Here is a 71,932-nt window from a genome sequence, read left to right on the forward strand (position 1 = left end):
AAAAACACAGCTGTGGTGGGGTGTTCCTGGTTTGCAATCATCAGGATCTATAAAAAGGGTCCAAGGAAAAAACAGTGGTGATGCAGCAACAGGGTCATGAGCAGCCAAGACTCACAGATGCACGTGGGGAGCTGCTGCAGCTCAAACTGCAGAACATTCATGCTGGTTCTGATAGAAAGGTCTCAGACAACACAGAGCATTGCAGTTTGTTATGTATGGGACTGCACAGCCGCAGACCAGCCAGCGTTCCCACGCGGACTCCCCGTTCACTGCTGAAGGCACCAAAGATGGGCACGTGGGCAACGGAATATGGCCGTCTGATCACCACGGCCCATCTTGTTGCCAGATACTGCAGCACACCTTCAGGGTCAGGACTGTTTTGTTTTGTTATATATAAGTAAATATAAATAATTAAGATTATATGAGGTGTTTTTGTGTTTTTGTCTGTGGCCTGGAGAGAGACTGTCAGCTTGACAACTAGGATGATTGCAGGCATTAACAAATTATCAGATGACTGTGTTTTTTCTTCTTTTTGAACATCCCAGCTCTACCCCCCCAGCCTCAGCTTTGTTAGTTCCCCACAGCATCACTGCTGGATCAATGATGTCCAGCCAGCGTTGATACCCAAGGATAGGAAAGTCAGGATCAAAGCGGTAGTCATGGAAACAACCCCGGCCTGCTTCCACCCACAAATCGATGGTGTTGGTAGTGGTGGTGGGCTGGACGTGGTGAGGAGAACCCCCAGTCTTATCCGTCATTCGGGCGCAGACCCCATCATCCTCCGAACAACAGGAAGCAGAATTCCAGGATAGACGGGGAAGGACAGTCAGGAGAAAAGATGGTGAAACAGGCTGCTCGCGTCCACGCTGGGATGCTGTTTCTGGCTGTCTGCCTTCAGATGGAGGCTGCCGCTTCTGCTGCAGGTACGTTGAGCACAAATACAGAACATTTGAGACATGCGGCAGTTTCTTTGTGTTAAAAGTCAATTCTTGCTCTTAGAAGATCGTTGGGTTGTCTTTCTGTAATATTGCCTTATTTATCTGTAAATGTCTCTATAAATTGAACTGAATTCATTCTCATGGAAACAGATTTTGATTTTGAGTGAGAGCAAACGAGTACTAAGGATGTGTTTTCTAGAAGTACATTTAAAGAGCCAAACTGTGAAAGGAGCAGGAAATAGTTTTCACTGAGATCACTTTTTACATTTTGGCGGCTGTATGAAAGAAAAAGTGACTTGACCTTCTTCTTTTTTTTCTGGGACACAGTGATAGCAGGTTTTTTATTTTTCAAACTCAGGCTTACTGGTATTTATTTTTAGCAGTTTACAATCAAATAGTTCATATTGGTGCACTTTCCCACATGCATTTGAAACTGGTCTCTCGTGTGCATGAGTAGTAGATTTATTTCTAATAATAAGTGCTGTACAGTAACAGTGGCTCTACTGTTACTGAGTTTTTTTTAAAACTCTTGACATCCACCTTTTCGCTGGGAATCCATCAGGGGTTAGGTTTGGGTTTTATTTGATGTTAAATATGAAGCTAAAAGGTAAAGAAATAAACAACTTTAGGTGTTTAAAACTGCTAAAACAATTATAAAAAAGAAGCAGATGTTAACCAAACACAACTGGTGGCGGAAGAGGTAAATAAAAGCAGTTTTCTTCAAAGCTTCTAAGTCCAGAGAACAAAACAAAATATATGTGGGGGACATTTTTTTAAGATAAACACATGATTCAGACCAAATATTTTGTGTAAGCTCCCTAAGAAAGTGCAAAAATCAGAGAGACTGTATTCACTGAGTGAATCTTCAAATATGTAGCCAAACACACTATTTAAAATTCTGTTTGCTGTGGTTCTCTCATCATCTGGACTCTTTTGAGGATGGTCTCCTCTCCTTCAGACTCCTTTGAACATCACAGCCGACAGACAGAAGTTGACAGCGTGCTCTGTTTGTGTCAGCGTGGGGAAGAAAGTGTCAAATATTTATAATGAATCAGAAAGAGCAACTATACTTTGAGAATATGAATCGAGGCTCACATCCCTGCAGTTACAGTAACTCTGTGGTCTAGCAGAGGAAGGAGGGGTGGCGGGGGTGCGCTGCGATGCAACCGCCTCAGCTGAGACAAAGCTTTAATTAAACATGACCCACAATCCTTCATTATCCAGACAGCGAGCGCAGCTGGGCTGATCAATGGCATGGATTTGGATGATACTACCCCACTATCTGCCCTAATAAATAACTCACACGCAGCTTTGTTTTATTTATGAAATGCATCCGATCCTTTAAATCCACCAGCTCCTTCTGCTTTCTCAAAAAAAACCCAGGCATGGCGAAAGCTGAAGGAGCCCAGGATGGTGGCAGCAACGGGGACACCATCAGCCATTCCTTGGTCCTGGTGCAGCGTCTGGAGGCCCTCCTGATTCAGGGCAATGGAAGCGACGTGTCGCTGCGGGTGGAGACACCCAATGCGGACGAGGTGAAGGTGATCCAGGCCCACGCCCTGGTGCTCTCCCTGCAGAGTCCTGTATTTGAGGAGATCCTGCTGAGCCGCAACAGCAGCATGCTGGTCCTGAGAGAGAGCTCCGACTGTGCCTCTGTGTTTGACAAGTTTATCAGGTGAGGCGGGAACAGAGGATGCCCCTCCCCCCCAGCATCAGGGGAACATACACCTTTGTCCTTCAGGGTCACTTCAACTAAGTTTGATTGAGTTAGCACACCCTCTAGAGGGAGGAAGTGTGAAACTGCAGCTCTAAATATGAGCCCATCAATGATTACAATGTAAAGCAAATTGACTAATGAGGAAACTGCTGTGCTGTTCAGTAGCATCTGCTGTAGTGTAGCAGCACCGAGAAGCCTGCAACAGCAATCAATAAGCAAATCTAATTTTATCTCAGCTGCTAATGAGATTAATCAAAACACACATTACGCTTATTTTTCTTATTCTGCTTCGATTAAACCTTCTTGTTCTAAAGAGAACCACTTCGTTTTGATGTTAACTTAAGGTGTATTTTCTGTTAACTGCCTCTGGTTTGATGTTTGGATCATTAATCTGCTCATCCAAGTGCTTTTTCTTTAAGGAAAATTTAATAAATAACAAAAATAACTGGATTGGTGACTACGTGAGAGCACTCTGTGAGGGGGAAATCATCATGAAAGGAGGCCACTGTTCTGACTTTTTCTCATTCTCAGTCATTATCAACAAAGAATGCTTTCCAGCTGCTGGAGCAACAAGAGAGGTTTAGAGTCACCTGAGGTCACTATGAGGTCTTTAAAATGTTACGAATCCTGATGATTCAAGATTTTGTATGTGAGGAAAAAGGATTTTTAAGTAAATTATGGATTTAAGGGGACAAACGAAGGCTAACATTTCTCTGTGTTAACCTAAATTGGGATATATTATTATTTTTTGCTATCATTAAGTTAGTTTGCTAATACTCCTGTTCTGTCATACTTTAAAGCAGAGACTGTATATAAAAGATTCAAGCTGTGTCCCAAAACATAGGCCGCATCCTTTGGAGGCTGCATTTGTAGACCGATTACCTCACTGCCAGGCGATGAAGGCTGTCCCAATTCGAAGGCTGCTCCAAACGCGGCCGAAAAATGCGTCCTTCATTCCCCCGAATTTGAACGATGGGTCGGGCTTATCCTTCGTGGCCCAACCTATCCCAGAATTAATAGCGCGGCCCAGCCAATTCCAGTTTCCAACAATGACGGCAGCTACTTAGTTTTAATATTACTCTAATTACACTTTCTGGGTCACAAATAAACTTTTAAAATATGTTCAGATGAAAATGCAGCTGTGTAAACTTGAAACATCTGCCGTTTATCAAGACATCACATATTTGCACAAGTGCTCTGATGTTTTCGGAGACGTCTGTTACCCATCAGATCGATAGCTATCCGGAGATTCAAGGGTCACTAAAGCCGGGGGAACAGTGAACTCCCAGCACATTGTTTTCAACCCCCCCCCCACGGGTCTGTCGCTACTCATGTTGAACATGATATATAAGTCATTTAGATAACTTCAAAATGTTATTGTTTGGCTTTTTTCAGTGTTTCATTTGTTCCTGAGTAAATCGGTTTGGCTGAGATTAAAATGATCAGATTAGATTAGATTAAATAAACGTTATTAATCTTCCGTGGGTTTCACACAGCTGAATAAACACAGAACAGAAAACTGATTAAAAGTGTGAGATGGTTGAGAATTTACGCCAGTGTCCTGCCATAATTTAGATGGCAAGGAGCAGACAGCTGAGTTTATTAAACACCACTGAGACAGCGGTGACGCAAATCTGAAGGCTAGACCCTCCCATTTCACAGCCTCGCACTTCCGGCGTTATCGGTCTTTGAAGGACCCGGCCCACGTAGACCGCGAAGGCCGGGTCCTCCGAAGGATGCGGCCTAGGTTTTGACATACTAATCTTTGGGAAAGTTACCCTCAGCCCCTTTGATGTGTACAGTTGGTAATTTAGTAAATAATGGTCCCAGTTACCTGCAACCACATTAACAGAAAAAGTGCAATGTTACAATTATTGTATTAACTTAATTTTTCTATGATACCTAATTTGAAAGGTATCATAGTCAAAACCCTAAACCTAACTCTAGACTTAATGGCAGTGGATGCTAAGACTTAAGATGTCTGCTATGAAAATGCAGCTTTTCCAGCTTTAGCATGAGTCTAAGAATGTCTAAAATACACCCAGCAGTGGTCATAGAGTCAGCTTCTCTTCTCTGTGCAGGTATCTGTACTGTGGGGAGCTTTCTCTGCGTCTGGACCAGGCCACTCCTCTACACAAGCTGGCCACTAAGTATCAGGTGCTGAGTCTCCAGCAGGGCATCACCCAGTACATGACCCAAAATCTGGCCAGGGACACCCCGTCAGGCCACGTGGCAGGCTGGTACGAGTATGCCCTGCAGGCCGGGGATGTGACTCTGAGGGACAGTTGTCTTCAGTACATGGCCTGGAACCTGTCGTCTCTTCTGCAGAGCGGCGAGTGGGTGACCATCAGCAGCCAGCTGCTTATGTCCCTGCTGCAGCGTTCTGACCTCATCCTGCAGAGTGAGATGGAGCTCTTCTCAGCCCTGGAGGCGTGGATTATCCAGAACGATCCGGACGGTTTGACGGCTGAGAACGCTTTGAGAGCTGTGCGCTACGCCATGATCCCCCCACGGGAGCTTTTCCTCCTACAAACCCAGTCCACAATCCTGGCTCGCTATCAGGAGTCGGTGCGTGACCTGCTCTACATGTCCTACCAGTTTCACTCGGCCTCGCCACTACAGATGGCCAAATACTTTGACGTGAACTGTAGCCTCTTTGTGCCCAGGAACTACCTGTCCCCAGTGTGGGGGTCCCCCTGGATCGTCAACAACCCGACACGGGACGACCGCAGCATGAGTTTCCAGACCCAGCTGGGGCCCAGCAACCATGACGCCAACAAACGCGTGACTTGGAACGTCCTGTTCTCCCCGCGCTGGTTGCCCCTGAGCATGAGGCCCATGTACACCGAGACGGGCGCCATGCAGCCGACTCGCGTAGAAGGCGGGCGTCCTCGCATCATCATCACGCCTGCCACGTCCAGCACCGACTTTGCTGGAGTGAGCTTCCAGAAGACGGTGCTGGTGATGGCTCAGCAGCAGGGGAAGGTGGTGGTGAAGCACGTCTACAACTTCCACCAGAGCACAGAGGAAAACGGCGATTTCTTGGCCGAAGCTGACCTGTACCGCCGGACATCTGAATATCTCATGGACAGCTCCCTGTTCCTCCATATTGTTGTGAAGCCACTGTACCAAACCCTCATAAGCACCAAGAATTAACCTCACTCCAACCCTCACTCATATCCCATCATGGAGACGTGGACCTGAGTCATTGGAGTCACTGAGCAAATAAAAAACAAAGATCCTGATTCAGGACTGCCTGAGAGCATTTTGTGAGGGTAAAATCATAGTGGAAAGATGGTGACAGTCTTTATTCGTCTTGTCCAAGTGCTGAAAAAAACTCACTAGAGGACCAAACAGAAATTAATCTGCCACTGAAATTAGTCCCCAAGAAATGCACCATTTCATCCAGGCTGAAGAGTATTTAATAAAAACACAGCATCCAACTATCTGAGAAAATTACTGCACCATAAAAACCTTGGGTATTAAAGTTTAAAGTGACGTATGGGCTAACACGCTAATAATTTTGGTCTTTTTATGGGATTTATTGGCACTCAGGAAAATGCAGAACATCACCAGCTTCGTCCTTTATTCTTGAGGTTGTTCCTTTGTCATACACTGATTTGTTATTGGTGCTATTATACCCCATTTACACATAAAGGGGTCACAGCTGATATTCACTGCCCGGTGTGCACTGATCTAAAGCTTTGCTGATTAAATTATACCCTGATGTTAATGTTTGCTGATGGATTTTGTATTAGCTGTTTTTGTTTTTTTGATTATATTTTGTGTTGTTGTGAAATATGGTTGAAAAATTGTAGATGGCTCAATTTTTTAAATCAGTAAATTGTTAATTCAGTGCTTACTGGAAAGTAAATTGATTTTTTTAAACATTTTTCTTCTACTTGTATGTTATAACTTATTTAGAAACCCAACCTGTACTCCTTCTCACTGATGTCGCAGCACCTCGTTAGCGAATCCATTAATGTGATCGATGCGGTTACTTACATCCACTGCTGCATTAATCAGTGTCGCCTGGTAATAAAGATTGTTTCATAAGTTTTAAAAACTAAACTGAATATTGTCCTGATTGTCTTCCGGCTTATGTTTTGTCACCACATGCAAAAAATTATTTTCTGGCAAATGTCAGTTTATCTATTGTTTTTTTTTTTACTTTATCAAATTTATTTGTCAGATATAAAAAAAACAACAACATGTAAGTAAGAAGAACCAAGCTTACATTTAAAATTTTAAATCATTTGGCTCCCAGCTATCTATGCAAACTCCTTCCTAATAAACGAACTCCCTAATAAGTCACTTAGATCTTCCAATCAAACTCCTGACGCAACCGAGGTCTCGTTTGAAGTCCAGAGGTGATCGGGCCTTTGCTGTCGTAGCTCCCAGACTCCTTATATTCATTCCTCTGAGTTGATCCAGTCTACAGCTGCCCTGGGGCGCACTGACAGAGGCGAGGCTGCCGGACACTGGCGCCACCGGGCCCTCTGACCACCACCAGTAGGCAACGGGTGAAGTGTCTTGCCCAAGGACACAACGACCGAGACTGTCCAAGCCGGGGCTCAAACCGGCAACCTTCCGATTACAAGGCGAACTCCCAACTCTCGAGCCACGATCGTCATATTGTCATATTGCTTCCTGCCCTCCTTTTAACTGTTTCTTTTTATTCTGTCTTATCCTTTTGCTCTGACCAACTGTGAAGCACTTTGGTCAACTTTGTTGTATTATTATGTGCTATAGAAATAAATTTTGATTTGATATTGCAACTGCTTCATTTAAGCAGACCAAAAAAAAATGCTTGCCTTAGATGGACACAACGCGTAACATCCCCTCCAAATCTAATAGACTTAAAATAAATAAGAAAAATGAAAAATTATTATGATATTTTTTCTTATTAAAACCACAAAACTGCTTTATTACATGCAAATAAAAGTTTTTTTTGTTTTTATCACATAGATGTACTATTATGGCTTCATTAACATGTACTGTAGGATAATCCTGATATATTTCTGTGTTTAACTTCTACTGTGATTCTCAGGTGTAAGGCAAAAATTCAGAAAACAGATCACGTCGATTCCATCCTCCTCTTTCAAACTTACTAACAAAAACATGCTGAGACAACAGAAAGAAGAAGTGACATGAGCTCGTCACCGAGGACTTGGTTTCATCTTCTGAAACGGAAAAAACATCATGAACTTTTCTGTAAAGTCAAGTGTTGTTGTGATTTCTAAAATATTGTTGTGTTTTGTACCTCGCAGCCCCTCTAACGTCTTATTAACGTGATATTATTGCTCTACGGTTCACAGCGTTTTCTGTCTGGATTCTTTGCAGACACCTGAACAAAGAGTGTTTAAAACACCTGCGATTCATTTGATCAAGTTTCCTTTTATGCAAATTTATATTTTTTTTACTTTTCACTGCACTGACATCACTGCTGACTCTTCAGATGATAATTCTATAAATAATAAAGTGATGCACAGAGCTCAACAGCAGAAAGCTGCACAGAAATGAAAGGAACAGTAATAATAATGCAGCAATAATTCTGCTGCATAATCAGTGCTTGAACTTTTGTACTTTGCTCGTTGCTCATATTAAACTTGCTCAGTCTCAAATAAAGAAATCAGTGCAGGCTCGAGTAATCCCTGAGCGCCACGGGTTTAAACCTTACTGACCTGCCACACTCACCTTTCTCCCACTGACTGTTTTTGCTTTCTCTGTGCTGACTTTGATCCATGGTATGATTTAATCAGCTAATTTAAAAAACATTGAACCAATTTCTATCATAATTCTTCCTTCGGATGTTCCCTATTGGGGTTGCCACAGTGGATCTGCTGCCTCCATCCCACCCTGTCCCCAACCCTCAGAATGTCCTCCTTCACTACATCCGTGATCCTCATTCTTTTCCTGGCAGCTTCATCTTTAAAATCCCTTGTCCATTGTATCCACGATCCCTCCTCAGCACACGTCTAAACTCTTTCAGCCTCGCTTTTCTAATTTGTCTCCAGTCAATTCAGTTTTATTTATTAAGTGGCAAATCAAAACAACAGTTACCTGAAGGGGCTTTATATTGGAAAGCAAAAACCCCACAAAGGTCACAGCGTATGGCCCCTGCATGAGTCTGAATCTCATGGAACTCTCTTCCTGTTAAAAGGGAGTTCTTCCTCCTTGCTGTTACCAAGAGCTCCCTTAGGAGTTCACTCTCTAATATCTCTAAGAATAATATAGAATAATAAGAAAAGAAGCTGAGAGTGACTTTTTAACGAATACAGATTGAATTTATTACAGAATGTGCAGATTTCTTAGCTGGTGCAAGATTTTTTTTATGTGTTTTACAAACTATTGCATCATGAAATCGATGCTGAAAATGTACAAAACCCACCAGAAATGAATATAACAGTCAGTGTTTCCATTGCATCCTGTGTGCACAGACGAAACCCACACCCACTCTTTTTTAGGATACGTTACAAACTTCAGCGTCTTTGCAGTTTCGAAATTAAAACGCCGCAGCGCTCACTACATTTCCCACAAGCCTCCGCGGCCCAAGCAGGAAGAACGTTCTCTCGCAGGGGCTCACACTGATCCAAGTTAGGAGCTTTCCGCTGCCAGCCTTGGCCCATCATGTAAGTGCTGCGGAGAATTCTTTGCAGTGCATTTGCAGAATTACCTGATTTCCCGACGGCCGTGCATCCGTCCCGGCGCCCTGCGCACGGACGCGCACGCTTCGGACGCGAAAAGGCTCCAAGTGCATGAAGATCGAGGCTTGTGTTTTTGCATCTTTGTTGCAGAAAGCGAGCCGCTGAAGCTCCAGTGCGAGGGCGATGGAGGGAGGGAGTGAGAAAGAAGGCAAAGTCTTTTGTGCTTCCCCTCCCCCTCATCAAAGCAAAGGGGAAATGTCTCAGTCGAAGGGAGGTAAGAATATGAAACCGATGTGTGCAAAACTAGCGATATGCAATCACGGCTGCACGAGCTGCAACGTGCACCGCTGCAGGTCGAGAACGGCCGGTGCATTTTAAAGTTAGACGGCTAAGAAGGGTCAGTTGCATTTCCTGTTTGAGATCTTCCCCTTTGCACAGTTCCTGGTAAGACGATGCTGTGTGGACTCACTAGTACTGGCGCTATTAGCAGCGCACAGGCAGGGATGTAGAGCACGGGGCGCCTTAATAGTCACGAGATAGACGGTCTTTATTAGGAACTCTGCACGAGTTGACGCGTGGCGCGTGCACGCTTTTCGGGGTAAATCATGAAAGCCTTGTCGCGTGCAGGGCTCTAAATATGTGGTTTGGTGCATAGGGGAGGGGGTGGTGGGGGGTGGCATGACGTGACAACCTGCAGCTGTCAGTGGACAAGTTTGTGTGTTTGTAGGCTGCAAATTTATTTCAGGTCGTGAGGAGAGAAAATGCAACAAACTGATGGCAAAGCGACCCGCGAGCTTTAAGGTGGAGGGTTCAGGAACAGGGCGCACTCTCTGCGCTTTGCAAAGTGTGTCAGCTGCTGCTTCTGTCCAGCAACTGGATATGTGTCAAACCCCTGGGTGTCCACCGATGTGCAGCTTTCCCCCCTCTGCATGCCTGTCACACTTTTGACCCAACTTTACCACCCTGCAGCAGCAAGAGGTGGAGGAGGAGCTGTGCTCAGCTTCCCCCCTGCAGCCTCTTTAAGATCATCAGTGAATGGAGCTTGCAGTGGAAGAGCCAAACAGCTGCAGTGAGAGCAGCTCGGGCCTTTTTTCTCTCCCCTCACCGTGATTTCCAAGAAGTGCAAAGTGAGGCTGGTTTGTTGCACAACATGCAGCATTCTCTCTCTCTCTAACACACGCACACATGCACGCACTGAGAGGCTGCACAGGAGGTGAACAGGTAGGAGAGAGCAAGAGCCCCCCTAATGGTCAGATCCTGTTTATCTGCTCCAGTTGAGTGTCCACCCACACGGAGGAATTGTCTTGTTGCAGCCAGCTTATCACGTGGTGAATAATGCAACACGTTTTATTTATGTTTTGTAGATGAATGAGTTGGTTTGGGACTTTCCTGAGAGCAGAAGTCGGTTTCTGTTGTCATCCATTGACGTCGGTAGAAGCAGAAAACTGCACATGTGCAGTCGCACGAAAAGTGAATGTAGGCCCAGTTAAGATCTCGTCTTTGATTTAAAATGACATCCACTTGGTCACCTTTCAGCTGAGAGATGATTTGGTGATCGCTCTGCAGCTTTTCTCAGTAGGTGAATATATTTACTGATGTCTGCACGATGACAAGTCATTATAACATCTGCTCAAAGCTTCTGACATCTTGGACCTGACAAATATTTCCCCTTTAGTGTGAAACCGTAAACATCACAACAGTAAAAACTAGCCTCAGACCGATCATTTAAATGAAATGCAAACAAAAAAACAAAACAAATTAAAAAGATGTGTTGTTTCTCTGACTTTCTGTGGATTAGTATCAATACTAATAGATAAATACGCTCTCGTAGTACATTTGTAAATGATAAAATTTCTGATTAAAAACTCCACTGAGGTTTGCAAGAACCCTTCGGCTGATCACAGAGCACACAGCGTTATCGCCACAGGCTAAAGACGGAAAAGTTGGCAGCATTGTTAACGGGGGCACATTTTGCTGGCTGGCTGGCCAGGTCGCGCCCCCAGGTGTGTGTGTGTGTGTGTCTATGGTTGCGCTGAGCGAGTATTTTCACCTCATGCTGCAGAGGTGCACTGTGTATTTGCATTTTATGCATCAAAAGCTGTTCCTTAAGCTACATTTTCAGACAAAATTCTGAGAGATATTTGCAGAAAGTGAAGTTAAGAAAACAGATTTTGGAAATGTTGGAAAGTGCGGCTCTTTCTTCTTCATTTTCTTCTTGGCTTTTTACATGCTGTGTCACATATGTGATTAGATTAAAACAGATTACAAAATGTGATCTTTTATAGACCGATGAAATTACAGAGCTGTGTATAAAAGAGTTAAAAATAGCTCCACCAACTACTATGGTAAAAATCTGTTCAGACATGAATACATCAGGATGAGAAAAAATACATTTTAATATGAAATAAAAGGACTCCTAAAGGCCTTTTACCTAGAACACATTTTGTTTATTGCAGCTTTGTACACTAGGGTAATATAGAGCAGTAATAAGTCAACTATAGCAATTATGTAGACCTTTGAAAAAAAATTTTTTTATAATTTACTTTGTCGCACATCATAGTACGCTGGTTATCTTTGGGTTTTCATAATTGTTACGGCTCTGATTTCTAGTGAAATTCTCATACCAGAGATGTTGGAGCCAACAAATATTTTGACTCGAACAGACAAAATACTGCTCAAATACAGAACTGAATAGAGTTCAGAGGTGCTTATTGAATTTTCTGACCTGCTATGTAAACAGGAGAATCCAGCGTTTTCTCGTGGGTTTATATTCTGTTTGTTGCAGGAGTGCATATGCACGCATGCAAGAAATCATTGAAAAATATCTAAGTGTATGTATCTATGTGTACGCTTTGCAACATAATTTATGGTTGGTTATCACACCCAAAAAGTCTATTTTCATGAACTATATTTCATCATTATTCATCACAATGTTGCGTTTATTGGTTACATTACATTACATATTACTTGCTATCAATAGCCTCATAATTTATGTTGTGATATTTCAAGAAAATTTGTAGTAATGCCATTTATGACGATATAGAGGTAACTGAAGCGCACAGGAACCAACAGTTATTAGTGCAAACTAGGTTAAAGGGAAGTTTCAACCAGCGACTGTCATTGATGATAAAGCAACTTTCAGCTGCTCCCTTATTTTTTTTTTTTAAGGGGTCGTCACAGCAGACACATCAGTATGATAAACTACCCAATGTGCCAGCAGCAGAAAAAGTAGAGCAAAGTACCCTGGGTTAGGGCTGTTCGATATAACGATATATATCGGATGACGATATAAAAACGTCTATCGTTTCATTTTACGCCATCGTTTGTTTCGTGGTGTCGCAAAATAAACTGTTTACGGCAATATTTTTTCATCGTTTTGATGGTCACTGTAGTGGCTATATTAATTTCTTAAAGTTCTCTCTTTCTCTTATATTTAATATAACCACACTACAGACGGACAAGCACCTGTTTTTATGCGTTGTCGTTAGCAACAACGACAGTAAAACCATCGTGTGTCCGCTTGTTTATTTTCCACATAAACCTTTCACAATAAAGCTCAAGATCCTGTTGAGACTTTTAAAAAAAAAAAACCTGAATCACGTGAAAGATGCAGAGTATTTACGGATAAGAAGCAAAAAAGAGCCGTCAGGTGCTAAAAAGTAAACCTTTTCCCCGCAGCACGCCGTGTAATAAATACTCACAAAGAAAACGGCGGCCGTTACAACTTATATCTAAAAATGCATCATTTAATGCATCGGTTAAAACACTCGACTCCAGGTACACGACGCACAGCTGGAAACACTTCACGCAAGTGGAGCTGCCCGAGATTCACAGAATTTACAGAAAATGTTAAATCTTTGTGATTTGTATCGTTATCGGGATGTTTTATATCAGGATATGAGATTTTGGTCATATCGCACAGCCCTACCCTGGGTAGTGTTTTCTCTGGACATTTTAAGTAAAAGTAGAAAGCAACTGCTTACTAAAGTAACTCTGGAGCTGCACAGTATTGCCAGATAATAAAATTGAAATTTTTTACTTTAATTTACTTTCCACCTGAGATGTTGTATCTTGGGCCGAGTTTTTTAACCAGTTGCTTTTTGACCTCCCATATAACTTCAGGTGTTCAGTAGTTTCCATCCGCAGCTTGTTCTTCCTGTCATACGAGTTCAACTCAAGCTAAATATTATACCAGTATTATTGTGCATGGTTTGATATGGCACAGCCCTATTCCATGTGTTGGGTTGATACATTTTAGTAATGCCACACTGTTTCTTTAAAACTTTCAGTTCCCTTTCCACTTTATTCCGCAGCTGTTCCAGACCTTTTACCAGAGCAACATAAGTTAGTGTCAGCAGAAAATAAAGTGAATTTTAACACATACCATCTGTGTACAATATGAAGAGTTAAAAGGGCCCAGTGCTGAACCTTGTGGAACCCCAGAAGTGAACCAGAGTCAGTGTTATTCATTTGTACATACTGATGTGTATCATCAAGGTAACTATGTAACCATTTCTCTTTAGTTTCCATTAGTAATATGTGAACTACACTCATATGCAATGTATGTTCCTCTATGCTTTTAATGAATAACAAATACAGGCCTAAAATGAGACTTGAAGAGAACATTAAGGCCTACCTGGAGCCCACATTACCACAGCAAATGTCTCCCCTCTCTCTAAACACTGAAAGATTTACTGTGAAATGTAAGGACGTGGCTCCGGATGGGATTTAAATTACAGCGAGAGCGGCAGCTTCACAGGAAAACAGGAGGTAATTTCAGCTGTAATTATTGCCTGGGAGGGGCTCAGAAATTGCTCACATATGCATTCTAGACTGGATTCAAATGATTAGGGGAGGTAAATATTCAAATGTTTCATCTCCCCAAGAGAAACGACTCGTGTTCTTAAATGTTGGTCAGTCAAATGTTTTAAGAAAAACTAACGTTGACAGAAGTGTGACTGAAGAAGAGAATGTGATGAGGTTTGAGCTGCCTCTCCTTCTGTTCTGACACGGCTAAAAGTCTTGCTGCTGCTTCTACTTGAATGTTGCCCAACAAGGTTTTTACCCTGACTGCTGTGCACTGTGCACAGTGACGGCCCTCCCAGCTCGTGTCCCGCCTGCAGCCCCGGCCGGCCCTCGCACCCCTTGCACAAATGTCCCGTTTGTCATGCAAATGGAGGCTGCGTTTTCAGCTGCGCGGATACTAAATTTGCTGTTTCGACGGACTGATTGTTGGTCTGCTTCCAGTTCTGTAGTGGCTTTTTCCCCCCTCTTGCAGTTACAGTAGAGTTGTTCAGAGCATTGTTCAGATGATCCACTGGATCCAGACAACAAATCATTCCTTTTTATTCCAGCCCTGTTGTGTAGAGAATAATGAGATATTCCAGAGTGTGTGTGCTGTGCAGAAAATGTCTCAATGGAAGCAGGATTTGAGATTTTCTTGCTGAGGCGAGATGAGAATGAGGGCGAGGATCTCATTACACAGCTCTGCACTGTAAGATAGTGAAGGCAAATAAACTGAGTGCAGATGGATGCAGATGTTAATGTACTCCTTGTAATTGCTGCATGTTTACCCGTGGGCTTTTTGACTCCAACCTGCAGCTCTTCTGTCTGTGCTGCTAAATTTAGAATTGCCTGAAAAATATATGAAGATTGATGATCAGTCCTCCTGCTTACATGCCAGCTCCATAAAACACTGAGCACCATGCATTTGAAATCATCCTTTCGCCCCTTCAGTGGGGCGATGTGTGACTGTCTGGATTTGAATGCTGAACGTCTGCCTGAAGACAATTTAATTATTCTCCAGCATTTCACTCCTCATTTAGATGACAATGTAGAAAAGTGGTTTTACTGGCAGCTATTTTCTCTAGCTAGAATTTAAAACCTGTATAAATTGTACGAGTTCAGTCTGAAGGTACTCTTCATGCTGACATTACCCAGCAGTCAACAGCTTTTATCCATTTATTTTTTTAAGCACTTGTGTTGAATAAAACAACCCATCACCGGTTGCAGTTAGCACCTCGGCAGTGGACGGACAAAAAGGACAATTTCAGCCGGGTTATGTTTGGTTACATGTTTGTGCACATACCGAAAGAAAATACATTTTTTTTGATGGCTGGATTTAACAGAACATTTAGGTAATCACAGTTATAACATGTTTCTCCTTTGCTCGTTTGGTTCTTTTTGCATGTTTAATCATCAAATCATCATATTTTACTGAGGACAGTCTGAACCTTCAGCTACTGACCCTGAACTGTCCCAGTGTCAGTTCATTAATGTCTCTTATGTTTTGTCCACCGTGCACTGTAACAGCTAGATTTCTCAATGAGAGTACTTCGTGCAGATGGCTGCAATTTTAATGACGCGGTTTAAAATGGGTTGTTTAGCCTTGATTTTGTTGTGGCTCGGTGTGTTTATAATTGTAATGGACTGCCCTTTACAGTACTGTTTTAAATGTACATTTAACTTTTCTTTTTCTCTAATTTGTGCACGTGTGTGTGTGATTGGATGTAAAGACAATGAACGGACTCTCATGTCCTCTGCCTTTGATCCTTGTTTTTCTTTTCTTTTTTTGAATTGATGAGTAACCAATTCCATCAGAGTTGTTTGCCTGTTCATTCCACATGTTCTGGCTCCGGCCGTGGATCGAATTTTGACTTGGGATGGACGAATACATTTCCTTGGCATCACAGGGCAAAGTGTGATATTTTCATATTGTTATTGATGGCTCCAGGGCCATCAATGTAACTGTCTAATCAGGTTTTCATTCTGTCACAGCTTGGCACCTTGGGAGTGATAAAGATGCACGTGGCAGAAATGTGTCTACCGGTGTGTCGGCTACAAAGAAAGGCCAACCTGAAAAGTATTTTAATCCATAGTTAATGTGGCAAAACCTAACCAAAAACTGACAGCAATGAATATCTTCAGATTTACTCCCCGAGTTTGTCATTTATTTGACCCCCCATGGTCTTCTCTTTATGTGGCTTCTCTTTATCTCAACACATTACATGTCCTATTTTAGTATTTTCCCTCAATTTGCAAAGCTTTAACATCAAAACATTGTGATTGGTCAGTTGCAGGAGCAACACAAACAGCCATATGTAATCTAAAACAGGTCAAAGATGTTAATTTCGGTTTATCTTACAAGGACGCTTAATGCAAGGACACGGTCTCCCATATTAACTGTATGGATGCAGAAATTATAGTTCATGCCGCATCGGTGACTCAGTCTTTTTAAGTGTTCTGGAGGTGAAGACCTATTTGTTGACCATCATGAGTACAAGAGGCAGTCAACACTCTTCCCCGCTGGTGGGTACATTATTAAAATAGCCGTATTTGTCATGTAGCCTGTCAGACTTGAGTCACTTTGGAATTGCTGTAAAAATGTAGCTGCTTTGACTTTGACTCTGAAAAGTGCTTGATTTAAAAAAAAAAAAAGCTGGGCTGTAGATCAGTAAAAGGATTCAAACCTCATGTTATTTACATTTTTAGACAGTATCTCAAGGGAGGGGCTGTGTTTTACGCAATATTTTAGTCCCTAGACTGAATTTAAAGGTGGAAAAAAGCAAGCACTTCGAGAAATTGTCTTTTTTTTTTCTGTGGCTATTTTGAATGCTTGCTTATACGTTTGTCATTACTGGTTTGAAAAATAGCCCAGTAATTAATCACTGAATATCTATCCACATGCACATTGGTTGGTTTTGCCCCTGGATTGTCCAGGATGTTGGTTCCCAACTACGTCAGTAATTTATCTATTTTTTGATATACGTTGAATTCATGTCGTCTGTAGTTGTTCACATGAAAATATTCTCCAACTTGTTGAGCAACAAATTAAAAAATAGCACTAGGAAGATGCCAGTCATCCAGGTCATGGTAATCTAATGCGCTTGGAAAGAAAAGCGACTGAACTAATTTATGTATGCTTCACCCCTCATACAATCCACCTACGATCCAGTTTTGAGATCCTTCCCAGACGCCTTAACGCCCGCTCACATCTTGCCTCAGTTGATCTCAATAGGTCACATGATGGGGTGAGGCAAGGTCTCACAATGGTTTCACCTGAAATCTTGGCTGATAATGACTCACACAGTTTTTCACACCTTGACTTGTGTGATGGGGCACATGATCGATAGTGGGTCAACGGCCCATTAAAGGGACAAAGAAGCTTCCGGATGAGAGGTGAAAAGTCCTCAACAGACTTGAAGTCCACTCGCTTTTCTTTCGAGTCGTCTAAGAGAAGCTTTAAATGTTTTTTATCTAAACTTGTGACGCTAGTTTGACCCCATGGGACAACTCTATTGGCAAACCAGTCAGTTAGCCAGCCAAGTAGACACAAAGCGAAGTGTTTAAGCCAGCAAGATCTTTGATGTCCCCACATATTTAAGCCTTGGGAGGCCTTGCAGTCTTGTTCTCAGGTATTTGACCTGGTTTCAGCCTGTTGAAACAGCATTTGTGCTCTGAAGTGACCTGAAGTCGACACCCCGCTTTCTGCGAATCATTCAGGTTGAACTGAGTGCAAAGGAAGTGTAGCAGGAGCCAGTGACGACATGATTCCCAAAGGAGGTTCCAACAGCTGTAACCTAAAGGAGCTGCAATCTTTGGAAGTGTAGAGTATCTCACAAACTGCCAGAGCGGTCGGAGGGGGGACAAACAGCCGAGGGGCTCTGGCTGGAGTTATTTTCAAACCAGCCACCAGCCGCCCTCCCCTCTGTGCTGCTGTCTTTTACTGTCCTTGTGTCAGTATTTGTTGTTTGCTTCCTCCCTCCCTCTGTGATTGATCTCTCTTCCTCTGGCTCTGTGGAATTCCATTGAGGAACTCTTGGGATTGTTGGAATTCCAGCCGGAGTGCATGTGTGGGTTAGCAGCTGGCACCATGCGTTCCCCCCGTCATCCGGGCTCATTAGCCCTCAGGCCCTCACACATTGAGGCTTTCTGTATGCACTCTGCCTCTGTTTCTGCAGCACTGTCTTTCCTGCAAACATTCTTCTCTGCATTATTTCCTTTTTTCTTGCTCTCAAACTGTCATGCATGACATGCAAGGCTGGTTGCATGCTCATGCTGGGTGGGGCAGAAACTGGAAGCATTGTCTCCCTCGGCTCTTCTCTTGTCACCGTCACTTCTTGAGACGGAAATAATTGCGTGTGTTATATCTAATTACTCACCTTCCTTGTTCTCGCCGGTTTCAGTGGGAACAAGGAGTGTCTCCGTGCAGGCGCTCATCTCCCGTGGCCTCCCTCTGGCATTTCACTGCATACTTGAGCTCATGTGCTGCAAATCACCGGGAATGATATGTACTGCTGTTTTTAATTAACCCACACTGCCACTACCACAGTGTTCAAGTTTGATATTGAGCTCAGCAAGAATAAAAGGAGTTGTGCATGTCAGTTATGTAACATAATCTGAAGAAAGAATAGTTTTAGCTTGCTCACTACACTTCCTTGTAGGCTTTGAAATGCCTTTTTATGCAAGTACTTTACTGACGGGCAGTCTTGAGTTATAAGCACTTTAGTTTATCATGCTATGCTATGTTATAATTCCACTCCACTACCTATCAAACTGAAATATAGTAGTTTGCACAAGTCGGCACCAAAGTCAATGAATTACCAGGACTCTGCATCAAAGCAGGAAGAAAGTAGCTAAATGGAAAGACTGTGTTCACACTCTTTCTCTTTGAGGCATTCAGATCTGATAAGTTTGAGTTGTTTCCTCCTTTCAATCCAAATTCTGTATTACAGTTTCCATGCTGGCTTTTAAGCCTTTAACTTTCCCTTAACATGGATTTTTGGTTTAGCTTTACATTGTCTGTCTGGCTACAACCTAAGTGGTAGCTCTCGCTTTGCAGCAATTTGTTCTTTAACCTGGAATAAAATGGACTGTATGTATAAAGTTTTTGCTTGAGTGCTAAAGTTTTCTAGTGTGTGTAAAAGGTCTGCATGGTTAGAAAACCCAAAGTCCACTGCAAAGTGAGCTGTTTTATAGGAAATGCTGTTTGTTTGGCTCGCCTTCGGATGTGAAATAAGCTCTTTATTTTTTATTGCAATATCCAATGTTTTAGGAGGTAGCACAGTTAATGTGTGTAATGTTAGCATTATCGTTAACTGTCTGCATGAATGCCAAAGCTGTGTGGAGTATGTGTAAACTTTAAAATCTGATCTGAAGCCAGTGAACACTGACCTGTTGAGGGCTACTTTGTAGTGCAACCTAAACTTAGCTAGCATTGGCTAGCAGAGACTTTAGCTGTCATGATGCAGGTAATTTGGGAAATGCTAACAACGCTGCATGAAAATATTGTGTACCATGTAATGTAGCGTTTTCTTTGTGTTAGCATTTCTTTTTTGTGTTAGCATTTGTAAACTGTTAGGTAGCCTGGACTCATAGAATCTGCGGTTACGTTACATAACCAAGATATCAAGGCGTGGCCCTTAAATGATGGGGTATAAAAAGTTGCAGTGTGAGGAAAAGCGTCTGAATCTCTTCTGGTAGATGTAAATTTAAACGAGAGACCTGCCAATGAGCAGGTCCCTCATTTAAATTCATTTCCCTCATTTGTCCTTTTACTTGAAGAGTGTAGCAAAAATTGTGAAATTGCTGATTGTCAATTTTTGGCACTATAACATCCTTACTTGAAGCATAATTTAAGGATGTGGTCTTGTATTTTGTTACAAAGCCGAGCTTGTGCATTTTCCTTCCAGCCACAGAGATTACATAATGCTCTGCCCCTCCAACCCTCCACCACCTTCTCTCGGCTTCTTTCCTACACCTCTGTTTGCTCCTCTCTTCTTGTCATTTCTCATCAGAGTTGCAGCAGATTTTGAGCTGTGCAGCCCTCAAAATGCATCTAAAGCAGCGCTTTAGATGCATTTTGCACCTACTGCCCTTATTGTTCATGTTGGCCCTGCTGCATGTTGCCACTGATTTTGCTGGAATATGCCATGCATGTTAATATTCCCGCAATAGTGTGGAGAATAACGCTGTCTCCTGGCTTTGAGGAACATGTTGTCTCTTGTCTCATGATCTCCTTGCTGCTGTAAGGCAGAAGCATTTTTCACTTGTGGAGGAAAAAGGATGCTGTCGCTTCAGTGTGATCACACAGTGAGGCTTTTGTCCTGACACTGAGGTCAATCATCTGACAAACTTCCAGGTCTGCTTAATGCATACAACAGTGCTAATCTTTCCTTTCTCTTAATGTGGAACTTGTCGTTACTTCCGCTACAGAGGTTGTGTTTTTATTTGTTTGTTACCAGGTTACCTTTTAAATCCAATTCAAGTTCCATCAGGCTGAGAAGCACGGATGAGTTGTTGTTATTGCCGGTTCTTGTTCTCACCTATAGAGAATATTATGTTAAAAAGTGCTATTGGCCTTTTATGCAAAAGTTAAATATGAACTCATTACTTCTGTTCTGCTGTGGTTTCTTTGACTGTGTTTAGTGCTTAAACTGATTGTTTATCATGTTGCATCTTTTTTGAATAGTGATAGAATCCACCCATGTCTCCTAAAGGGAAACACTAGTGTTGTTCGTATCTTTTCTTCCTGTCAGTTTTAAATTTGCATTCACAAATCTTTTGCAAGTAATAATAATTAAAAACAGCGTTAAACTATTGAAATGAAATGGTCCGTGTCCTGTCAGCTTTCATTGTTTGTGTTGCACTTAGTGTGAAGTTACTGTAACAGCAGGAAGTGGAGTTTTTGTAGTCATTCCAGTCAGCTAGCGAGAAGCATTTGTGGCAAATTAGCAGTCATGCTTTGGCGTCTCAAATCTCTCCATCATATAAATATCACTTTATCTACTTAAATATCTTTTGGCCTTGTCCAGGCAGCACTCACTTTGAATGCTGTTTTAGTATGCCAGCTAATGTTAAAATGGAGAAAAAACAGTGGCAGTTGTCAAGTGGATCGTTTGATTCATTCATGCTTTAATGCTGTATTTTTATTTTTTTGTAGTTTCTTTATAATATACTGCTGTAGACATTGTATATTCCGGTAAAATGTAGACATGGAGGGATCTTTGGATCTTCATCAACGGACTGATGTGTTAAAGCAAGTCAAAGAGAAATTACATGTTTATTTTTATGGTGCTGTGAGCGCAGAGCAAAAGCTGGTAAATCTGAGCTTCTATAAAAGGACTAAATTTGTGAATATGCTTCATTAATTGATGTATTTGTTACATTATAACAGGAATAAATTTAGGATTTTCCTCTGCTGTATTTTTATCTGTTCCTCCTTTCTGAGCACAGTTTATTAAGATCTCCATCATACAGGCCTCGAGACTGGTTGGTGACCTCCCGGAAATCGGTAGTGTTTTAGGAAAAAAAGTGTATTTCCTGACCGGCTGGTGATTGGTTCCTGGAGGTTTCTGGCTGTTGCCAGGTGAAATCACCACAAATCTCAGTGTGATTCGTTTGGTTGCCTACCATTTGTGTAGAAGATGGCAATGTGTCTGGAAACACTCGCCATTTACTCTCTGAGATGTAGTGAAACTTTTAAGTTGGAAGGGTAGAATGTTCCCTTTCAAAGGAAAGGCTGTGCTAATATTGTAACATATTTACAAAGGTGGAACTTTTACTTTTAAGGCAAACATTCTTCTTTTTCAGTTTGCATCAAACTTTTCAGGTGCAGTACAGGTGTTTGAGCATTTGCAGACAAGTCGCTGTCCATTTGTTAACAACCAAAGTTGTTAAAAGTTGTGACACTGTATGTCTCCTTGCAACCTTGCACACTAGCAATTGACTGGTAGACTGGTTGTTTGCAGATTGTTGGCACCAGGTCTCTAGGCATGTGGTTGACACTTGATATTGAACTTACTCTACAATAGCTTGTGTTGTATAACCATATCCATAATAACCATGTGGTCTCTGTTAGAAATACTATAACTACAGTCCTTCCCCCCCAGTGGGAGCATCTTTGGTGCTCTTGGTATCTTGCCTGTGCTATGTTTCTTATCAGGTGAATAAACTAAGGCATGTTTTACAATATATCCAGTAAATGCAGTCCTCACTATTTCAGGCAGTGTTTTGCTGCCAAGGAGGAAGGCTAAGATTAGCCAGGTAGCTGCTGTGATAAGCATCAATGGATGTTGCAGACAAGTTTAGCTAACATAAACCAGAATAAAAGTGTTTTATCTAATGAAGCCTGTTTGACTGAATGATGATTTAGGCTACTATTTGATTCCTAAAAGGATTGTTTGGTTTTTGGATCAAATACTCTCCTAAGCTGTCTTTCTTCTATCTGATCTTAAGGTAATGTGCACGCTATCCCATTAAGTAAAATACTTTTGTGAAGGGAAGAAATCCCCTAATTTATTCCAGGGCTTATCTGTCCACTTGCTTAATCGTTATGAACTACCCATTAGCTGTTTCTGCAGCTTAGCTAAGTTGCCGTTAGCTCACTATTTATATCTTACTTGCTAACATATCACAAACAAAATCATATATGGGGGAATGGTAGCTGACTAGCTTCCCAAAACTCTGATACTTATCTCAGTGTAATATCAAACAGTTCATAGACTGTAACAAAGCAGAGATTTGAAGCTAACATTTGGAGTGGCTGCTAAGGGAACGGTTAGCCAGCTAGCTGTAGTTTTGGCTATACAATTAATATACAGGTACAGTTGTTGTTATTTTGCTGATACTCAGGTGTACAGTATCTACACTGGTCTGTCTGCTGTTGGAGATATACATTAGATACAGAGGAATATAATAGCAGAGGATACTAGCTTTATACTACACTGCAGTTCACTTCACAGCACCATTGATAAGAATTGTTTATGGGGATTGTGCAACATTCCTGTAATTATCTATGCAAGTATTTGGGGGGAAAGGGGGATTTGTTTAGTTGCTAATGTGATAAACCACTTTAATAAAACATAATTGTCTCCTGGTCTCCTACTGAAACACACTGGCTGTGTTTTTTTTTCAGGAGTGGAACTCATTTGAAGCTTTTAACCAAGAATTCTTTGACTAATACCTAAAATTCCTGCCAGGAATGAAGTATTTCCTGAAGCTGCCTTGGCTGCCAGAGACCCACCAGACTTGTTAAGGCACATTGAAAACATACTTAAGTATGTCTCTACAAGGCTGTTGCTTAAGTGTGTTGTGCAGACTCCGTGCAGGTGTCATCTCTATGAGTGTTTTCTGGTCTTCAGTGTGAGTTGTTAGCACAGTGCTGGTTTCCAGTTGCTATTGTTGTCTGTGTAAATGCACGTAGGAGGGGCTCAAAGTGACATTTTGGTATAACAAAGCATCTTTGGAAAGTGGAGACCAGGAGGCCGGCAGCAAGAGGCCACCGGTGGAGGGCCGCATAGCACAGCGGCATCACACCCTGTTAGGAAAAAATGTGGGCACACAGGAGTGTGTTTGATCTGACTTAAGCTTTTTTATTTATTATTTTTTTAAATTACAGATCCGCTCGCAGTCACTTGTGTGTATGTTTTATCTCAGGATAGCAATGTGAGAAATCCGAGTAATTGCTCTGGCAGTGCTCGTCAGCTTTTTGAAGAGCCACACCTTGAGTTTTCCTTTAAATAACATGTCACGACATCAAAGGGCAGCAGACTCTGTGGTTTCCTTAAATGTTACCTTTGAGCGTGCATCAGCTGCTCCAAGCATCGCATGCTTTTCCATCCATTCACCGGGAAGTACGCAAGCAGATCCAACATGACTGCCTGGCAGCAAACGCTGTGGTTTGATTACCCTTTGACAAGCAGCCTTCATGCTTTTGTGTCCTCATAAATTTATTAATGACAGTTTTTGCATAACTCTGCCGAGTTATACACATAGAAAAACTACAGCTTCACCCACTTTCTTAATTGTTCTGTCTGTTGTTGTCTCTGAGGGTCTAAAGGAACATGTTCAAATTTAGGATCTGAAGTTTGTATTTTAACATTGGGGTTGAATTTTGCCCCCAAATGTGGGCGATAAGCAGCAGCAGTGTATTCTGAGCAATGGTTAAATTAAGCACATTACATTACATAAGGTCCCACAATATCAGTCACCATATGTAAAATTTGGCAGCACCTTATGATAAGAATCATCAATAAAAGGTGGTTTTTTTTAGGTTTATCTGTAAACATCATTGTCATGTCTGAAACTTGTTTAAAAGGGCATATTATGGGCCATGTGATATGGCAGTGATAAATCACAAGACGGTGAACTCAGACCGCTCTTCTTTTCCTGTTTCAGCCACTGTTTACTTTCATTTTCACTTGCTTATCTACTTTTGCTTTCACTAACAGCTGAGTTTGGTCAAAACTCACGGGTCAACTTTGAGAAGAGGTTGTGGTTTGAGTTAAATGTGTCCATTCACAACATGAAGAACGGTTAACCCATGTGTCAGAATATCACGCTGAGCAGATTTTCCTATGCATCTAATCGTGCTGCAGCGGGGCCTGCAGATCGGCAGCTGTGTTTGACTCTGCGGGAATGAGAGCGGGTCATCTTGTGGCCATTTTTCTGTGATAGTTTGACTGTTTAAGAAACCTTAACCAGTCCGTGCACGTCTCATTCACACATGACTTTCAACATGCCAGAAGTGTGAATGGCGACTGTGTCTTTGGGAGCTGCACAGTGTTGCTTTCTGACCGCAGCCACTTACAATAAAATGTGCTAACTTTGTCATTAGACTATTAATAAGAATTTCAGCACTCGCTGTTATGCGTATAGCACGTGGCTTTCTTCAGCATTTCGGATACACATGTGGGTGTAAACCTCTATGAGTAAAAAAAACCCCCAAAAATCATTATGAGTACAGGAAGGAAGGAATTACGCAAGATCTACAGACATGTCTGTGCTCTCCACATGTTCATCATAAAGAAACAGGACAAGGACAGTTCCTTATTTCATCCTCCAGGATGCTGTCTGCACATGATATAGCCTGTTGGATATATGGCTGTGTAATTATTGAGTGCACTTTTTGTGTGTGCATGTGTGTAATGTGCATTATAGACTACCTGTTGCCACATTGAAGTAGTTATTATCACTAAGGCCACATAGAAATGTGTCCATACACACTGAAATGAGCAAAAGTGTCTTTAGATTAATAAAAAACAAACTGAAATGACACATTGAGCTCAAACAGCTGTTGTTTTGTCAGTTTGATGAAACTCACAACCCAGATGAAGAACAACAGTACAGACACACGTGTTTATTGCAAGGACAGAATAAAACCTGGGCGTAGCTTCGGGGTCAGAAAAAGGAAGCCTGCGTGGAAGTGCATCAAAGCTGCGTTCTATCTGATTGCTGTGGTTGCAAAAAGGCTTCTGGTTCTACAGAAGTCTGTGAGCCGTTTCCTGCCCAGTTTCCGGTTCCAGTTACTCATTTTGGTTCATTAAAAAAAAAAAGAAGTCCATTCTGAAAATATTTCAAAATGGAGGGTTTGTGTTGTGAAACCACACATTCATTGGCTAACGAGTGGTCAATTACAAGTCTTGTTATTCTTTTTAAGGTGAAGGTGATGAAGAGGCTCATCTCAAGGCTCTAAAATGAGACGATGATCTCTCAGTAACTACAGCCATCTATTATGGAGCTGTAGTTTACTTATTTAGTGCTTTTCTACTTTAAGTGCTTCTTAGTGCTTCTTTCACACGTTCATACAGTGCATTCATTCATTTCAGGCACTCACTCTGTTACCAGTTATAAATTATAATGAAATAAAAAAACCAAACTGAGCAAAAATAAGTGAAACTCTTTAATAACTGTTAACAAATGATTTAACGGCAGATTTGAGACTTTTCTGCGCGCGACTGCTCGCCTGTCGGATCAGTCCAGCGTTCACGTATCAGGAATTTGTCATAGTTCATTAGCTTACCAGCGGTGTGAGTGGTGTTTAGTGAATGCACATAAATGTGTGTTTGTAGCAGGATCCACACAACAGCTGGAAACAACGAGCTAAACTTCAGCTCCCGTTAATGTTTATTCACCGCAGGTTATTTTCATTACTGGGAATCGACAGTAATCTGACCCATATTTGGTCTTTATTGTGGTCAAATTTAACTGACAATTTACTCTGTAATTGATGTGAAATTGTAGAGCAAAGTTTCTGACTCCAGACATTTCTGTTATTTTTCAGACATGCATATTTGGATATTAGTGGGTCACTTCCTGGCCCGTTGAACATGCATAGACACCAGGGTTTCCTCTCATTTGTTTTGAGCTGCTAAACTGAAAGCAGGTGTCTCATACCAAAGGTCAGACCTGCATGTGGGTGTAAACTGCATGGTTTTGCTTTTTGTAGAGCAGGCTGATGGGGGTGAGCAGAGGCACAATATCTATCCATTTCTTCCCCCTAAGACCCATCTGGAAATGAATCTGACGATGAGCAAACTCTGAGGAGGTTGGAGTCAGTTGCTACCTGCAGACGAGGAGAGCATCGACACACTCGAGTGCGCGCATTAACGAGGCGTCTGGCCGTTAAACTGTCAGTGTAGCATCTCCACATGGAGCAAGCACACCTGGGCTCCCAGATCTCCTTTTCTCCTTCGGCTTCTTGTGTCTCAGTGTCAGTTAGGATCTGGATTCACCCACTGCATCCAAGCGTGAGTACGGATAAGATGCTGTATCAGCAGAAAATGGAAAAATGCAGACGTAAAGCACCGCATTGTAGATTGATCCAGGCCAGGTCAGGGAGTGCTAACTGCGGGATCTTTCGGTCCCTTTTGCAGCAGTGGGCGTTTTTGGCTTTTCAGTGGCCGGTTGCTGTTGAAGAAGTATGAGGTCATCTGTGTTTGAACAGTTGATCATCCTGGAGTGCAGATATATGCAGGTATTTCTTATGAATTTCCCGCTTTTAATGTTGTTGACAGCTGCACGTTGGCTGAATGGACAGAAAAATGCACATAATCAGGTTTACAGAGCGAGCGCTCTGGTGTTGCCGAAGGGGAGAAAACAAAGGCCGAGGAGGATGATGAACTGATCTCTCATCCTGAGCTATGTTAAGAAGTTAAGTATGCTTTCATTTTGGGGTACGCTCCACTGCCAGTGAACCCATCCTCCGGAGCCTCATGAGTCTGCTCTGTGCTGCTCTGAGCTTCACTCAGACTCCACTGTTACACAAGTTTGCACAAATACAGGGAGTTGCAGCAGATATGTGATTTACTGTAATTCAACCAAAACTGTCATCTTGAGGTTTTTGCTTCTAGAAGTGTCGAAAGAATTCTTCTCTTGGTTTGATGTCACAGATCTTTGATATTTGTTTGTATGGAAGTTTTAAGACAATCTCACAGTTTTGCAGTCATTGCAGGTAAAATGTAGTCATTTGTATGACTCTCAGACTCTATTATGAACAACTAAAATACATATACAATGTTGCCAGATTGTGTAGTTTCAACCCACATCTTGGCAACCCACAAACCAGTTCAAGGAGCTAACCTCGGCAGACGATGAAGAAATCGTTGCTTCCACACTTCAGCTCTGTGTCACATGTGCAACAAAGTTGGAAAGATTTTCACCACTTTGAGTTTCATTAATCACAAATCCCTAAGTGAAACGTGATACAAACAAACAGTCCATTAAGTGAATTAAAACCAAATTTCTCATGAAGTTGGTCATCCTCCAGGTGGGACCACTAAGGATAAATTCATTGAAATCACTTCATCTCAGAATCTTCAGGAATGCTGAGAAGGCTGAGAGGTGGCAGGCTGGTGGATTGTTGCTGAGCCAGCAGTAATGAGCTTGTACTGGACTGCTGTGAGCTCCGGGTAGTCACCAAAAGAATAGGGTTGCAGGCACGAGCAGGACGAGCTCCGGGGTGACGGAGTAAGGGCACTCAGACATGCTGAGGGAGCTCGGAGTAGAGCCGTTGCTCCTTCATGTCTAAAAGAGCCAATTGAGGTGGTTTGGGGCACGCCCAGCTGGGACGAGACGCCAGCAGGAACTGCAAAGTGCTGCTGGGGACAAGGACGTCTAGAATACCCTGCTGAGCCTGCTGCCACAGCAGCCTAACTTTGGATAATTGGAAGATAATGGATAGGTTTTGCTTGTCAACAATTAGTTTGGGGGGAAAAAAAGCTTTTGCTGTTCTTTCACTGGGAGACAGAAATAGACTCCCCGGTGTCTGTCTCCCTCTGCCTCCTTTCTCCTCGTTCGTGCAGAGCTGCACATTAGGGCTGCCACGATTTGTCGACTAGTCACGATTACGTCGACTATCAAAATCGTCGACGACTGATTTAATAGTCGACGCGTCGTTTGAAGCTTTGTAAGATCCCAAAAGACGCAGGAATAAGTAGCAGGATTTAAGAGTGTAATAACGGACTGAAACAGAAGATGGCAGCACTGCATGTACAAGGATGCCAGCTGCCGTTAAACCCCGAAGAAGAAGAAGAAGAAGCAGCTGTGTCCCAGAATTCATAGCGCGGCCCAGCTCAGTTTCCAACAATGGCGGCAGCTAGTTAGTTTTAATATTACTCTTATTATTCTTTCTGGGTCACAAAATAAACGTTTAACATATTTTCAGCCGAGAATGTAGCTGTGTAAACCTCAAATATCGGCTCAGTTTATCAGGACACCACATATTTTCAAAAGCGCTCCGACGTTTTCGGAGACGTCTGTTACCCACTAGCTCGATAGCTAGCCGGGGGCTAGGTCACTAGCGCGGTGAGAACACCGGACTCCCGGCAAATTGTTTTCAAACCCACCGCCGTCTTTCGCTACTCAGGTTAAATATATATGAGTCACTTAGATAACTTAAAATGTTGTTGTTTGGCTTTTTTTTTTTTTTTTTAGTATTTTATTTGTTCCTGAGTAAATCGGTTTGTCTGAGATTAAAGTTATAGTTTTTACACAGCTGAATAAACGTCAAGCAGACAGCTGATTATCAAAAGTGTGAGATGCTCCAGAATATACTCCGGTGTCCTGTTATATTTTAGATAGCAAGGAGTTTATTAAACTTCACCGAAACAATCTGCAAATTTCATTAAAATTGAATAAACTATCATCTTGTCTTTATTTTTAGTTAGCACCTTAAAAGCTTAAAGCTGTAAGCTAATGATAGTTATATAAGAGCAGATGCTGCTGGTGCAATAAGCTGTAGTTTTACGTCCAGTGGATGATGATCTGATTAGTCGACTAATCGCATAAATAATCGGTGACTAGTCGACTATCAAAATAATCGTTTGTGGCAGCCCTACTGCACATGCACAGCTGCCCTGTTGTATCTGAGCAGCTCGCAGCTCCACAATTAACTTGTACCATTAATGCTGGTGGTCAGTGTGGCTTGAATCATCAAGCTGTATCAAATACTCCCCAGTTGTAGTCAGTGGTTCTGACGACGTCTCCTGGTGTATTTTATTTCAAACTGTTCATGCGGCTGTAACTCTCACAGCTTCTCTCTCGTGTTGTTTTGTGTTTGTTTTCAGGTAAGAGGAAGCGGGTGCTCAAGCTCCCCAAGGAGGCGTTTGAGCAGGCTACCAGTACCAGCTCAGTGTAAGTGTCATTTCTGCAGAATGTTACTGAAACATGCACGCATGCTTCTATCTGTGTGATTATTTATCCCGGTTTGCACGTCTGACCCTTTCTTAAATCAAGTCAGAAAGCTGAATATGTGAAATGAAAATCTGTGCAGCAGCAGGAAATAGGAGGAGGAAGTTACGCTCCCACTAATACCATCTTTCTCTGTAAGCACGCTTTTACAGTCAGCCACACCCTCAAGCAGTGTGTGAACATGAAAGAGTAAATTTCTTTGGTCTTAATTACCCTGATAACTGCACGTTCTCGCCACAATAAAAGCCTCTGTTTGGAGCTCTTTCTCCACATTTTTGATAACATGAAGCTCAGTCTGCAGCTGACTTTTGATAAGAACAGGTTTTCTGCAACCAACAAAAAGAGTTAGTGTTCAGTGTATTTTTAAAGTGTGTCCTCTTCATTAAGAAACCTGCAGCTGCAGAGGCGTTTCTGGTTCAGAGCCAACTTGTAGATGAAATGTCAGAAACACTGTGGCTGCATTATTGTGTTTAACTGTGCTTCTCATTGTTTTTAATTACAAAAGTATCTGTTTAATAGTGTAGTATTTTTCTGCTTATTTTAATTTCTTATTTTGTGTATTGCATCTTATTTAATATATCTAATTAATCTAATATTTTTATATAGTTTTGTTATTAGTTGTTTACTATGTTTTTTTCACTGTAGTATAAACAGGTTAAGCGAATAGTATAAAGCAGGGATGTCGAACTCCTGCAGGTTTTAGAAAACACCCTGTGTCAACACGCCTGGATCAAAGATTAGTTCATTACTAGGCCTCTGGAGAACTTCAAGATATGTTGAGGAGATTTAGCAATTTAAATCAGCTGTGTTGGATCAAGGACACATCTAAACCCTGCAGGACGCCGGCCCTCGAGGCCTGGACTTCGACACCTGTGGTATAAAGGATGGACGCAGTTTCCAGTCCTGAAAAGTGGAGCTCTCTTCCACAGCATGTCTTTATCCTGTCTTCCTTCTCTCCCCTAACCAATCGCAGCAGATGGCCCCGCCCCTCCCTGAGCCTGGTTCTGCTGGAGGTTTCTTCCTGTTAAAAGGGAGTTTCTCCTTCCCACTGTCACCAAAGTGCTTGCTCATAGGGGGTCATATGATTGTTGGGTTTTTCCCTGTATGTATTATTGTAGGTTCTATCTTATAATATAAAGCACCTTTAGGCGGCTGTTGTTGTGATTTGGTGCTGTGTAAATAAAACTGAATTGAAGCCAGGTCTTGTTACATCCTGTCTCAAAACCAAGATCGTAAAAATACTCAGTTTTAGGTTTAATACCAAACAGATGTTGCTGCTTCCGTCTCTCATATACAGTCTGTGTTCTCTCCACTGGCTCTGATGGGGAAAAAGCTCAGTTATTTATTTCAAGATTCTGACTTTTTCTATTTTTAATCGCTGCTCCCAAAGCAAAGGACATTTACCTTACAATACGAAGCACTCTGAGGCGACTGCTGTTGGAAGTAAATAACATAAAATTGAAGTGAATTGAAAGCCAGAAGCATCTTTTCATAGTTGGTGGTTTTTGCAGAAGAATAAATTCTGCTGTTTTGTGCCTGAAATGTGCGATGTGTGTCCTCTAAAGAACACTTTAACCTGCTCATATGTAACCAAATGTTTTTGTGTTTCAGACCCCCCAGAGATTTGGATTCGAAAGCTTGTGTAACAATCGGAGAGAAGGTAATTTTATTCCTTTGGCTCATTTACTGTCTTCTTTTCCCCCTTTCCTAATCCCATTCAGGGTTTGATGCTTGTTTTTCCTCCTCTCGTCGCGGTCTCTTACATAACTTCTTACTTTTTTCCTCCTCCCAGTGTAATTTTGGTCGATCCACATAGGTTGGCTTAATCGCGGCTCTGTTGGCTGTAAAGAATGTCCTGATGAACATTACAGCCGAATTGAACACTTCTGATTGTGGTTAGACTGGAATGCTTTTTATTGCCCATCAGGCAGTAAAAATATTTATTTTAAACTCCTCAAATAAGTGGAATTTTCCATTGGCAGGGCTGGCTGCTCGTTCTCTGTTCGAGTTGGCCACAAGTCAAAGAGATTTCTTTTTTTCTCGTGTTTGAACAATTGGAAACAAAAAAAAATTAGGAAGTATCCTGCTGCATCGTGGAGGAGACTTTTGCATGGCTTTAAAGAGACATGAGAGATCCCTCGCCCTGTGGGTTTGGTGTCCACTGGAACTTGTCCTCCATTTGTGCAGAATTTCGAGGTGAAGGCAGATGACCTGGAGCAGATCTCCGAGCTCGGCAGAGGAGCGTACGGCGTGGTGGACAAGATGAGACACGTGCCGAGTGGCCTGATCATGGCTGTTAAGGTAAAAGGAAAGACGATTTCCAGACTTCAGGAATGTTTATTTAGCCACGAGCCCATTAAAGCAAAGTGACAAACACACAAAACACACTCGCTCCTCACCTGATGCTCTGCTTTTGGAAATGGAAATGGAAACTGCTCGTTTTATAAATGGAGATCCAGTTATTCCATGCAAAAACTGCAGAGCGCACAGGGAAGGAGGTCAGGATGGGACTCTCATCATCATCTCATCATGATGTTAATGATGATGATCGATCCGTAGGCCTGCAAAACACCTGTACATCAAACCAAAATACAAACATACTGATATATATACACACATACATGCGCAAACACAGTCGACACAATCTACATGACATAAAATAACAACTCAGTCCTGGAGTAGGAAGATGTATGCACTCATTAATCCACTGTTGAGTTACCATGTGCGTCACACTTGGCCCACAAAAACAGAGACAACGGCAAAGTCTGTGTGTAAATATAAATATAAAGGTCAGTATAAATATGTAGACTTGAAAATTACAAAACTGTTCCATAGTTTTTGTTCCACAAATAGAAATACAAAAGATTTAATCTGTGGTTCCCCCAATCTGTGTCAAAAATCTGAATCTGTGCGTTCAGCAGTTTTAGAGTTTATGAAGGATTTTTGCTTGATTAGTGATCCTGATTGCTGTTCTTTGAAATGAACATAAAAGTGCAGTTTTGTGTGTGTTGACCGCACACATCACTCTACGTATGGCAGTGAACAGTAACGTAAACCTAAGGATCTTGTGGACATTTGTTGGGTTTCTCCTGCTGGGCTGACAGATCAGGTGTTCTTGGCCGTCCAGCTGCCAGGTTACTCTGACTCTGATTTTGTGTTGGTGTCAAACCTTTTTTCTCTTTTTTCGTCACCACCTTGGGTATTACAGCTGGAGCTTTGCTTTTATTTATTTACCGACCATTGTTACTCCAGAGGAAACACTTTGCAAATATCCTTCCTGGGCATTTATTGCTTCATTCATTCTGTTGCATATTTCTCTTGCATTAGTTTTTATTGCAAAGCTAAAACACATGAGTTTATTTATTATTTAATTTAAGTTTATAATGATAGTGATTGGATGGTGTAAATATTGTATTTCTCTGCTCCTCATTATGTGGTATGGGGAACTGAAAAGTCAAGGTGAAAAGCTGAGGTGGGGATGTAATCACATTCAGACTCCGTTTAGTTTTACTTGATTTTAAACTTTGACTTGAGCTGCTCTGCTCTTTCCCCTCATCTGCAGTTTTTGGCCTTTCTCTAATCTCTAACCCAGATTAAAAAACGTCATGTCTGCTCTTCACCTCACGACCAGCAGTAGGATAATGCTACCCGTGAAGAGGCTGCACATTTCTTGCCTGTCTCCCTGCTGACATCACAAAGTGCGACTGTTTTCGCTCTGACGGTTTGTTTCTTGTCATCCTTCCTCAGCGCATTCGGGCCACGGTGAACACTCAGGAGCAGAAGAGGCTGCTCATGGATCTGGACATCTCCATGAGGACAGTGGACTGCTTTTACACCGTCACCTTCTACGGAGCACTATTCAGAGAGGTAGAGTCACAGAAAGGCTGCTGCTCGTTATTCATTTTCTTTGTGCATTCGTGGCAGTGTGTCTTTTTGGAGAGAGGAGTGAAGGAAAGTATCTTAATATATTCCATAGTGCAAAAACAGTGAACTCTCCGTTGTTCAACCAGTCAGGACAGAGTCATTCAAATCTCTCACAGAGCGGTCTTGAAGAAGTAATGGATATAAAGACTAAAACAGTTTAAGAGTGGGGTCGGGGGGCACCTCTGCAGACCGTCTGATGCAGAAACTTCCTGCAGCAGTGAGTGGATGTTCAGGATTTCCTCACTGGGTCTGAATCACTGGAAAATCTGTCACTTCCTGTCTGTTTGGAATCCGGCCGGCGCCTTTTTGTTCTGCCGCTTTTTTCCTTTTTTTTTTTTTTGTCCTGATCTGTTTCCAAATCTGCCTGTCTGTTGCCAGGGCGACGTGTGGATCTGCATGGAGCTGATGGACACCTCCCTCGACAAGTTCTACAAGCAGGTGATTGAGAAGGGCCTGACCATCCCCGAGGACATCCTGGGAAAGATCGCTGTCTCAGTAGGTTCACTTAAAGCGGCATAATGTGAATGATTAAAATTTAATGCGAACACTCAACTTAGCTTAATGACACATACGGGTTATGTAACGCTCATTTGCTTATTGATGGCCTTTCTCATTACAGATAGTAAAAGCTCTGGAGCATCTCCACAGCAATCTGCAAGTCATACACAGAGGTAAGAGCCTTAGATTGGAGACCCATTAAACTCTCACTGCCAATTTCCTCTCAGCTGCACGCGGCTGCTTCTGTTTTCCGCTTCCATTATCCCTTCAGACTCTTGCCAGATCTTACTGGAGAGCCACAGCAGTGCGTCTGTGTTAAAGCAGTTAAACGAGCATCCGTCTCTGGTTCTGGGTCAGAAAACGGTGGATTGCAGCCTCACGTGTGCGGTCGTCAGGCCGGCTGGTGCAGCCTCAGCAGCGATGGGGCGCTGAACTGGACCGAGTGCTTCAGACCACTCAGCTGGCGGGGCTGCATATGACAGCACATGTATCGAGCGCAGTTAGATTGAACGTTAGCTGTCGGATTATTTAAGACAATAACACGATTCTGCTAAATTTATGAAAATGTTCTTTTTGTCCTTGGAGTGAGTACATCCCATTTTGGGTTATTTAGACTGAAATACTCAATTTTGCTCTACATGGGCCTGATATCCACTGACGAGGACATTATACTGCTACTGTTCTATCAAAATTTTAAACGAATATCTTCATATGTGGCTCTTATTTTTCATAAAGACAAAAATAAGGTAAAAAAAAAAAATCTGGTAATTCTTTGTTTTTACATTTATTGGGCCCCAATATGCCCAAATAGCAAAGAGAAATTAAAAATGCATGCTGTGGAAGAGTTCGGGTCTCAGGAGGTTAAAGGCCAGTCTGTGAAAATATTGTCGGACATAAACCGGTCCATGGTGCATAAAAGGTTGGGGAACTCTGGGTTAAAGCATCATCGCTGCCTGATCTGCACTGGAACACAAACGCATCTCAAAATACGCACAAATTATTATTATGTTCAAATCACTATCATTACAGAGACGATGCTGATATGATGTTGTGTTGAAATGTAAAAGAAGGCCTAAATTAGTTGGTTTGTCAATAATTTGAACAAATCTTTAAAATAAAAATGCTCAGATTTTTCGTAAATAAGCAGAGTTTTTATTTACTTTGTGCTACTAATTCTTACTCTGCTTTGCAGTTCATAGAGTACAAAGTTAGCTTCCTAGATATTAGTGACCAAAACAGTCTTTAGTTGTTAAGAATAAAAACACAGTTTATGTCACGTAATGTAATAATGATGTTTTCACGTGTTAGGAGAATCGTTGCACCACTTATCATTAAATGTTAGTACGTTTTTGTCAAAATAAATTATGAAATTCTTAAATAGCTTCACAAATATGTGATAAATGAAGTGTGGTTTGTACAATGGCTATCTGTAAAATACATTGATACATGATGTTGGTGTTCGCTGCAGTGGATAACAAACAAAGTTTTTTATTTTTTAAATTTTGCTTTTGTTTTCAGTTTTTTTAAATTATTTTTCTCTAATTATTTTTGTATTTTTATCAAAGTTTTTTGTGATAATTTTTTCTTTTTTTCCAGTATGTTCAGGTAAACAAAATACATATTTTGCTACGTTTTGCAAGCACCTGACTTTAAGCCTGGTAGTTTTTCACTTCAGACTTGCCATTAATTTAACATTTTGTTAAATGTATATAATAGATTTAGTTAAAACACACATTTGAGGATGAGCAGCAGAAGCTTTGCTGAACTAATATGTTGTAGCCACAGAACTAAATCTTACAAACCTCATGCTGGTATTTTAAGAGTTGATCCTTCCTGTGTCAAACCTCTGTTACCACCGTGTTACTGTTGTTGGGTCAAAGTTGTCAAAGTCACCGTTAAAGCAGCTATACGTCACAGAAATGAAGACACCCGTCGGTCTGTAACAGCGACCGCAGTCTGCAGCTAGGTCAGCCAGCTGCTAGGTCAGCCAGCTGCTCTCTCAGAGGGAAACAGAACTAACAGAGCGACTGTTCGCTAAAAGTCCTGTTTGTTTGGCCGTCTTTCCAGATGTGAAACCCTCCAACGTCCTGATCAACACTCAGGGCCAAGTGAAGATGTGCGACTTTGGCATCAGCGGCTACCTGGTGGACTCTGTGGCTAAAACCATGGACGCTGGCTGCAAACCCTACATGGCGGTAAGCAGCGCGATGCTGTAAGGAATGAAGTGAAAATAAATGAAGTGTAAAATAAAATTCTTTCTGTAATTAAAAGTTTAAAAAGTCCAGTGTGAGCTTCCTAAAGAGCCACCAAACACAGCTCAAAATCTTCTCACTTTGTTGATTGTTTGATTGATATTATTTTGTTATAACGTCCAACGTGAAGTTGAGTGTGTGAGCTGACAGCTCCATGCAACGATACGACGTCTGCTTGTCGTCATCCGAACGCCATTTCTGGAAACTTTCACGATGTTCTGTGGCGAGATCGGACAGTGCAAACATCAACTCTGTTTAATTTATCTTTACTAGTTATGAACGCTGGGCCTCCTAATACGACCACGCAGTATTTATCAGTCCAAACTTTCCAAACCGGAAGGTAACTCAGCAGGTGAGGAGCAAGACCAGGAGGATGCACAGTGTCCAGTTGTTGTCCAGACGAATCATGACTTTGAATCAGGAGGAGAGCCCGATGCACTCACTGCAGGGGCACAAACACGAGGAGACATATGAGGGCTTCAATGACGCGATCTAAAGACAGCAGCTGTGTCCAGAGATGCAGGAGAAGATGACCATGAGCAGGAGGTTCTTCAAGTTTAAAACACAAAGGCTTTGGATTCTTGTAGGACAAGTACTGAAACTTTTACACCTGTTAATGAATCAGAAGTAGTTTACAAATGGAAACTATATGAAAAACTTTAAATTTATAGGTATTATAGACATTTTTTTAGGCTTTTAGCGTCATTTTGTTTGTGTACCTGTTGTTACGTCCCAAACACCCCCCTCCCTCCTCCTGCTCCCTGTTATGCATGCCGGTGATGTGATCGTCCGTTTGTCTGGATTCTAAAATGGACTTTGACAGTCAACGGTCACTTTGACCTTACAAAACACAACTCAGGAATTCATACGCTTTAGCCAAACGTCTCAGAGTTTTAACATTTACAAAAAGTTCACAGGTCATTTTACTGCGACGGCGTTCTGCAAAAGCACACAACTCGGGAACAGCAGGCGAGACTTTGACCTTATTTCACAATTGTTTGAATACTGATTTGGTGGCCACCTGTTAAATGCCTTCAAGGGCCTCGCTCGCTACATGCGTTTTATCATCTGGAAAGGCAATAAATATAAACCGCAGCAGGTTGGCTGATGCATCTAACTACGAGGCAGTAATTCTACACTTTACTAAAACTGAAAGCTTGGAAGCGTTTGATTGTTACAGGAGTGTGTGTGTCCTCGTAGACAAGAGAAAACTACAGTGTAATTGAGAGAAACGTGGCTCTGTTTTCCTGGATTGAAGAAGCGACTCTTTGGATTTCCAGGAAAACTTTCTTATAAAAATGAAATAATGCTGCGTCTTTCGGAACGATCTGGATAACTTAAAATTCCAAGAAAGCCTCCTAGTTTACGCAAGGATCCAGTCTCATGGAAGCACATAATTCCCAGCCTGTTCAGTTTAACCAGTGTTCATGACCACCGGAGGAAACATTCGTCTCACGCACCTCATTCAAACATCATTTGGTACACTTCAAAGATTTAAGGTTATGCTTCTAAAATACATTTTGGCCAATACTTGGAATCACAAAGAATTAAAGGTCAGGCTGAAGAGCAGCAGCACCTGGATTTAGTCCATGCAGGTCAGAGAAACTAGACAAAGATTGTTAATAATAAAAAAAAACGTTATATACATCGCCAACTTTAAGCTGCTGCCAATCAGCTGTTTTCCAGATAAAAATCTGTTGGTGCTCGTAAAAGTAAAAATTCAGTCACTGGGTACATGCAGCCCCTGAACCATGACGGAGCCTCCACTGTGCTTCACAGACACTCCTGTTGTGCTTTATGTCTGTCAAACTTTCAAAGATTATTATAAAGAAATGTGAACAAATGTTTTTCTGTCTGCTAGCAACTAAGTGTCTACATACACCACTTAAAATTGGTTCTTTGCTAAGTTGTCAGTAACATGTAGACACCACACTGGTTCAGCCTTTGAATTAGGTGCTCTTTTTCATGCTTCATTTCACTTTTATTTATATAGCACCAGTTCACAACAAAGTGCTTCAGTGATTCATAGGTCAGTGTTCAGCTGCGTACCAAAAGCATTCCTCTGAAAATGGTCAGATACAAGGACTGGGCTGAAAAACGGCCAGTGTCCAAAGGAAACGCTAAAATATCTCCAGAGAGCCGGAGAACTATTGTTCAAGGCCGCTTTAAAAAAAATTACAAGTAAGTCTGACTGCCTGGATGGTTGTTAATGACACTGTTATTGCTGCAGTCTTGGTGTCTTCAGAGGTTTCTTTGAATTTTGAGGATTTGCGCTCATAAAAATGCAGCAGCACCCACGTCAGCCTGAATGTTGACGAATGTTACGACACGTGGATACGTGAGCAGGTATCCCGCTTTGGACGGACAACAAAGGGAAGTATTTTTACCTGGGGGGGGAACGTAGACCAGAACATACTTCCTGTCGGTTTTGGCTGCAAACGTAGATTTTGTGCATTAAAAGTGTCTTTAGATCTGCGACCCCGAGTCCCTCATTATCATCCACACGCTTAATGAGCCAGTTACTCTTTAACCACTCGGCAGGCCACTGGTTGGCTGAGGGTATTTAGAGCCAGGTACGTTGCTCGGTCTGTGTGTGCACAAGAGCTTTGGGATTACGGGGCAGCGGGGCTGGTTATCCTTGACAACGGCTGCAGTTATTGACATCATCATGTGACCTTCTGTCTGTCCACAGCCGGAGAGGATCAATCCTGAGACCAACCAGAAAGGCTACAACGTCAAGTCGGACATCTGGAGTTTAGGAATCACGATGGTAAAGCCGCCTCGCGCTCCTGCATACGTTTGTTCACCTTTTCTGCATCGCTGCAAAAAAACACGATTATCAGTTAAAAATGAAAAAGTCGTGAAATATTCATAGCTTTGCAGCTCAGGCCGGACCGAGGAGGATGTTGGCATCAAGGATTCAGCAGTTGACTCGCGCTCGTCTCTGCCTGTTCGATCGGCTGTTCGAGCAGCGAATGTTCCAGCACAGTCTGAATTTTAAAAGGGCACTAAATGGGTTTTAAATAAAAGAGGAAAATTGTGATTTCAGAGTAGTGGAAGGTTTTTGTAATAATTGTAAAATGAAGAATGAGTGGTCCAGACTGAGCGATCAGCGTGTGGGATAAAACCTGCCGGGCGCTGATTGTTGGAGCACCTGTTGTTCCTCGAAAGCTGAACTGAAGGAGGTGAAGCAGCTGAGGAGGTTTTAGTGTGAAACTCATTAATGCTGCAGTAGCAGTGAGAGGAAAAACTACAGTAATGTTAAAAACTGTAACGGATGTTTGGGAAGCCACGTGTGTGCCGCTCTGCTGGAGATGAGTGGGATCTTTAGAGTGTGCTTGTTTTGGGGTCAGTCATTAAATGACGCTGCGACGTGGGATGGATTTGGGTGAAAAATCACATGAATGCAGCTGTGCAGATATGTTTGTGTCAGGTTATGTGTTTGTGCTCACTAAAGCACTAAAAACGCTCCTTGACCTCTTTGTTTTTTTGTCTTGTTTGGCTCAGATCGAGCTCGCCATCCTGCGCTTCCCGTACGACTCGTGGGGGACACCTTTTCAGCAGCTGAAGCAGGTGGTGGAAGAGCCTTCGCCCCAGCTTCCCGCCGACCAGTTCTCCCCTGAGTTTGTGGACTTCACCTCTCAGTGGTTCGTGTTTTTCTGGTTTATTTTCTTGCTTTGTCCAACTTTCTTCCAGCCTGATCCACGTCTCAGATTTACACCCAGATCTTTACACAGGAGAAGCCTGCAGAGTCGCGAAGCTGCTACAGATCACAGAGAGATGTGTACTGATCCCAGCTGAGTGGGCTTCAGATGATTTCCCCTTTATTCGATTGGCTTCATTGTTGCTGTTTTTGTTATTCTTGTTTTCACAGGATGGGACTATCTGAATATGCTGTAAACATGCAACTGTGCACTTTTTACGGATCCCTACGTATTAGTTTAATTACTCTAATTATGTAATTTTGTGTCACTGTAATTTACAAGAACTGAGCTGCAAATATTGTTTTGAGCATAAATACTGTGTGAACCAGTGAGGGTGCACAGAGGTGAGGCGGGAGGCTGGCAGGTTTGGGGGTCATACGGGCAGGATGGCAGGAGAGCGCAGGTCGCTGTTAGCAGATGACTGCATGAATGTGAGACATGATGGCGGTAAAAATGAGGCGGTGGTTAGTTGGTAACGAGCAATAATAAATATTCTAAAGAGAAAAACACGGGTCTTTGAGAATGAACTGCTCAGGGGTTTCCATGTTTAATAGTTGTAATAGTCTCTAAACACTGAGTATAGTTTTTGATTATATTGTTTTCGTAATTGTTGGAAACGAAAATAATTATGTTTGAGATATTCATCAAGTTCCTGTTGTGAGTAAGAGCACAGAGAGATGGAGTATAAACAAAAGTAAAGAGAGAAAAGCGGGATGTCTTTGCGTTTGCGTATCGTTTTTGGATGTTTGTCAAAAGCCGAGCGGCTGTTTCGTGCATCCTCTTCTGTAACGTTACTCCTCCAAACTGTAACCGCACCATTGAGAACGAGATTATTGTGTTTGTGCCTCCAAGATCAGATCTTCTACATGCCAAAAAATCTTTGGTTCTGTTCTTTCTTTGTTGCTTAGTGACACATGCAGGTATTTGTGCAGCGAGAAGACGTACGGCGAGTGAGCTGAAAGGATTTTCTTAATTTAAGACGGGCATCACAACCTTGCCTTTAAGAAAAGGGAGGCCGTGATGATGCAGGTGTAAACCTCACCTTACTCCAGTGCAAATGATGTCCAGTCAGTCAGAAGTTGTATTCATGCATAGCTCTGGAAGTTCAGGAATTGCAGAGGCTGCTGTGATGCACAGTGATGAGGGTTCATGAAGTAATAATGTCAGCTGGTTAAATGGCAAATGGACTGATTCTTATACAGAGCTTTTCTACACTCATAATCTGATGGATGCATTGGGGAGCAACTTGGGGTTAGTATCTTGCCCAAGGATGTTTGGCGTGCAAGCTGCAGCAGCCAGGGATCAAACCAGCAACGTTCCGATCAGCAGATCTGCTCTTCCTCCTGAGCTACAGCCACCACAGTTGAAGAAGGAATGAGGAAGAAGTGCAAAAAACCTTCAGAGATTAAAAATCACAGATGAAAAGCAGATATGGTGGACAGATTTGGTGATTTTTACCCTTCAGCTGTAAAAGGTTGATGGGGTATTGTTTCACTGGTGGGCCGGCGACATGGACACCTAGGTTTGTGAATGCAGTAACTTAAGCAGGAAGTCACCGAGGATTTTCAAAATTATACCACAGGTGTAGATACTAAAAATCCCGAAGTTTGAATCTCAGTGATCTCAATCTTTGTCCAAGTTTTCTGAAAGCTTTGTGAATGCACTGACCTGAGAATGAGGTTTTATTTATACAGCGCCAAGTCACTGCAACAGACTCCTCAAGGCGCTTTATGTTGTAAGGTAGACCCTACAATAATACATACAGAGAAAAACCCAACAATCAGATGACCTCCTGTGAGCAAGCACTTTGGTGACAGTGGGAAGGAAAAACTCCCTTTCAACAGGAAGAAAGGCTTATCGGTAGACTGGTGGTTGCCAATATTTTAAATACTGTTTCACTCCACCTGCACTGCAGCAACGACCAAGCTGAAAATGCAATAACATTTATTTAAACTTGAGTTAAAAGCAACTGGTCTGTTTTTTTAGGTACTTGAAGATGTTTCACACCAGAGAGGTTTCCTGAAAGCTGTTGGGTTGTCACCTTGGAGGTGGTCCAGGTGGATGTAGGGCCATCTTAAATCGTCTGTCTTCTCTGTCCAGAATGCAAATGTTTGGATGCTCAGGAGAGTCTCTTCTGCTTGTCAGTCCAAATATATCGCTGAGCTTTGTCCTGAAGATCTGACTCGTGTATTGTTCAGTTTTCAGTGATCAACTTTTAGATGATGTGAAGAAGTGTTTGGGAAGACAAATGAAATGTCTTCAGGAAGCTTAAAGAAGTCTGGCAGCCTTTGGAAGACTGAGAGCTTACAGTGGCATGCAACAACAGCTGGAACATTGACAAGAATATCTCCTGTTACCGGTTGTTCCACATAGAACTGAAATACCCCCCACCCCACCCACAACATGCTTAACATGCAAATAACTGAAGAACCTTAGTAATGTGGAAACTGCATAATTGTGGCAGTGATGTGAATACTGAACTCTTTTCGCCCAGCACTGCCAACACCAGCAGACTTCTTCTTCCTGTCACTAATGTAAAGTGATGCTGCCTTTAAGCAAAGCCAAATTATTGAATTGTTTTTCTTTTCTTTGTAATGTTTTTTTTTTTTTTGGCTTGTTTTGAACTTTTTGGGGGCCGGCTATTTGCTGGAGTAGTGCATGTTCATCTGGTTTCCTATGGGAGATTCAGGCTTAATGTGCAGCTGCTGAATGAACGTGATGGTCAGACGCCTGCCTGATTGTGTTCTGTGAATCTGGGTGAATCTGAAATGCTTACATGATGTATGGCTGCTGACCTGAAATAACACTCGATCACACTGAGAAACGAGTCGTCCTCCAGTTTCGATCATTGTTTCCTGGTGATATCAGAAAATGATGCCGCACTTTGAGCAGTACTCAGAATGCAGAAAGACACTGATGTGACTATGTTCTTTGGTGCTTGGGTGACTCATCGTGCTTGGTTGTATTTTTTCTGTTACCTTGAAACCCTCGGAGGCTGGCAGTCTGCGACTTCTCAGACGCTTTCATAGAATAACACTGAATCAGACGCTGGAACAGATCTGTGGCAAGAGTGGGGAAGTCCACCATTTAATCTTCATCTTTGCTTTTTTTTCTTCTTCTGCAGCTTAAAGAAAGTTTCCAAAGAGCGGCCGACTTACACAGAACTCATGGTGAGTGTTTCTGTGTTAACAGATTATAAGCATGACTTCCCTGCAAGCACCTTGTAATGCTGTTAATCAAACACTGGGGGGTGCACTTAGATTGTTATTTACAAACCCTGTATTTGACGCTTGAAGCCAAGATGCTTCACTGGTCTCATCCATGGAAGGTTTACTAAAGGTCCAGTAAAAGCTCAGAGTATCAGGGGGTGCAGGTGTTTGAATGGCTGCAGCTTAATCAATTAAGCACAAAGAGACCCGAAATGGATGCAAACGAACAACAAAAGACACAAAAATGATTTTTTTTTTTTTAAATGTGCAAAATGACCATGAACCAAGACTTCCTACAAGCTCTAAAATGACCAAGTGATGCAAAATAAAACTCAAATGACTGGAAATCAACAGAAGACACAGAATTAAGAACTGCAAAGTCACCAACAAAATGAATAGAAGCAAAATGATGCACATACATGTGAAATCGGCGCATAAGGACAACAATCGGATTGTTTACAACTAAGATTCATGAACCGACTATAAACAAATACAAAATGTCCACATAAAGATGCAAATCGTGCCGTTGAAAAGTTGAAAAAAATTCAATTCAATATAATTTATATTGCGCCAAAGTATGGCAACCAGATACAATTTGACCAGAAAAGGCAACAAAGGTGTCACTACAAGAGATGACAACAAATGAGTGTAAACCAAGTGTCAAAAACTAAAATCAGATTGAAAACAGCTGCAAAGAAATGCTCTAATGACCATAATTACAATGCAAACTGCAACACAACAACACGACAGCCTCAAAGTTCAAGGAATTGATGCTTTAATTGCTTTTTTCTGATTTGGCTCCCGACTAACTCGGTGTCCGTTTCCTCCTCAGCAACATCTCTTCTTCACTTCCCACGAGGCCAAAGAAACCGACGTGGCTAGCTTTGTGAAAGTCATCTTGGGAGACTGAGTGCACTGGAGGGAGGGGGAGGAATCTGTTAAAAAAGAGGAAACAAAAAAAAAAATCCAAGAAAAAAACACCAATCGCAGCCCCCCCCACCATCCCATTTACCCGCAGGATTCCCTCTCACCCCTCCCTCCAGTGGCAGACAAACGGAGCCCAGAGGAGCCGCTGACGAAGCAGAACGAGGAGTCTGTCCCCGCCCCCCACCTGGCCTCAGCCCCCCCCTCTGTGCATCACCTGGCACGGTGGGAGGAGTTTGGGAGACGGGAGCCTCACACAGAATCTGGAGTAATTTATGATGTGTGTATGCAAAGCCTCCCCGTTTGATTCGATTTGCCCCGCCGCTGCGCTCCTCCTCGAGCGCTGTTGTTAGCGCGCTGACTCTGTGGCCTCCACAAGGGTCGAGTCATAGTTTCTTTTTTGCTGAAAAGCAGAAGCGAGAAGATGTGCAGATTATATAAAAAAAAAGAAGAATGATATAATCTATCTGTGTATAATCTAAATGTTTGCATACTCGAAGCAAGTGTTGCATCAGATTATTAATTGACTGCATGTACAGAATTTCTCTCTGGGTAAAGACGGGCTCATGTGGCCAGTGAGGAACAGTTGGAGAGTCCGATTGTTGACTTCAGGGGCTCCCCCCAGTGGTCACAAAGAGGTACTGCACTTACACTGCTTTCCCCCCTGATTACAGTGGAGGTCAACTACACATTTTGGGCTCTTGGCTGCCTGTGAGCGTGAATGTGTGCGAGCTGGTGCATGACATGTGTGTGTGGGGCATGTTCACAGAGCTGCACGGCTCCAAATCCAAGTAGAAACGCAGTTTTCGTGCTCCGCAACATTTTTTTTTTATGGATTTTCTGCAGCCTCGCTGCCCCTGTAAGAGCTCAACAGGCAGGGCAACACTCTTACGTTGCTTTAAAAGTACAGGCGACTGTGCATCTGCACATCATGTTCAAATGTGACGCATGTAATAAAGAGCTTTATTTTAAAACTAGTTAGTATGGTAGTCTAGTACAAGCATAGACTGTATATTAAAGATGGAAATGGCCACCATGACGCCACCGTGTCAGCAAGGTTCTGTAATTTGAAAGGCGTCTAAATAAATTGTGAAGTTGTGCTTTTTGATGTGACTGTACCCATGTGGTCGGGGTGCCCCATCAGCAAACTCAGCGATGACTGCTGGTTCAAACACGTCCATTTATTTTTAATGTATTTCTAATTTGACCCCTCAAAAGACCCCAAACAAAAGATGTGAGAACAATGAAAGTTGCGAATAGATCTCAAACTTTTACACTTTACCGTGATATTGTAAAGTAATGTAGCCAAAAGCACCAAAGTCCAATAGATATGAGATTCTGAGGTCCAGCAGCTTTGGCTGGTTTGAAGCCACTGACTGCTCCGTCCCTGATCCTTCCTGCGTGAAGCTGAATCGCAGATCTTTGAGACAAAGGCGGAGCCGAGTCGCAGCCGTGCAGCTTCGTGTCGCTCACACACACTTTAAATGTCGGGGTGTGTGTTTGCGTGTGCGTGTGGGCTGTGTGGGGGAAGATTTTCTCCTTGTTGTCTGTACTGAGCCAATCACAACCCTCTCCACTCACCATGAAAAGAACTGGATACTATTGCTATTATTATTATTAATATTAATTATTGTTATTATTTAGATCCAGGTTTTTTCTCCCCCCTTCGACATACTTACTGCAGTTTCTCTTATTTATTATAACTGCTGTTTTCCCTTTGGATACTTGACCGAACCATTTGAGACTCTCCTCACGTGTTTGTGTGAGCTGTGTATGGTTTTTGTTTTTCTTTGTGTTTTTTTTGTCGTGTTCTTCTTGGCTCAAACACGTGAAATGCTTTTAATCTGTAACTTGCAAGCCTTCTGTGTGCCTCTATATAGAAACCGTCTAAGGAAAATGAGATGTTAAGAATGATGCAGGGATCCGCTCCCTCCCTCCTCACACGCTGCATGGCATCATAATCCCACTTTGTGTTCCTTGTTGTACCGTAGCTCATGCTCGTTTTTTTTATGTTTTTATGCTTGTGTTCATCTCTCTCGTTGCCTTTGTTCTTGGCCTCTTTCTCGCAGTGATTTCTGTGGAGGCCGAGCTGACGCCTTCTAGATGTCATGTAAGAATTACTCTGATGTCAAAATGGGAAACTTGAAGTGTTTTAAGTGGCAGAGCTGAATTATCACGTGATTTCTTCTAATTTTGGCCTTAAACTGTGTCAAAAACTGAACCAAAAACACTTCTAATCTGTTCTGACAAGACTTTTACCCCCGAATCTGCTCGACATTACAGCATCGATAAATCGTCACTATACAACCACAAACCCTAAAACTCGGGGGTCCACCTTCAGTCGATTTAGCTGTTAGAGTTGCAGTCAAACTGGACATCAACATCATTTAAAGCTGTATTAAATTATTAGTTTATACGAATTTGAAAGAACTTTTGGGCCATCCGGGGGTACTTGATATTTATAGTCCTATACACGCATCATATTTGCTTCTATCTATTCATGCTTAAGGTCATCACAACAAAAGGCTTCTTCCCCAGACACTCCTGTCTGCCAACACTCCCTCAGACGTGGTTTGCTGCTAATATCAGAACAGATCCGGTATACACACCTGCAAACAACTCAAACAATCTCAGCTGTAATCAGAGCTAACTGAGAGAAAACAAACTCCAGCTAACAAAGTGGAAGGAGATGATAATGCTCCTAATTCCTCCTTACCACGTCCATTAAGAAGACTTCAGTTTTCCATTCCAGCATTCCTGTCTCCAGGATCATACTGTGCACGCATCCGTCCAGGTCTCAGATATTGAAACACAGTCGTGAGACGTGCAGCAGCAAAACAGACACACACCCCTCCCTGAACCCGATTGAAGCTGACTTAGGACCCAGTTGGACTTGATTTATCATTGTGTAGAGGCTTCAAACACACAGGAAATGTAGTCGGAATAAACAAACCTGTGTGGCACTTGGCCTTTACCCGACTAGCTGTCCTCCCTGAAGTTCAAAAACATGTTAAACTCATAGAAGACGTCTGAATAATGATGAGCTTTGACTGAAAAGTCAGAGGACACGTTTCCTCAATACTAACTCGGCAGATCTTCCTGGGAGGCAGCGCTGGTCCGACTTGCTGCCTGAGCGTGCGGGTACAACACCTTTGATTGTCCGGAAATAAGTCACCACCAACTCCAACACAGCGATCTGGGACGCAGTGAGACCCATGTGGGTGTCTGATCAAGCCGTCTGGTAACCAAGTGAACAGCAGAAAGGTTGGCGCCTATCAACCTTTCGCTATTCAACCAAACTGAAGTCGATGCAGAGCTTAGACAGCTTAGTGAGTGCTGAGGGCTGTAAACTCCTAGATTCATGGTTGGGAAAAATGGTTTTTAGCTTTTATTTTTTGTCAACCAGGACAATTTTACGACTGAGCAACCACATTTACCCAAAAACATCATCTGTGGACCTCTGGGGCTCTATTTTAAAGAAATAATGTTCTCTCTGCTGTTTTGCCAGACTCCAAAACAAAGTCTCCTGCCCTCAGTCGAGTACAGTTCGCTCTGTCATGTTATCAGGGAAGTTTCCTGTTTTGATGCAGAGTAAAAACCTTCCTTTCACCCTATAACCTGCTCCCCGTTGGGCTCCAGTCCCACAACCTTTGGCTTAGATAATTCCTTGAAGTACTGCGAACACGCCCATGCCCGCCTCACAAAGCTGTCTTATTTTTCTTTATGAAGCTCTCACCGTTCTCTATTTTTCATCTATAGTTCTCATTTTCTGACTTCACCAACTGTTTCTCTGTGGTGAAGCTGAATGTGAGGACTGGCAGCAGACAGAAGTCATCGCGGCGAGGACATTTAAGGGCTTCCTCATTAGTGCATCTCTGTAGCGAAGATGGAAATATACTGGAGAGACTTTTAATTGCCCCTAGTGTTTTTAGGCCATGATGAAATTAACAAAATTCAAGTCACACTTTCTGGAAGCAGAGCAAAATTATCCATCACAGGTCGAACCTTGAGATTCTTTTTTTTCCATTAGTGAAAAATGGTTATTAACCTAACTTAGCAAATGTGACCAAAGAGCTGGAGCCAGGCTTAGGAGGCCGGGAAAGGTAGTCGAACTCGTCATGGCACGCGTAGACTCGGAGCAGTGGATTTAGGTTTGTGTGGCGTTCGTAGGTGTTTTAAGTGCCTAACAGTACATATCTGTGGTGTACATTTACATTGAAACACTTGTCTGTCTTCGTGATTGATGCTTAAACACTGTTTTGGTCCTTCAGTTCCTGTCCTGGACCCACTGACACTGCAATTTGCTGTGATGTTTTGCACTGTACCGAGGAGTCATATCACATTGTCACATTTACGAGTGTGTTACTGTAAGGAAGCAGTCATTCAGTCGATGAAGGGTTGCCCTGTGTGTGGTCATTTTCCATCTTTTTTTTTTTTTTTTTTTTTGTGAGAGGGAGAGTTTGGAGTTAGAGGTTCTGACTTTTATTTAACTGAAATTGTGATACTGTAAAAATTCTGAAATAATACCAAGCTTTTCTTCAACTGCTCACTTTGTTTTTGCTGCTGTTTGCACTCGTCGGCCATGCTTAGTCTGTACAGCTGTCAACATCAAAGATGAAGGGTGACACTGACCCGACGGAAACCTGTTACAGAGCAAAGGCTTTTATTGTGAAAAACCTTTTTGCAAAAGCCCGCGGATCGCGTTTGGTTATCATGTTACAGGTTAGCGGCCTTGTAGTGATTCTTGCCCACAAATATAGATGGAAACATTTAGTGCCACCATATAAACGACACCAAAACCCTTTAGTCTAAATAAAAATGAGCCATTTTCACACAAGCTCTCAGACTGCAAGGATGCAAACGTAAAGCTGAAGCCTCGGTTTATTTATGACCCTGTTATGTTTTTACACAGGACTGTTTATCATACCTGACCTGTTTCATTTATCTATGAAAGATTTTTAAATGATTCTAATGTCTTTTTGTCTTTGATGCAGACAAAGAGTGAAAATAGCTGTGTGGCCTAACTTTTGGCGTCCAGTATTTGCTTCAAGCCTTACGCAGCAGTAAATCACAGCGCTCGTTCTGTTAGCGCTGATTCACCACAAACATCACAATGTAGTTGTTAAACTCTTTGCTCCACCACGAGGCCAATTCCTCTAAACGACACTCTGTGGGAGAAGCGGTTTAAAAAGATGTGGCAGCATTTTTACCCACAGAACTGTACGGCCGGGGTTATAAATGAGGCCACTCAGTCACCTGAAGGTTAAACACAGTTTACTGTGAGTGTAGAGCTGACTAACTGGTGATTGGCTGTCAGGAGACAGGCGGCTTCCTGTTGTCTGCTCGGTGCGAGGGCAGCCTCGGCCAGCGCCCTGACCTGAGTTCACGTGTGAAAATGGCTTCACTCGGCGTGACTGAACGTCTGCCGAGAGCTTGTACAACTTTAAGTGGGTTTAGTGTTAAAATCAGTGGGAAAAATTTAAGTTCATGGTTGCAATTCAGAGGAGATTAAATTAAATATTTTATAGCTGCCACTGTACAATATGAACTCATAAAAGACAGAATTCTGACATTCTGGATTGCACGCCGCTTTCCAAACATGTCCACACAATGTGCACATGGTAAATTGCTTTTTTTTTTAGTAGTTTCACAAATTTTTTCCACAAAATAATTGAAAAAAATTCTTTAGATTTGTGTTGAAGAAAGAATTTTAATTTTGTAGTTTTGCTTGTTCTGCCAAAACACAAGAATATATAATGTATGCAGCTAAGTAATGGGACACGTGCTACTGACATACAGAAAGAAGCGGGAGAGTCACTTTATGTGGTTGCATCAAGTTCTTCATAACTTAAAGCTACTTTAGTTTCTCTTACACTGCAAATAAACATTTTATTAAATTATATATTTGGGTTTCCACAAAGGACAGTTGTATAGACAGCACACACACACACACACACACACACACTAATGAGAAACGCAGCAGGTTTTGTCTGAGACCCTTCTAACTCCACACAACTCTTTGTTTCCTCTGCTCAGCGCTGACATTTCTGGTCCACAGTTGATTCATGTTCACTTTTCAATAGGCTGTAATGAGAAAAGAGTCGAGTTTAATCACACGTCACATGGGATTTTCCTCTGTGTGTGTGTGTGTGTGTGTGCGTGCACATTTGTCTGTCCCATCGTTGTGCTGGCCAGAGAGCTCTGCTATCTTTACTCTGCTCTTCCTCTTTGGGAAGATGCTGCCAGATAAAACAGTCATCATGCTTCTCCTCCTTCGTCAGAGCTGCACCCAGAGAACGGTTTTCCTTTTTCTTTAAGTGCTCCTTTATACATGCCTGCCCACACGTGGGAATTCCCATCCATGAGTCTAATTGTGGCCCGCTCTCACCTGCTGAGTAAAGCTTTGTCGCTGTGCATCAGCAAGGGTAGGATGTCCGAGTGGAAACTGTCCTTAGTGAGCAATCTGTTTTCACATCCCTCCACAATTCACCCTCTTAACCTCCAAGTTCATCCGTGCAGCGTCCAACAGCAGGCATCCGTTAAATCCAGTAGACGATTGTTCTTTACTGGAACGCCACACACTTATTTATTTCGTCTTTTTTTGATTTTGAATGTCAGACAGAGAATCAGGAAATTTTGCTCACCTTCTTCCTCGTCCTCCAAATGCGTCAGCAGATGAATGAAATGCATCAAAAAAGCCTGCTTTGTGTGGGAGGCTCCTCCGGGCCTTTGGACGTGCGTTTGGCCGGATTATATCGAGTGTAAATCTGTCGTCTGTGAACCGTGCTGAGCCGTCTGTCGAAAACTACAACGAGACTTGTGAACCGTGGCGCTTTCTGTTTCTCAGTCGCAGGTGGTAAACTGCTGGTACACACAGCTGTATGTGATGTTTGCGGTGTTGTTTTCCTTTATTCGGGGAGGGGGGGGGGGAGGTTGCAAAATAATCCAGAGATGCTACTGTATGTGGAAGAGAGCCTTTTTTGTTGCTGTCGGGTGGGTTCGGGGGGTCGGGACGCTGTGCCCCATGGGAAGTGAAGTTCTCAGTATATTTACACGTCTTTTAAGCCTCTGCTAAAGACTGATGACTGTTCATTTAGAGCTCAATGAATTTCTATAAATATTTTAAATTGCTCAAACTGATTGTGTGCAATTGTAATGATGGAAATTCAATAAAAAGGTATTTTTACACAATAAGCTCCGTTTGCTCTGTTGTTACAATTAGTTCTAGAAGGTGAAAGGTCATGGAGGCAGAGATGGCAGACAGTTTTCAATGGGACCGTTTGGTTTAACACAAATGCTACAACTGCATTTATTATACAGAACACTTGGTTAACTTTAAAATTAGGCTAAAACACTAAAATGCTCGTATTCATTTTGCATGGCTTTGCAGACAACAGGGCATCTTTCATTTAAATTACAGTTGACCGGAGCAACCTGCTAGCAGGTAAGGAAACTGCAAGGAAGAGGTTTTCGGAGCTGCACCTCTTTGCAACCAGTTTCACCTACAGCAGCTGCCAGCAACCACTCACCAACCAGACGTGGATACACACTTCTCGCAGGTAACTGCCCGCCACGTGCTCAGTGACCTGTTTCTCTATAACGCTGTGTGCAGTGATTGCACCAGTATGATTAATGCATGCAGCTTGATAACCAAGCTTGCTAATATTAGCTGCTAACTTTAGCCCTTCCAAGAATGCCCAAGAAAGAGGAAACTCCTCAAAGCAGCCGCAAAAGTTACTGGAAAGGTTTTACATCTTGTCTGGAGGAAAACCACTGAGGCAAAGGATGTCCGCTGTCACCACGACTCAACTTCAGATAAATGGAAGGCAATGGATAGATTGCGACGGAAAGCCGCTTAGTAATAACTCTGCTTCCAAGAAGTACTTCTTGCTACTTTATAAAGAATCTAGCATGATTGTAACCATAGAACATTTTCTGTTACAAACATGCAACATGGAAAGAAGCAGGACAAAAGTCTGACATCTTATAAAGAAATGGATCTGAGCCCAGACCCCCCTGATTAAGTTCTCTCAGGTTCAGGTGAAGCACCTATGCTCAAAAAAAATGAAAGGAAGACTTTGATCAGAGTAAATGGCCTGTATTTGTATAGCGCTTTTCTAGTTCGTAAGGACCCCAAAGCGCTTTACACAACCAGTCATCCACCCATTCACACAATGGTGATGGCAGCTACATTGTTGCCACAGCCACCCTGGGGTGCACTGACAGAGGCGAGGCTGCCGGACACTGGCACCACCGGGCCCTCTGACCACCACCAGTAGGTGGCAATGACCGAGACTGTCCAAGCCGGGGCTCAAACCGGCAACCTTCCGATTACAAGACGAACTCCCAACTCTTGAGCCACGATCGCCCCGATAGCATCAAGCTGGATATTGAGCTGGTCAGTTAAGTAGCAGAGGGGATTGTTTACCAGTTTCGGATGCTTTGGTGTCAATGAAATTAACATGTGCACTAGAGGGGCAACGATGAGACAACCACCAAAATAGGAATGATTCCTGCCCTGTCTTTTCTGACTGTTTTTTTTTTTGTTTTGTTTGTTTTTTAAACTAGTTTTGCGTTTGGTTAGTATCGGTGTTACTACTGGTAGCATGAGGTGATACCTAGACCTTACAGAGGTTGCACAGATCTCTCCAACTCATCCAGGATGGCACATCAATACTTGCCATTGCCAGAAGGTTTGCTGTGTCTTTTAGCACAGTCTCAAGGATGAACAAGGTGAGCAGTGCCAGAGCTACAAAATGACCTCCAGCAGGACACCGGTATGAATGTGTCTGACCAAATGATCAGAAACAGATGTCTGTGAAGGTTCTCAGTCATCCAGGTCATCGTAGTCAAAGGAGCTTGCAAAGAAAAGCGTCTGGACTTCTTTAAGTTGCTAAGTCCCTCTGTGGGGGGTCACTCCCACTAGGTTTATATCTGGGACTCTCCACCATTTGACCTTAGAACTGAAGAAGCTTCTCGGATGAGAGGTGAAACGTCTTCAAGCAACTTAACCCCTGTGTGGCCCTGGGACCATAAATGGTCCCTTTAGGTTTTCAGTTACAAGCCATTTGCACTGTGTTGAATGGAATATAGCCAAATTCTCTAAAAAAAAGTTTGGCATAATTTCATTTCAAAATTCAAGTCTGACTTCCTTAAATTAGCTTCAGTGGCTAAGCTAACAATACACATCCTCTTAGAGCCCTGGGGACCATTTTTGGTCCCCACTGACTTCCATTATAAACGCTATTTTTCACTGCAGGATTTATACCGTAAGCATCTCGGCGATCGCTTAAGTATCATTTCCGTGTTGCAGAAGAGACCTTAGAGTTGTAATTTTTTTATTTGTCCACTGGGTGGCGCCCTTGCTCCACATTTGACCCCGGGCTGGAAAACAGCGGGCTGCCGTAACAGACCTGCGGGAAATGAAGCCTCATTTCCGGCGTGCAGCAGCGGCTTCGCCCGCTGATCGTGCGGACCATTTTTCGGTCCCTAGGACCATGAGAGGGTGCATTTTTTTTTTTTAGTCAACAGGAAATGACGTATTTGTTGTCACGTGGTATCGGACGTGTGGGCTGGAAAAAGCAGTCCCCGGTGATCGTGCCCCGGTGATCGTCGCGACTTACCCCGGCAACATGCACTTATTTCGGCCTAGAGGAGGAGCATTTGCCGCCTGGAGACCATTTTCTGGTCCTGAAAAAAAAAAAAAAAGGCGATCGAAATGACTTTTGGTGCCAATCTTTAGTCCATCTAAAGGCCTAATTATAATAACAAAGAAATATTACTTCAAATGTTTTTTTTGGAAAATATTTAGTTTTTTGTTTTTTGGGGCTAAAAAACGGCGCTCATGTAATAAAACTGGGATTTAAAGGGTTAAAACAACGAAAATATAATTAAAACTTTATATGAATATTTCAGGGAGAAGTAGTTTTAAAAGACTGACCAATTTAAAGTGGAAAAAAATATGAATATATAATCTTTTTATTGCACTTTTGGGGCGGGACCATTTATGGTCCCCAGGGCTCTAAAGGGATGCATTTTTAAGGGTCAGCGAAGGGTTTTAAAGAAGTCCAGACGCTTTTCTTTGCAAGCTCCTTTGACGATCAGAAACAGACTTCATGAGGGTGGCCTCAGGTCCGATCATCCACTAGTACTCATCCTCAGGGCTCTGTGCTTCTGACCAGCACCATGGAGACATGAGTGTACACATTAGTTTTGACCCTCTCACTGAGCTAACTCAGCCAGTCCCTCAGCATTTTTGTGCTCTCTGCTCATGATGAGTTCTTCATGTTAAATCACTTTTTGCTTTTTAAAGAACTTATTTTAACTCAACAACAAACAAAAAAGGAACTTCAAGGGCAAAATTGCGTTATACTGCTTCACTTCGATATGTAGTCTGCAAGTAGGGCCGACGTGGGCCGCGAGTTTGAGACCCCTGGCGTAAACCGAACAGGAGCAGGGTGGAGAGAGACAGCCAGAGAATGTTTTTTGTCCTGCCTCTGGCCACGCTTCTGCTAAATGGAGTTTAGTATTTAGTTTGATTAGTTTAGGGATCAAGTGATCATTCCTCTTAGATTGAACCAAATTGTGAAGTTGGAGAGTTGTCGTTAGACTCATTTTTTGAACCCATTTGTTACACACTTTTGAAAAGGGTGAAAGAAAAGTTGTTTTTTGTTTGAAGACAGTTTGAAGCTCGTCAGCGATGGCAGGAATTCTGCGAATAGTGAAGTATCTGATTTTAAGGGGGCTTCCACAATAAATGTGTACTTTGATTTTCTAATCTACTATAGGTCTGTAAACTGATTTAAATTTGTCTGCGGACGTCTTCAGGATGGTCTTCTTGTTCAGCTTTACAACACTTTCAGTTACACATGGAGCTCCTCTAATATATATAAAAGCAATGACCCTTCGACGGGAATTGAATTTTGAAGAAGACGACAAAGTCGTATTGAGCCAAATCTGCTGAGTAGCGTGGCTGATGAGAGATATTTAAAACCACAAGATGCTCTGACATGTAAAATCAAGAAAAATTTCCTATTCTGCTCTATTTCTAGATCACAAATTAAATTGAAGCGCATTAGTGGCACTGACCACGTTAACTCCACTGGACAAGAGGTCATATTCGCTTGAGTTGTATCCTTCTATTGATGCAGCATTCAGATGATGCTCAGGCGGATCTGATCTACTCATCAGCGGTGTATTAGTAGCGCATTGAGATATAGTTGAAAACATGGCAACTAAGTTTAAGTGTTAGTTTGTTATTTGGAGCAAACGGGGTTTATGAGCATCTGATCATTGCTAAGCTGAAGGTTTCTATAGAGACAATGCTTGGACTAAGATAAGATAAGATAAGATAACCTTTATTAGTCCCACACGTGGGAAATTTGTTTTGTCACAGCAGGAGTGGACAGTGCAAAAGTTATGAGGCAAAAATTAGAATACAATAAGAATAATTACAGTACACAACTGTACAGAATAGAATAAAATAAAATACTATATACAGTAGAATAAAATAAAATAAATATACAATAAGATAAAAATAGAATACAAATACAAATACTATATACAACTGAGTAAAAATACAACGATGACAGAAAGGATTATTGCACTTAGTATTATTGCATATGTATGGATGTGTGTGCTTGATCAGTTAAAGTCTTTATTATGGAGTCTGACAGCAGTGGGGAGGAAAGACTGCTAAAGGCTTTATCGGATCAGCTAAATCAAATGCATGACCAGAGTGTCAGTACGTCGAGCTTTATTCACTGAGAAATAGAAAAAAGAACTTCATTGGGGATTACGGACGAAAAGTTCTGCCAAAAGAAGGCAGGAATCAAGGACAAAAGCTCGAGGTTCTCAGAGACCACCGACATACCAGTTCATAATGGAAAAAATGTCCTATTTACTCATAAATTCTAGTTTGAGTTTAGTGACCACAATAAAAATGGAGATGCAACAGTGGAACAAGCCCACATTGAAACACGGTGGTATCTTCTATCTCGATTTGGACATCTGGACTGGAATTACGGACATTTCCTTTTTACGATTCCTCATAAATGTGATCTGATCTTTGTCTAACCCTGAATTACAGACAGACACTCTCTCAATAAATTACATACAAACAGTTATACTTTGCGTATCTTTACTGAACACAGTGAGAAATGATTCGCTGTCCAGCCTGAGCTACAAATTCTTCAAAAGCGTCTTAGAGTCAGATGTTACAAAATGAAACTCAAATTAATTCACCGGTTCAAAACAACAGTCACCTCTAGTATACTTTTGTAAAGTAGAGACCCTACAATAAGGGAGAGAAAATCCCAATATCAGATAACGGCCTATGAGCAAACACTTGGTGACAGCAGGAAGGAAAAACTATTTTCACAGGAAGAAACCTGATCCAGCCCTAACTACATGCTTTTAAACAACTGAAGGCTCTGCCTCCCATTCTACTTTTAAATACTCTACAAGTAAGCCTGCAGTCTGAGAGCAAGGTGCTCTAATGGGGTGATACGGCACTATGAGGTGATGGATGAGATGTGTGAGCTACTGAAGTGTCCCTCCCATAACTAAAGTCGTACAAAGTTACTAACAAACTGCTTATTTCCAGAACAGGATGAAAAACTTGATCTCAACAGCTTTCAAAAGATCTTTAGAAGATTCGTTAGAGATGCATCAAAATCTCTAAGAGGCATTTTTTTCAAAATAAGACAAACTCTCTACAAATAATGTCGTTTTGTCATAAAGATCACACTGAGATCAAAACATGTAATCTAGAAAAAGATAAAAATAAATAAATAAATAAAAAAACACCTCTAGAAGTCTTACCATAGCTTTCATGTGTACACTCTTAAACAGTGAATAGGACTGATGTTAATGGAAGGACACCACAAAGGAAACCAGCTGTTTAGCACACCAACATGGAAACCTCATTCATTAACCTCACACAAACCTTCCATTCCTGTGAAGCACGGTGGAGTGAACATCAAGGTTTAGGCCCACATCAGCACCTAAAAGCAATATGTTTACTTGGGAACTATTGGGAACTAATATATTAAAAAAGGTGATAAAAGTCGTCAAGGACCTGATGTTAAACAAGCAGTTTATGGTCACACTTTTAATAATTGCAAACAGTGGGATCTGGCACTGCCTCGATCCGTGGAGCACGTCCCAGTTTTTGCAACCTACAGATTTGGAAGTAAAAGTGTGTGAAGAACAATTCAGTACTTGAAAAGCCCTTAATCCAGGTGCTGTTGTGGAACCTGAAGTGAGCTGTTCAATCATCCGAGAAATGTTGATGAACGGAAGCAGTTTTGTTGGAGGAACATTCAGATCCGTAGCACTGGGTAACACCGCATAACCAGCAATCTGTGTAGGGTTAATGTTTTGCTTTAGCCACATGTTGAATAGGCACAATTTACATTCAACAAAAATATAAATGCAACACCTTTGTTTCTGCTCCCATTCCCCATGGGATGGACGTAGAGACCTAAAATTCATTCCAGATACACAATATAACCATCCCTCCCAAACAGTGGTCACAAATCAGTCCAAATGTGTGGTAGTGGGCACATCTGCTATATTGAGATAATCCATCCCACCTCACAGGTGTGCCACATCAGGATGCTGATCTGACATCATGAGTAGTGCACAGGTGTACCTCAGACTGCCCACAACAAAAGGCCACCCTGGAATGTGCAGTTTTGTCTCACAGCAAAATGCCACAGATGCCACAAGCAATGAGGGAGCGTGCAACTGGCATGCTGACAGCAGGAATGTCAACCAGATCTGTCGCCCGTGCATTGAATGTTCATTTCTCAACCATAAGCCGTCTCCACAGGCGTTTCAGAGAAAATGGCAGCACATCCAACCGGCCTCACAACCACAGACCTCGTGTAACCACACCAGCCCAGGACCTCCACATCCAGCAGGTTCACCTCCAAGATCGTCTGAGACCAGCCACCCAGACAGCTGCAGGAACAATTGGTTTGCACAACCAAACAATTTCTGCACAAACTGTCAGAAACCGTCTCAGGGACGCTCAACTGCATGCCCGTCGTCCTCATCGGGGTCTTGACCTGACTCCAGCTTGTCGCCGTAACAGACTTGTGTGGGCAAATGCTCACATTCGATGGCGTCTGGCACGTTGGAGAGGTGTGCGCTTCACGGATGAATCATGGTTCACATTGTTCAGGGCAGATGGCAGCTGAGAATGTCCCAGTTCTTGCATGGCCAGCATACTCACCGGACATGTCACCCATTGAGCATGTTCGGGATGTGCTTGACCGGCGTATACGACAGCGTGTACCAGTTCCCACGAATATCCAACAACCTCGCACAGCCATTGAAGTGGAGTGGACCAACATTCCACAGGCCACAATTGACAATCTGATATGCGACGATGTGTTGCACTGCATGAGGCAAATGGTGGTCACACCAGATACTGACCGGTTCTGGGTCCCCAGACCCCCAATAGCGCAAAAAACTGCACATTCCAGGGTGGCCTTTTGTTGTGGGCAGTCTGAGGTACACCTGTGCACTACTCATGATGTCAGATCAGCATCCTGATGTGGCACACCTGTGAGGTGGGATGGATTATCTCAATATAGCAGATGTGCCCACTACCACACATTTGGACTGATTTGTGACCACTGTTTGGGAGGGATGGTTATATTGTGTATCTGGAATGAATTTTAGGTCTCTACGTCCATCCCATGGGGAATGGGAGCAGTAACAAAGGTGTTGCGTTTATATTTTTGTTGAGTGTAAGAAACAAGATGTTCGAGAGGCGATCCATCCACAGGAGACCGTCCTTTGTTTATTGATTTAATAGCTCACCAGAAATCTTCTAAAGTACTAGAAACACAAGTGAGAAGCGGACTCGGAGGTGAAATGAAAAGCACAGAGTTGTTGCTGTTAAACAGTTTCAAATTTTAATTCCTTTTTTCAGTCTTGATTAGAGAGGTTTACACAGAACTGAACATCTACCATAAAACATGTTGGGTTAGGGGTGTGTTCAGATTTGTTAGCCAAAAGCTCAAAAAATGAGATGTTACAATTTAAGTTTCAATCATTTTGTCAAACATAAGGCCAGAATGGGCCTGACGCAAACTCTAATCCAGCCCCTGGACAACTTTTTCACACTGATACAGATCTCTCCCACAGCCACTCATACTACAGCAAATTATTTCTGCTATTTTTACATTTATTTCTGACAATTTAAGCCCAAGACTCAAACTGACAGATTGCTTTCTGCATTACATACATGTAGAAAAATTACAACATACTGTCTAAATTTTTAAACTTTCATCACTGTGCAGCTGAACTACTTAACATTAATAAAATGGGGATTTTGAGTGGGCTTTCCAGCTTCCATCAAAGATCATGTTTGTCTGTAAATGTGATAAACAGTAAAAAAAAGTAAAAAACAAAACATATTTTCTAAGGTATAAATGAAGAAGTAATTGGTCATTCGTATTACTTCTCAAATCTATTTTTAAAAGACTAAACATCACAGCAGACTTGCTTTCTTATCTTTCTTTCCTTTGATTGGGCTCCTGGCATGCGACCGATGTGTTTGTATAGTAAAAAGTCACGTAGTGCAGCAGCTCCAAAGCGCTGCGCTTCAGTCAGGGCTGGGAACTGGACCTGTTGAACTTCCCCGCGTGTACAGTGTGAGGATATGCTGTGCAACAAAAACAATAATAATAAAAAATAAAAACACAGAATCTCCTGAATACCCTGAAAAACATGGAGCTGGATGAGCGCGTGAGGGGCTATGAAAGGAAAACAAAGAAGCTAAACAGAGTGCTGAGAGATGGCTGGACGAAGAGCGAGGAGGCCCACGACAATGTGAACCACCTGCTCCTGCATACTGCCTGTTTTGACGCACATCCCCCCCCCCACGCCCACTCATCCACTTTAATGTTGGGAAGACGAGTGTATTTTAAGCTTCATTCTGCACCACACAACATCTTCCTTCCTGCCATCTCTTTGCCCCTGGGGACCAAAGTTCAGCCTACAGTTTGGAACCCCCCCATCCTGCATTCGTAGAAACGAAAATAAAGCCTCAAACATGCACCAATTTTATGTTTATTGTTCAGTAAACTTCACCACATTGTTTTTTTTATTTTCATCAACAGTTTTTTTCTTTGTTTAGTTTTTAATTCCCCATTAATGAGTTTTATCCGTGAATCACTCACGTCATCTGAGCTTCCTCTTTGCCTCAGAGTGTGTTTACTGTGTCACTGTTACACAACACTTTGATTTATGTATTACAGAGGTATTCAGATTTATTGTTCATTCACACAGCAGGTGGAAGGTTTTGTGTTTGCAACCACAAAACGCCCACTGAATGGACTGATCTTTGGATGGATGTGCAGGTGCTTAAATAAGAATTTGCATGCGGTGTGTTACTGAGTTACGTTCATACGGTGGATTAAAGGTTTTTTGTTTGGCAGCTGACTCACACATGCTTTTAACATGGTTGGAAACATTTTGGATGTAAACAAAATTGAAATCCCAACATAAGAAAATATTTCCTGAAGCCTCCCGAGCACTGAGGATGATTCACAATCTCATCATCGCTAATTTAAAACATAAAAAACAAAACTTCAAAAAGTCAAAGCATTCATTAGAAATATGGCAGCAGTTGTCTATAAATAATTGCAAATTACAAATAATTACATGTATATTAAATGAACTTTAATGTGTTAGTGAACAGCTTCTGGTTTTCATTGTTTAATAGCAAATTAATGCACATAACTTACAGACATTAGTTTGGTACTCTTAAAATTTTTAAATGATATTTAATGTCAACCATGTAAATGTAAAGATTTAAAGTATCTGTATAACAGCAAAACTTTGGCACAATTGGGTCATCCAGTAGGACACTGATCCCAAACACTGCAGCAAATCTGCGACAGAAAGGCTGAAAAAGAAAACCTCAATGTGACGCAGTCAAAGCGCAGACACCAACCCAGCTGAAATGTGTTGACGGGACCTTAGGAGATGCTGTGCATGAAAGCAGGACAGCGAAATTCAATGATCATGAAAATCATGCTTATGCTCACACCAAAGGGAACCCAACATGTTCATAACTGGCTCAAACTGAAGTTTCAGCCTTCAAAATAAATAATAAAACAAAAAATAATCTTTGGTCTCCTATGAGAAACAACAACTAACAAATTCGGAGCCTGTGATTAAAGACAGCTCCACCTACTGGCAGGTCTGTACGAGCAAGGAAGTCACATGTTTGACAGCAAGAAGGTTGGAAGAATCATTTACAAGGTAAAAGACAATAACAAAATATTCAGGAAGTTCAATTCCAGAAGATGATTGCTCATAGGTGTGACTGTAAGTGTGAGCTGTTGTCTGTGAGCCAGACTGGCGACCAGTCCTGGGCAGTGTTGGTCAAGTTACTTGAAAAAAGTAATCAGTAACTAATTATTCGCTTACGTCAGTGTCATGAAACACTCTCGCGAAAAAATCACGGTTTTAGTAACGCAGTAACACAGCGTGGTTACGGGAAAGTAACAGTTTACGAGTAAAACAGCCGCCTCAGCTGTTAATTTGATTAACGATCAGTGTGGGATGTGTCACTTTCCTGCTGCCATGACTTCCTTTTTCAATTCTTGCAATAAAGACCTCTCAGCTCTCCTCTCTTTTGTGTCTTTTCTGGCAGTTCATGGTCATATACACTAGGGATAGGCCAGCAGGGGCCTTCCAATGAAATGTTTGTGTTCCAGATTTTTCCCTAATACCTTACAGTTCCGTTGTATGTTGCAGTGCAATTAAAGCTTATCCAAAGAAATACGACCAAAATAATAATAAGTAAATGAAACCACCCACTATCATTGTTTTTGTGTGCTCGTTTTACCAAATGAGCATTAAATAGGGCCCTCTAGCTCTGTTAGCCATCATATGGAATCTTAAATGAAACCTCAAATGACATGAAATACTATATAACCAAAAAATGTTCAGCGGAGATGGAAAAAACTGGCCCCTGGATGAACCTAATTGCTGACCCCGGATGCACAGCGTTCGTGCTGCAGGATCTGAGCCACCAATTATACGTAGAGCCCAGCAGGAGATTCCTCGCCGCACGCCTGCCATCCTGCTGCTGTTGCTGCTGCGTGCACTGGTTTGAATTTCTGAATATAAGCGACTGGCTTCCCATACCGACAGCTGATGATGTCATGGAAACTCTTCTGAGCAGCGCACTTAAAAAACTGGAGAATGATTTATAATGAAATGCAGCCCCTGGGACTTTTTTTCAGGGAGGTTTGGGTTCGGCGCTGGACTCTGAGGGGGGAAAGGTTTTTTAATGTTCATTAAATTTATGCTTTTAGGTAACGAAAAGCAGCTTTTACATCCTGCCATGTCCAGCCTGCAGACATGTGCGGCCTTAAAGGAGCCCCCACAGCTTCTAACTGTAGATGTAGCTCATCAAAGACTCACTCAGCTCTCTCTTTCCGCTCTGAAATGAGCTTAAATGCAGTTTTGGGAATATTTTCAGTCTTCTCAAGGTGAGAAAAGATGTTACATGAACAAAAAAGCTCTCCTCAAAAATCCCAGATCCTTAATCTCCTCAGGCTGCTAATAGACCAGGCATGCCAAAAAACTCTTTGTGAGGAGAAGAGCTGACACAAAGGAGGGGAAGAACTGGACTTATTTGGAAGGAGGATGAGGGCCGGCCCTGGAGGTGGTGGTGAAGTTGGAGGTGGTGCAGAGGGGGAGTGCGGCCCATGCACCTGCATTAGTGTAGCTTCTTGGGAAAGAAAACAGGATCTGGAAGTCAAACAACATCCTGCAACCCCCCACCTCTTCCTTTCCTTCTCCTCACCGTATCCCAGAAATGTTTATGCGGGTTTTCCTGCTCCTCAGTGTAGACAGAGAAAGAGATGAATCAGTCGGAGTTAGACTTGTGTAAGGGTGGGATGGGTAAGGGGGAACTTCCATCTGCCCCTGACATGTTCATTCATCTTTTTTATTCAAATAGTCCCTCTGGGAACAAGCGCCTGTCTGATCCTGATGTGGGGAATGAAAACACAATAACACATCATCACTCTGCTCTAATCTTAAAATACGACTGCTGACTGTGACGCAACTTCTTTCATAGTAAAACTGATCCCTGCTCTGGGAAAAAAAAAATTCCAACAACCAAATACTGTAACACTTGTGAATCACATCCAGCCGTGCACACGCTTCCTGGTGCAGGTATTACTTCCTTGATGTATTTTTTTTGGAGTACAGGGATGGGAGGTAAAAGAAGAAAAACAGTGACTAAGGAGATTTTGAAAATGCACTAAACAAAGCAAAAACGAGGAAACCTGCTGCAGTGATACGTGCCTAAAGTCAGTCCATGCTTTCCTCACTTAGCCCGTAATTCAAGATAGCAGTCAAACAGTGAAAAACAGGAAAATGGAATTGGACGCGCTGCTACAAAAAACTACTACAAAGAAAACAACAAAACACAGTAAACATTCTTTTACGTGTCTTATTTTACGCGTTCCATATAAATCTCCTCAATAATATTAAATCCTTGCAATCGTAGACTTAGTACCTGTAAAGATTCCCCATTATTGGAAGCTGGATTTGAAAGCTTTGAACTGCTACATCACAGCGTGTGTGGAAATATACAAAAACATTTATTACTGTAAAAACAGAACAATCATGTAATGTCATTATACATTATACACCAAAAATATCCATTGTAACATTTTTAAATGATTAATTTAGAATTAGGCAGTTTACATTTCAATTCAATTCAGTTTTATTTATACAGCGCCAAATCACAACAACAGTCGCCTCAAGGTGCTTTATATTGTAAGGTAGACCCTACAATAATACATAAAGAGAAAACCCAACAATCATATGGCCCCTTATGAACAAGCACTTTGGCGACAGTGGGAAGAAAAAACTCTCTTTTAACAGGAAGAAACCTCCGACAGAACCAGGCTCAGGGAGGGGCGGGGCCATCTGCTGTGATTGGTTGGGGTGAGAGAAGGAAGACAGGATAAAGACATGCTGTGGAAGAGAGACAGAGATTATTAACAGATATGATTCAGTGCAGAGAGGTCTATTAACACATAGTGAGTGAGAAAGGTGACTGAAGAAGAAATATTCAGTGCATCATGGGAATCCCCGGCAGCCTACGTCTATTGCAGCATAACTAAGGGAGGATTCAGGGTCACCTGGTCCAGCCCTAACTATATGCTTTAGCAAAAAGGAAAGTTTTAAGCCTAATCTTAAAGTAGAGATAGTGTCTGTCTCCTGAATCCAAACTGGAAGCTGGTTTCACAGAAGAGGGGCCTGAAAACTGAAGGCTCTGCCTCCCATTCTACTTTTAAATACTCTAGGAACAACAAGTAGGCCTGCAGAGCGAGAGCGAAGTGCTCTAATAGGGTGATATGGTACTACACGGTCATTAAGATAAGATGGGGCCTGATTATTCAGTCCACAAGTCTCTCCCAGCCGGAATTTGCGTGGAACTGTCCATAATCTGAGCCACTTTTTAATTTCCTTTAGATTGACTGAGCTGACCCAGCCACGTGGAGCCATAAACCAGGGTAAACATAATGCCAATACCAAGCCTGGATAAATGGGTAGGGTTGCATCAGGAAGGGCATCTGGTGTAAAATCATTGCAAAATCATTCATGGAGATGAGTTTTCCATACCAGATCAGTCACTTTACCTTACTTCACCTCCGGTTGTTGTTAACCAAGTTGGTCAACGGAGCACTGGTGGAAATGGTGCTACTGTTGGCTGAAGATAAAGGAAGAAGAAAGAAGGAAAGAAGAGCAGGAGTTTGGTGGTGAGAGGAAGGCCTTTAGATGTAAAGTGAGAGAGCTGACTGATATAATCGAGGGAAAGGAAGGAATCAAGATTTATTGTCTGTGTGCTTCCATGGTGCAGAAAGGAAAGAAGAGGAATCAAAGTCAGTAGAAGCAAGAAATACATGTGTGTGAATGAGAAGGAGACAGGTGTAACAGAGGCAGAGAAGGTAGATGAGTTGAAATACCTGGTGTCAAACATCAATGCAACAGACAGGCAGGAGTGACAGAAGAGAGAAGAACGAGCTGAAGATGAGCACATCAGCTCAGGGTGAATGTTTTGGAGACAAAGTTAGAGGCAAGGCTGAGCTGGTTTGGACGTGTGCAGAGGAGAGATAGTTGATATATTGCAAAGGATGGAGTTTCCAGGCAGGAGGAAACGAGGAATACCACAGAGAAGATTTATGGATATAGTGCCGTGATGTGGTGCTCCAACATGCTTGGAAATATCATCAAATTGCTCCTGGCTGTTACAGTAGCTTATTGTTTTTCCTCCAAATCATCAGCATTTATAGTAAACCACAAAATGCCTTTGATGTATGTAAGTTATACCCTATATGCTGCATGAAAAAATGTAGATGTCAGGGTCATGGGAATGTTGTTTAACTGTTTTTTTTATTATCAGAAAAATAAAACCTCTTCTCTTTATTGGCTTTAAATCTAATAACTTTCTCTCAATACCTTGAATTTCATTGGATTATTTAAAGTAAAAGTCTTTAATAGTGAAAAACCCGAAAAAGGCCCACAGCTTCGGCCCAGCAGCACTGCCTTCCGTAATTCATCAGCATATTGATTCATTTGCAAAGACTGAGTCGCACAGCTGATGCAATGCATTGAAAAAACTTGGGGAGACGCTTCTTGCATAAAGTATTGTTATACTTTACTAAACTAACCACACATGCACAGAGTGCTCCTCATGCCTGTGGACCACAGAGGAAGCAACGGCCCAAGGAGGAAGTGAGCATGTAACTTGTATGTGGGGCCAAGGGGAAGAAGAAGTGTTAAAGTTATTAGCCGAGTGGGAACGGTGCATTTAGGGGGCATCCTGTGCACAACAAATGCTTCCTGATCCTGCCCACAATGTCACAAAACAAGCAGAGAAGGACGGGCAGCGGAGAGCAGAGGAAAACGGAGAACTCGAACCTCCAGACGTGAACCTGCTAACAACAACACACAGGTGGAAAATATACAGCACCCATGGGAAATTACAGCCAGCTTCAATAGAGGTCCTCACACTCCTGAATGGAAAGTCTATGTTTTTCATTTTAGCAGACACATTCCTGAATACACACACACACACACACACACACACACACACACACACACACACACACACACACACACACACACACACACACACACACACACACACACACACACACACCTCCTGACTTGCAGCACGGATAGCTTATTAAACTGCAGAGAACATCAAATTACTGGACATTATGAAATTATTGAATAAAATCTGTGATGCAACAGAGCAGCAGGATTGACAAAGCCATGTTCCTGGCTCTCCGCCAGCCCTTATCAGCCGCAGGTTGTGCAGCGCTGTACCTGAAGCCGACAGTGATCTGATGAGGCTCATCAGAATCGAGATAATAGGTGCAGGATGTTTTCATCCCTGGATCTGGACATTTGCGCCTCTCTTCAGTCTGGGTTTTCTGTTTCTGGCTTAGGAACTGTTTTCATCAAGGGTTTTAGGCTTAAACTGAAAAATGTGAAATAAGCTGGAGAGCGGGAGAAAAAGAGGATGTTTGCAGTCATCGGTGAAGTTTAGGAGTAGAGCAGTGTTTAAGGGATCACATGGTTAATGGGAGAGGGGTACTTTACATATGTTGAAGAAATCCCCTTTATTCAGAGGGACATGAAATCATTCCAAAAAAAATAAGAGACCATGAATAGAAGTAAAAATGGACACACAAGTTAGGAGTCCTAAACGTGCTGCAACCAAAAATAAAATAACAGCTGCAGCTGGGATACACCTGCATGAGCAGGAAATAACTTAAAAGTAAAAGCTTTCCCGAGACGATCAACTCAGTGAGCAGCAAATACTTTCTTCTTCTCGGGAATCTTGCTTCCTGTCTGTTTCTGGACAGTAATGTCAGCTGTGCAGGAAAGGCAGGAAAAACTGAAGAAGAAAAATCTGACGTGCAAAAATAAAAATGTCACGTTCACCCTCCTGTTGTGTGCACCCCCACGCCCCTAACTGTAGTGTTCCGGTCACAATTGACCAGTTAGTTTTAACAGCTCTTAAATTAACACAAGAAACATTTTTCACCACCAAATACAGGTCAGTGGGTAGATCAATGGGTCATTCAGCGGGTTAGAGGCCAAAGGGGGTGGGGTGGGGTGGATTCCCATTCATTTCCTATGGTGGTCATAGGAACACTACAGATGTAACAAAGTTGATTAAAACACTCAAAATTCAACGAAAGAGGTGCTTATCACTTTTATGTGTTCAAATGCACAGTGTGGAGGATGTCATAAGGCCTCGAAGGAATCGGATGTAAAACACAATATTTATGAGTTTTAAAAATTTGTAAATCTGTCAGATTATAACTGAACACGACAGGAAGGTTAAGAAAAAAAGTCTGTTTAGTCACACCAAAGCAAAAACAAAGGTGTTTTGCAAAATAAAAGGAGAGTTTTTCCATTTTGCGTTCGACTGTAAATTGTTTATAACGACAAACATTTTATGGAAAAGTCATCATCTGAAGATGTACGCCTACCTTAAATATATTACTGCATGCAGATTTAATACAATTTAAAAAAATAAACTGAGCTCTGCATCACCTGAGTTAGCTAATCTGCTACAAATCTGCAGCTAGGCCGCAAACAGAGCAGCGGAGAGAGGAAGATGCAGACAGGAGAGCAGACAAGAGGAGATGCAGAGATGAAGGTGGATCCAGGAGCAGAATCTTCAACAGTAGCAGCAGGAAGAGGCGTCTGTGACTCTGGAGCTGATTCAGGAACTGAGTGGTTCTAAAGCGAACATGGCTGTAGCTAATGCTAGCAGGCTCTGGAACAGGAAAGGTGATTTGAGGTTGACTTGGCCCTGAAGAAACTGGAAATGGAGCGTTGTTAACCAGAGTGCAGGGTGAGCAGCAGTGAGAAGAAGAGGAGCGGGACCTTTGAGGTGCTGGATAGCAGAGAAGATGAGGAGCTGGCAGGCTGAGCAGCCATGACCACAGCTAGGGGAGCCAAGTTTTAAGGGGTTTAACTGCTCAAGAAAAAAAATCATGTGACCATGATGTTTTTTTGCAAAGTTTTTATTTTTGAGCATGAAAGCCATACAGAGGTGGGAAGACAGGCAAATAAGGAGAAGCAGTTACCAAAATGAAGCAGAGTTTTCGTTTTGCTGGTTAATGTTGAAAACTTTGGCGAGTACGTGTTTAAGCTTCCCTGCCATCTGATTCCTAAAGCCGGTCTATTCCTGTGTGTCCGGTCAGACACGTATGGGCCTGTCTGGTCAAGAGGGGCTGTAGGTGCTCCTGCTGTGCCTACGTGATGTGACCCAGTGCCAAAACATGCGTACCACCCCTGCCAAAGGCCACCCCTCTGGCTTTTGTTTGGTCGGCTGGCACTGACAGGTTCAGCTGTTATCAGAACTCTTGTAGCAATCACACCTCACACGCCCTGGAAAGAGAGGATGATGCACGCATACCAGGGCCACCCTGCTGCTGTTTTCGCCCTCGCTCTTTCATCAGTTACTTGTTTTTGTGTTAACAATCAGAGTGGAGCTTAATGCTGCAGTTGTCTGAAATCAACAATGAAGCCAACGTGAACTCGGTCGCAACCGATTCACAGTGACCACTGAAGAATCCTGATAATAGACCATCATTAGAACAAAGTGAGCTGCAGCCTGTCCCTCTGCTGAGAACAACTTGCACATGACATGTGATCAAAGGCCACACACACCACACCATAACACACCTGGATTTGATCCATGTGCTAACCTACAATGAAGAGCATTGGCAAAGTCTCTTTACTGGGAACTTAGAACACGAATTACTTTAGGTTTGAAGAGGACAATGCATCACTCTAGGCTTCAGATTCTCACATGGTGTATGTTGTGTGTATAATAAACTTCCAGAATAAGACCAAGGCCAGCAAAAAATATTTTATCATTATTATCCAACATTATCCAAAGGATGCATTATGATTATATCCACAGTTTAGAAATGAGCCCACAGGATGTTTGAAGCAACCAGCAATACTTTACCATCCATCCAGACATTGGCAACAAGCATTTCATACATGATTTATTTTCCTAATGCTCAAAGGTTCCTGGGCAGCTCAAAAAAAGCTCCAAGAAAACATATCATACATAAATGATGTATAAGAGAACAGATAAAATGTTCTGAATGCCTAAAAATACCTCCAGAGACCTGCCTGCTAAAGTGGTAGAACTCCAGTTTCAAAAAGTTGGGCTTGTTGGTTCTAAATGTAAATAAAAACAGAATGCAATGGTTTTTAAATCTCATAAACAAAATGCACAACTTTAATCTCAATATGAGCTCATTTTGAGTTTGATAGTAGCAACATGTCTCATAAAGTTGGGATAGGGCCGTGTTTACCACTGAGCAGCATCCCCTCTTCTTTTAACAACACTCTGGAAACATCTGGGAACTGAGGAGACCAGCTGCCGGACCTTTGGGAGGAATGTTGTCAGAGGATTCAACTAATCTACAGTCTTCTGTATCATATTTTTGATGTTGCTCTAAAACCTGTACATACCTTTCAGCACTGATGGTGTTTGGATGTGAACCAGCATCTTAAACTTGAGACACCAGAAGCATAAAGATGTTTCAGCCACCAGGACGACAGCAAAGAATGATGAAAGATCTGAGTCCATAATGTTGAGCTCCAAGTGTTGATGGTAATCATGTGCTCTATTTGTGTATCACAGATATAATTAATGCACTTTGATATGGCCTCCATCAACGTCGACCTTCACACAGACGATTTGCAGACCACCGAGTGTGACCAACCTGATATCGTCCGCTGAGCCTCGCTCACACGTCTCACAGCGGCTGCTCCGAGGTCGCACAAGTTCAGGGCCGCCGAAGTAGGAACTGAGGATTATCTCCACTCTCCCACATTTCAGCGCAAGGCAGCCGTGCTATGCCACAAACGTGAAACTCTACCCGGTAACAACAACGCACCTCCATGCTTGAAGGGACAAAGTGGAGGTCAACAGCCTCAGTAAGTCTTCTCAAGCTCCTCGAGGTAAACAACCTCTGGAGTCACAAGCTAACATGGCCTTCACGTGTATGAAGGCAGCTTCTCGTTACAGAAGCACGACACCAGAACGTCTTCACTACAACCAAAGGTTTACTTTCTAATTTTAAAGAAACCTCTAAATAGCAAAGAATATCACGTACACAGAGAGGTGCTATTTATTACTGTTACAAAACAATATTTAAAACATTCAGTTTATTAACAAGACTAAAGAAAATTCTTGGGTCCAGGGTTGTGATTGGGTTTGGAAATAGGTTTATTTTCAGAAGCTAGACGATGTCACCTTTAAATGAATTCTCAGTTCACATCAGGCTGGTATTTCAGTTTTTCTGTTGAGCTTCCAAACCGTGACTCTAAACTTTGCCTCTAATATAATCCATCTTCTGGTCAAATAGACATTCACAAACCAGCTGAGAGCTGTAATTTCCTCGGAGTGTCCTGGGTCTGCCCCTTCTGCAAGGACATTCCTGACACACCTCACACCTGCTAAGATCCCTGGACCCCCCCAATCCAGACCAAGCACAAATCAGAAGACTCATAGCCCCGGTGGCTTGACCCATGGGCTTAACCCAAAGAAGCCGCATGGGCCAGCACTCCAGTGGACCCACCGCCCACTGCCGGTGCCGTAAAGATCTCAAAAAAACATGAGAGGGTGAATTTCTGACTTTACCTTTTTATACAAACATAAACATATTTTTAAAGGGTTAAAATGAATCCATCCAGACAAATGTAGGTCTATTTTGTCTAGTTGCCGTTCTTTGATCTTACATAAATAAATCAGTTTTATGTTCTTGTTAACACCCTTGCAGTGGAAACTATATAAATATATGATGTTTGGTTAAGTTTACAAAAAGCACAAGCTGCAGGGAGAATGGCATGATGGCAGGTGTTTTCCACCTGGAACCTCCGTGCGGATAACACTTACCACATGTAATGGTAGAGATAAATAAAGTGATAAAGTTGGATCAACAGCTCTGAAACAGTTTAATCAAAAACTGATTATTGTCCTCATGAAGGCAGCTTTACTGCGCGGCTGTTTATTAGGCTCCATTAGTTTCAGCCAGGTGTGCCTAATAAACTGGGTCTTTTGAGTATTTTACTTGTCATTGCCAGTAACGGACACAAATGCTATAAGAACAGCAGTACAGCGAGTAGATAGACTATACACAGACCGCCTGTAAATGAAGGCGCACGGTCAAGTGTATAAACTTAAATAAGTGAAATCTGCAAACTCTTTTGGAAACTCTTCAATAGCCATAAGTTAATAAGTCCAGAAAGACCTCTTGTGATTAAATATGAAGACTACAGAAAGGGCAATAACTCTGAACAATAGCATTTTCCATCAACCGAAAACATCATGTCAGCAAAATCTAAAATAAGAGCCCCACACTGTGCACAAGTCATGGAATTGTTTCACGTGGTAGACCGCAGGGAGGATTTGATTCCCAAAGTGTAAACTTCCCAGACAAATCCACGCAAAGGTTAGGAGAAAGCAGAGCTGCAGAGATGTTTGGCAGCCGCACACAACTTCTCCCCTTTTGCATCCATTGTATGCTCCTCTCTATTTCCACTCACTCTTC

At 42.2% G+C, this 71,932-nt stretch overlaps 2 protein-coding genes across 3 annotated transcripts; both read left to right on the forward strand.

Moving 5' to 3' along the window:
* The first annotated feature begins 432 nt into the window (after positions 1–432).
* btbd17a (BTB (POZ) domain containing 17a) lies at positions 433–6,692 on the forward strand. Its single transcript, XM_026178894.1, has 3 exons — positions 433–923; positions 2,322–2,613; positions 4,737–6,692. Exons 1-3 carry the CDS (start codon positions 839–841, stop codon positions 5,809–5,811), a joined length of 1,452 nt encoding a protein of 483 aa, XP_026034679.1. The 5' UTR covers positions 433–838; the 3' UTR covers positions 5,812–6,692.
* Positions 6,693–8,998: 2,306 nt separating this feature from the next.
* Positions 8,999–51,476, forward strand: map2k6 (mitogen-activated protein kinase kinase 6). 2 transcript variants are annotated; one of them, XM_026177909.1, is made up of 13 exons: positions 8,999–9,287; positions 9,453–9,576; positions 29,648–29,714; positions 31,383–31,431; positions 31,959–32,072; positions 33,519–33,638; positions 34,074–34,190; positions 34,315–34,366; positions 36,261–36,388; positions 39,138–39,215; positions 39,953–40,092; positions 43,274–43,319; positions 44,191–51,476. In XM_026177909.1, the coding sequence occupies exons 2-13, from the start codon at positions 9,486–9,488 to the stop codon at positions 44,266–44,268; spliced, it is 1,080 nt and encodes a 359-aa protein (XP_026033694.1). In that variant the 5' UTR covers positions 8,999–9,287; positions 9,453–9,485; the 3' UTR covers positions 44,269–51,476. The 2 variants fall into 2 exon arrangements, with proteins under 2 accessions (XP_026033694.1, XP_026033695.1); XM_026177910.1 differs by lacking the exons at positions 8,999–9,287; positions 9,453–9,576 and adding an exon at positions 28,659–28,680.
* The last annotated feature ends 20,456 nt before the right edge of the window (positions 51,477–71,932 follow it).

Source organism: Astatotilapia calliptera, chromosome 8 (genome assembly GCF_900246225.1).
Source record: "Astatotilapia calliptera chromosome 8, fAstCal1.2, whole genome shotgun sequence".
Lineage (NCBI taxonomy): Eukaryota > Metazoa > Chordata > Actinopteri > Cichliformes > Cichlidae > Astatotilapia > Astatotilapia calliptera.

What these genes read in the sequence shown, in the direction of transcription:
- btbd17a (XM_026178894.1), top strand. Translation starts at nt 839, where the DNA reads ATGGTGAAACAGGCTGCTCGCGTCCACGCTGGGATGCTGTTTCTGGCT. An exon ending in GGCTGCCGCTTCTGCTGCAG is followed by an intron (nt 924 to 2,321) that starts GTACGTTGAGCA and finishes AAAAAAACCCAG; the next exon opens with GCATGGCGAAAGCTGAAGGA. An exon ending in GTGTTTGACAAGTTTATCAG is followed by an intron (nt 2,614 to 4,736) that starts GTGAGGCGGGAA and finishes TTCTCTGTGCAG; the next exon opens with GTATCTGTACTGTGGGGAGC.
- map2k6 (XM_026177909.1), top strand. Translation starts at nt 9,486, where the DNA reads ATGGAGGGAGGGAGTGAGAAAGAAGGCAAAGTCTTTTGTGCTTCCCCT. An exon ending in GCTACCAGTACCAGCTCAGT is followed by an intron (nt 29,715 to 31,382) that starts GTAAGTGTCATT and finishes TTTGTGTTTCAG; the next exon opens with ACCCCCCAGAGATTTGGATT. An exon ending in GCTGCAAACCCTACATGGCG is followed by an intron (nt 36,389 to 39,137) that starts GTAAGCAGCGCG and finishes GTCTGTCCACAG; the next exon opens with CCGGAGAGGATCAATCCTGA.